At 31.5% G+C, this 72,089-nt stretch overlaps 1 protein-coding gene and 1 non-coding gene across 3 annotated transcripts; one reads left to right on the top strand and one right to left on the bottom strand.

The window, feature by feature from the left end:
* Window positions 1–16,478: 16,478 nt before the first annotated feature.
* Window positions 16,479–16,550, top strand: TRNAE-UUC (transfer RNA glutamic acid (anticodon UUC)). The gene has a single exon. It is a non-coding gene; the product is annotated as a tRNA-Glu (tRNA).
* Window positions 16,551–43,483: 26,933 nt separating this feature from the next.
* LOC105644032 (putative alkaline/neutral invertase D) lies at window positions 43,484–49,159 on the bottom strand. 2 transcript variants are annotated; one of them, XM_012229300.3, is made up of 5 exons: window positions 49,001–49,159; window positions 47,884–48,325; window positions 46,851–47,282; window positions 44,967–45,525; window positions 43,484–44,142 (listed from the first exon to the last, which is right to left on the bottom strand). In XM_012229300.3, exons 2-5 carry the CDS (start codon window positions 48,277–48,279, stop codon window positions 43,847–43,849), a joined length of 1,683 nt encoding a protein of 560 aa, XP_012084690.1. In that variant the 5' UTR covers window positions 48,280–48,325; window positions 49,001–49,159; the 3' UTR covers window positions 43,484–43,846. The 2 variants fall into 2 exon arrangements, with proteins under 2 accessions (XP_012084690.1, XP_020538823.1); XM_020683164.3 differs by lacking the exon at window positions 49,001–49,159 and having other exon boundaries at window positions 47,884–48,360.
* Between the last annotated feature and the right edge of the window lie 22,930 nt (window positions 49,160–72,089).

The raw sequence follows: 72,089 nt of genomic DNA, 5'->3' as shown, positions 1-72,089 counted from the left end.
CGTTACGCAGGTAGTCCAATCCATATTAAAGACTTTTGGACATGAACAGTCGCGTCACGCAGGTAGTAGCTGCGTGACGCAGCTGCTCTGGTCCGCAACTACCATTCAAACTGTTCTTTTTTACGTTTCTTTCTTGTTAACAGAGATTTAATATGATTCAGAAATACTCAAATATGGGCGAAATGTGGTTTAATCAAAACCAAACTAACTAAAATACTAAGAAAATGGGATTTTCACAAATAAATAACTAGTTAAAGAAAAGTGTAAACAAAAGGGTTTAGATGATTACCTAACCCTCAGATTTGAGGATTGCATACGATATGGTCGATCTAAGGATGAAGCTTCACGATTCCAGAAAGATTCAACGTCCAATCTTAACAATAAAAACCTTTCTTTTCTCTTCTTTCTCTCTTACTCTTTTTTATGTCTTTTTTTTTTTTTTTAAGTTTTCAATCTATGTGCCTAATAGCTTGATCTTCCTCAAGGTTACTCACTGGAGTCTTTGAGGAAAACCCTAGCCACAGTCATTTTTTTTTTGTCTCAATCCCTTAGTCTTTTTTGAGAGAAAATAAGAAGAGTTTTCAAAGTCTCTAAAAAGGTCCCGTTTTTGCTGTGTAATGCAGTATTTATATGGTTAGGGCGACAGGACAGTCGCGTCACGCAGGTAGGAGCTGCGTGACGCACCCGTAAGCCTGCGTGACGCGACTTACTTTTCGTACGGTTGCCGCGTATCCATACAAACAGTGCAGGCCATTGCACGGGCGCGCGCCAAGGGTGTCAAACCCGTTAGAGCTGCGTGACGTAGGTAAAAGTGGCATCACGCAGGTGATAGCTGCGTGACGCAGCCCTAACATGGGTCAGGCTCCTTTGGGCGGTTTGGTTCGATTTTTGATTCAGACACCTCTGGTTTATTGTGAAGCCTCCTCCTTTGTCCTCATATCATCATCGGGTCAGGTGGAGGCATAAAATTACGCGTCAACAGGAATATGTCTCACATTTTTAAGTGTTAATGTGCACCTGACACTTGTCTTTATGCAGATATCACCGATTCCCATCACTTGCGAGACACTATTATTTTCCATTTTAATAGTGCCAAAGTCTCCTGCTTTATAAGTGAAAAAGTATTCCCTTTTTGGAACACAGTGATATGAAGCACCGGAGTATACTATCCACTCGGTATCTGCATCTCCAACATGACAACAATCTGCATCATGAGTGACTAAAGTCACCTCACCATCTTCTCCTGAGACTGTAGCAGATGTATTTCTGTCATTCTCTTGTCTTCGGTTTGCATGCTCCTGTTTGAGTAAATGACAATTTCTTTTGAGATGACCCTTCTTACCACAATGGTAACATTTTCTCATCTCTCTGGACTTGGATCTACCACTTGACTTTACATGCCCTCGACCTCTACTCTTGCTCCGGCCCCTATTCTCTGTGACAAGGGCTTGTGAACTGGTACTGGCAACATCTCTTTTTCGTAGTTCTTCATTAAGTAGTCTATTCTTTACCATAGACACCGTTACCACATCATTTGGAGCTGAGTTACTCAATGATACCACAAGAGTATCCCAGCTATCCGGTAAAGATCCCAACAGTAGACACGCTTGCATCTCGTCTTCTATGGACATACCGCTAACTGCTAACTCAGTTACGAGTCCTTCAAAATCGTTCAGGTGTTGTGTAATTGATCGTCCCTCTGACAGCTTCAAGTTCATGACTTTACGCATCATGAAGACTTTTCCTTGAGCATTCGTAGCCTCGTACATATTCTCTAATTTCTTCCAGAGAACTTGGGGATCTTTTTCATTTCTTACATGATTGTACAGGCTAGCATCTATCCATTGGCGTATTGTACCCAATGTCTGCTTTTTTAATTTCTCCCACTGTCTTTGTTTCATTTCTTCTGGCTTTGCACTGTCACCTTCAATTGGATCGTACAGATCTTTGCAATTGAGGTAGTCCTCCATTCTGGATTTCCACATTGAATAATTCGAATCCGTCAATTTGATCATTGTCCCGTCGTTAGGCATGTCGAATTCTGAATCTGACAAAGTTTTACTATTCACGAAATTCACTATTCACGTGAATAGTAACTTTGACAGAATTTACCAACCTGGCTCTGATACCAGTTGTTGGGATTCTAACTTATCCCGAGTGGGGCCCGCGAAAAGAACCGGTGGTAAAAGTAAAATAAAAAGTACTATCACCACATATACCTCCAATAATTACGTATTAGATATTGACGATCGAATCCACCAGAAATAATAACCACAGTAAAAATAATTACCGTAAATGCCAGATGGAAAAATAAGAACACTGAGATTTACGTGGTTCACAACTGTTATGGGCTACGTCCATGGGACAAAAACTCTAAATAATTCTTCTACTAAAAAATAGTAGGTACGAAAGAGATTACAAAAATAGTGGAACTCTAAGTGTTTCCCAAAAAACACCCCAAAAATAATTTCCTCACTATTTTCTCTCTTTCCCAATTTTAGGAATCCTTTCCTAATATTCTATACACTCTATGTATTTCTATGCTTTTGTCTTTGTAGGTTTTCATTGAGGAAACCTTCTCCTATAAATAGGAGAAGGGGATGCGTTTTAATCAACGCATCCACCAACTTTTGTTGAAAAAGGAATGCGTACTCATTTTTAATTTTGCTGCCTCTTTTGAACAACAAAAACCTGCTCCTTTTTTTTCTTTGTTCAAACTTTGTGTGGGTCCCACAGTTGAAGGGATCCACGACACCACTCATTTTCTTTTTTTTTTTTTCAAATGTATGTGGGTCCTACATATTGGAGGGACCCCACAAATTTTAATTTTTATAATTTTAATTGACTCGGTAATTTTTATGGATTAATATTTCGTAATTTATTGCTCTATATATCTCAAAATATAAATCGATTAAGGTTTTTGCATGGAGGTTAAGGAATTAATTAATTCTCCTAAATTATAATAAAACCAAAGTTCTTTTTTAAAAAAAAAAAAAAAAAAAAAGACCAAATGTAATTTGACCAAAAATTCGCTTTATCTCACATTATTATATTGTATCTAATATAATATAAATAAAGATAAAATTGAAAAAACATCATTTGTTAATCCTTAAAATACTCAAACCGGTTTATAGTTTAGGACAAAATAATTACCCTAAAATGATTTATATTTTGAAACAATTATGATCTAAATTTATCAATATTGCTTCTATTTTTTACTCTGAAGAATGTGGTATGAAACATATAAATACAGTAGAGATTGGAAGCTTTGTAATCTTCTTTTACTTGGATTTGTTCTTGGAGTTATGTCAGCAAAAATAGATTAGATATTAGTTCTTTATTATCAGAGTTGTGGCAGTTTGGCAAAATAAATTTTTTTTTATTTTCTTATTCGTGAAAGAGAAAAATCTTCTTTAATTAATTGAGTCAAGTTTATAATATTTTTTTTTGAATTTCTGATTTTTGTAAGAAATTTACATTCGAAATGAAAATATGAAGAAAAGATAAATCTGTTCATGATGTTATTTTGTTGTTTGAGTTGGTGTTGTTTTTGTTTTGTTTAGCTCCAATTTCTTGATTGGTAGAATTAAAAATATAACATAACCACTAATTAACATAAGGAGATAGTTATAAACGATGGTAACATTTAACGCTCAGTTTGGTATCAATGAATTCAAAATATGAAATTTATTTGTACATGAATTCATTTGTAAACATTTTTTCATATTTAGTATGATTAATTTTAAAACATGTAATTTAATTGAATTCCACGTAAGCATGTATGAAATAAATTCATAATTGAAGGTTCATTTGTTTTTATTTTCTAAAAATATCATTGAAATAGTAATTTCACAAAAATAAATAATAAAACTAATTATATGTATGTTATGCTATATAATTTTTTTTATATTTCTATTAAAATAAATATATAAAACAAAAACAATAGTAATAAAATTATTGCATATAATTTAGTGATAAATGTATATTTAACTTGAATCTCTCTCCTTAATAGTAAAAAAATGCTAAAAAATATTAAAATAAAAGATGAAAAATATTAAAATAAAAAACACAATAATAAGAAAATATTTTTCTAAAAAAATAAACTTTTTAAATGATTTTGGTTAAGTTTGATAAAATAAATAAGTTACATAAATAAAAAATTGAAAATTTGACTTTATGGAAGGAGAAGGGTAGTTTTACCATAAAAAATTGGAGCACTTAGTTTTGTAGAATTCATTTAGAAATTTCACCTATTTACGTGGAATTTCGTGTAATTATGTTCAATTCCATAGAATTGAATTTCTAAAATTAAAATCTACATTTTTTTTTATTCCCAGCACAAAAATATGGATTTTTAAATTATTTCACAAAATTTTGTGGAATTCATTTATTCCAAACAAAGGTAAAGGATGAATTATTGGATAATAATACTTGAACAGTTTATATGACTAACACCTGTGGATTTATAGGACTGATGGAATGTCGTCCATAAATTATCGACGGTCAGAACTTTCTATCGCTAAATCATTATCGATAACGAGATTACAGATGAATAATTTCATTCGTTGTTTAACTATAAGAAAAATGACCATCACTGACGAAATTTATTGACAGAAACAAGTTGTTGGTAATTACCACCATTTAGACCAATTAGTGCAAATAATAAATCTGAGTAATAATTTATTATTCGAAAATGTCATCGACGGATAGTCGTGGCTAATCCGTTGGTAATTATTTACCGCCACTACATCCATTGGTAAATTGATGGGACCAGTCATCATTGAAGCACGATAAAATATCGAATGATTGATTGGTTTGTTTCATTGACCAACCCTCGTCCGTCGATAAATTTTGTATAATTAGTTTGCCGACGGTTTATCTACTAACTGGGAGGTCACCAAAAATTACTTGCATGTGTTAAAATTTATAAAGACATTACCGATGAAAGGTTTTATGTATTGACAAAATTGCTGTTGGTGTTTTTGATGGACAAAAGTTAGGAATTTTATTTAAAAAATGCGCCAGTGGTAAATACTTAAATTATGTATTGATTTGACGATGCTAATTTACCGACAATAGGTTTTGGTTGGTAAATATTTACTACCACTGTTTTTCCTACAGATGGTTGGTCATCGATTAAGTTGTTGGTAAATTAATTCACCAACGAATTTATTCATATTTACAGGAGGAAATTTCTATCCGTAATTGCCATTTTTCTTTATAGAATTTTATGCAAAAGTTTTTTTTTTTTTATATCGGGGTGGTGTCCGGCCTTTAGGACTGACTAATGGACAGACGTAAAAGTGACGAAATATGTTATATTAATGATGGAATGCTAGTATTCTCCAAGTTTTTTGTAATGCAAGAATTAATTTTTTATACTTTGCTTGATTTTTTTTTTATTAAAAAACTAAGAGAAAGAAAACAAGAATAACAAAAGGAATTTTTTTTTTCAATTTATCATCTGCAATTAAATGCATTTTTTTATCCTCTTGGCTCAAATGACACTTGTTTTAATAGAATGACTAAATAGTATAATGAATTAATAATATAAGAAAAAAATATTTTTTTAAAATTTAGGGACCAAGTTACTAGTTAAATTAGACCTTAGTGATGAGTTTCATTCCTTACGGAAAAATGTTTGACTATTTAGAGACAATAAAGCATTGGCCAGTCAAGTCCACCATATCTCTAAGTTTTCTTGTTGGGAGTGAAGCATGAACGAGCGCAGAGAAGGTAACGCCAAACACTTCGACCTAAACAAATAAATAAATAAAAGGAGAAAAAAACCAAGACCTACTCATAAGTTCACAAGCTCATTTTATATGGGCAATATAAAACTTACTGTAAAAATAGAGAGTTTGCTGAATAATAGTTTCTTATTGATATTGGAGATGTATATATATACGATTTACAGAAAGTGTATAACTAAGAATATGAATCGTAGAATTGATAGAATTTACAGCTAGCCTATAGATATCTAACAACCAAACAAATAAGGAAAACAATGCAGTTGTACATGAGATAAATATAAAACAAATACAATAGTTGTATGTTAATACTTCCCCTCAAGATGGTGCGTGTAAATCACAAATGCCCAACTTGTTCTTCAAAAACAGAAACTGATTGCTCCAAGGGACTTTGTAAATATATTAGCTATTTAAGATCGAGATGGCCCCTTTGCTGGGGAAAGAAGACCAGCCATCATCTTCTCACGCACAACATGACAATCAAGTTTAATGTGTTTGGTGCGCTCATGGAAGACGAGATTGGCAGCAATCTGAAGTGTTGATTGATTGTCACAAAAAAGCGGAATAGAAAGCTTGATGGCAACACCAAGATCTCGAAACACATAGGAAAGCCAAGTGAGTTCACAGGTAGTATTTGCCATAGAGTGATATTCAGCTTCAGTTGAAGATTGGGAAATAACATGTTGCTCTTTAGTCTTCCATGAAATTGGAGTCAGTCCAATAACTATGCAGTATCCAATAGTTGACCATCGAGTCATAGGACAGTTTGCCTAGTTAAATCGCAGTAGGCAGATAGAGTAAGTGATGAATCAGAGGGAAACAAAATTCCTTGACTATGTGTTGATTTAATATATCTGAGTAAACGATGAGCAGCTGACAAATGTGGTTGCCCAGGACTGTGCATAAATTGAGATAAAATATTGACCGTATGAACAATGTCTGGTCTGGTTACTCTGAGATAAATAAGTCTTCCAATCAAACGATGATACGAAGAAGGATTAGTAAGAATGTCATTAGTAGCGTTTGAAAGCTTAAGGTGTTTTTCTGTAGGAAAATTGGTAGGCTTAGATGTAAAGAACCCACTATCTGATAAAATATCCAATGCATATTTGCATTGATAGAGAGCAATGCTGGAGTGAGACCTTGCGACTTTAATGCCTAGAAAAATTTTAACGGACCCAAGTCCTTCATATGGAATTGACCATGTAGAAAAAGCTTAACCTCATCAATTTTTGCTAGATTTGAACCAGTGAGAATTATTTCATCCACATAACAAGAATGAAAAAGGATTGGTACTCTTGGTCTAAAATGAATAAAGAATGATCAACTTGTGATTGAGAGAAACCATAAGATAAAAGTGCTGCAGAAGATTTTTGAAACCTATTTTGACTTGCTTGCTTCAACCCATATAAAGACTTGTGTAATTTGCAAACTAAATGTTCCCCCTATCATCGAGAACTAGGTGGTTAGTGCATGTAAAGATCTTCATTGAGATTGCCATGGAGAAAGGTGTTATTGACATCAAATTGAGTAAGTGACCAATTTTTTGCAGCACAATTGCAATTAAAACATGTACCGTTACCATTTTAGCAACCAGAAAGTCAATTCCCTCTACCTGTGTATATCCTTTGGCAACCAAGCGAGCTTTGTAACGCTCAATGGTACCATTGAAATGTCTCTTGATTTTGTAGACCCATCTATAATTGATAGGTTTTTTGCCGTACAACAATGGAACAATGTACCATGTACGATTATTCGATAATGCCTCAATTTCTGCCTACATCACAGTACGCCATTCTAGATAATTTTTAGCTTCACTATAAGTTTTGGGTTCAGTAGGGAAGGATAAAGAAGAAAGAAATGTAATACATTTTGGAGAAATGTTTTGTAAGAGACATACTTATGAATAGAATAAAGAGAAGAAGTACCTGAGTCCGTAGGAGACACTAGTGATGGAATAGAGCATGCGTTGAACAAATGAAAGTCTTTACGATGGTAAGGTAGTTTCTCGGTACGAGTAGGTCTACTGCTTATGGTTAGTGGTATGGTTGTCGATGTTAATGCAGGCTCGACAAAGGCTAATGGGTTATCTGGTTGAGGTGTTGATAATAAAGTAGGCTCATCTTATGTATCTGTAGGAATAGGAGGTAATGGAAATACTAGGCCTGAAGTGTCATCATGCAATAATTTGTATGGAAAAATGTGTTCATGAAAAATGACTTCTCTACTGACATAAATATTTTGAGATTTTATATCAAGAATCTTATATCCTTTTTTACTTTGGGGATATCCTAAACAAATACCTGATGATGCTCTTTTGACAAATTTATGTTTGATTGAAAGATTTTTAGCAAAAACAAGACAACCAAAAACACGCAAATGTGAAGAAATAGGTTTATGTTTGAATAGTATTTCATGTGGTGTTTTCTCTTTTAACACTTTAGTTGGCAATCAATTAATTAGGTAAGCAGCAATTAAAACAAAATCTTCCCAAAATTCTAAAGGCAAACTATAGATTGAAAACGTAACGCACGAGCAACATTAAAGAGATGCTAGTGTTTTATGCTCCACAACACCATTTTGTTGTGGAGTGCGAACATAGCTAGATTGATGTAGAACTCCTAAATTTTGTAAGAAAACGGTGGTGGAATTATTGAAAAATTCACGAGCATTATTTGTTCTTATTTTTTTAATATCAGAGTTGAATTGAATTTTAACCATTTAAAAAAAATAGGAATAATAGTATCGACTTCAGATTTTGTTTGCATCAAATAAATCCAAGTACATCGTGAATAATCATCTACCATACTTAGAAAATAAGAAGCATTATAAAATTTAGTTTCCATGTAAGGCCCCTAAATATCAAAATGAACAAGTTCAAAAAATTGCAGTAATAGATATATGACTTAATTGAAAAGGAAGTCTACGTTGTTTGGCGAAAGGACAAACATTATATATACATTTATTGGATGAATGAATGCTAGAATCCAAAGCATGCAATTTTGGAAATAAAAAAAAATGCAGGATGACCAAGGCACCAATGCCAAAGATCAAATTGGACGCCAAAGGTAGATGCAAATACATAAGATGAAGTGGTCGTGTTCATCAAATAGAACCCACCATGTTGTCTGCCTATCACAAAAGTCTTCTTTGTCCTCTGGTCCTAAAAGAAACAATGATTAGAAGAAAAATAATCAATGAATTAGTTTCTTTTATAAGTTTGCTAATAGATATAAAATTGAAAGAGAACGTAGGTACATGTAAAATGCCAGTAATAGTTATGCCGCATGGCAAAATAATTGTTCCAATATGATAAACTGAAGCAAAAATTTTATCAGGTAATTGAACTAGAGATTTGACAGATGTGTAAGAGTGAAAAATAGAAAGATCAGAGACCATATGATCATAAGCACCAGAATCAAGGATCCAAATAGAAATTGAATCTTTAAAGTAAAAAAACATCTATAAGTTGTACATGAAAAATTTGGAATTGGTTTGTTGTTACCAGAGGGTACTAAGGCTAGAAGCAGACGGATTTGATCGTCATTGAGGGTAGGTAATTTCTCTATATTGGTGGAATGTACACCAACAGCAACTGGCATTGTTGAATAGTCACCACTGTTTTGGCAGTACGATTAGAAGATCCTTCCCGACATTGTGTGGATCTTTTGTTGTGTTTCCACCATGGTGGGAAGCCGATTTTGGTGTAACACCTAGAGTTTGAATGACCCTCTTCATTACATATTGTACAAATAATAAGGCTTGGAAGATTTCGATGAACTGTCAAAATTAATATTTGTTTTTTGAGTTGCCACGACTAATTACTCAAGTGCAGGAATTCGAGAATCATTGAGTTATCGTTGTCGTTCCTCTTGTTGCAATAATGAGTAGGCTTTTGTTACTGATGGAAGGAGGTCTATCAAAAGTATTTGACTATGCATGCTAGCATAGGACTCATTTAAGCCCTGTAAAAAGTCCACTAGATGATCAACCTAAAAGAAATCACTAACACATTGCATATCACCATAATGATAAGGAAGAATATTTCTGTAGGAATCAAGTTCATCACGTAAAATTTTAATATTAGAATAATAAGTAGATATAGAATCCAAGCCTTGTAAATTATTGAAGATGGCTCAAAAAATTTCAAAAATACAAGGAGCATTTTTTTTGTGTAAAACGAAGAGCAAGGTCATTCCAGACTTCAAATGCACTCTTAATCCAGAGTACACTATTGGCAATTGAAAGAGTTGTCAAATGTACGAGCCATGATTGAACCATAGAGTTGCATCGAATCCAATTCGATGGATTTGGCAAGTCAGTATCTGGTTTTGAAAGTGAGCCATCAATAAAACCTAATTTGTTTTTTTGCCTCTAGTGCCATAGAGATGACACAACACCATGTAGGATAATTGTCACCGGTAAGTAACTGTGTTACAAGAGCGTGACTAGGTATCGGATGCATAAAGATAAAACGGCGATGAAGTATTCACAACAGGTGTAGAAGTGGCGGGGACAATAGTAGGAGGAGTCTGGCTTATCATGATAAATGAAATAATGAGCATAACAAATAAAAAGAGAAATTACAGAATGTGTTTGGATCAGTTTGGCTCTGATACCATGTAAAAATAGAGAGTTTGTTGAAAAATAGTTTCTTATTGATATTGGAGATGTATATATACACGATTTACAGAAGGTGTATAACTAAGAATAGAAATCCTAGAACTGATAGAATTTATAGCTACTCTATAGATATCTAAAAAGCAAATAGATAAGGAAAACAATACAGTTTTATATAAGATAAATATAAAACAAATACAATAGTTGTACGTTAATACTTACCACATCATATGCAACAAAAATTTGAAACAGAATCTAGTATTGCACAACTTAAAAAAATATATGTTACAAAGGTTTTGAATATCTTCATCAGTAAGCAAACCCATGGCCAAAACAAAAAACCTCATTAAATTGAAATAGAGAGAATAGGAAAGAGACTTACTAGTGAGGAAAAGAGATTTTTTTATGTTTTTTAGAGAGAAATGCTCCAGCTATTGTAAAGTGAAGATACATAAAAATGAAGAAAGTTGAAAGTGTTTTACATAGGGAAGAACAAGTATCTAATGAGTTGTTGAGCATTTGAACCCGACTCCCATAATAAGTACATTACCTACATGTATGAGCCTCAAAATACCCATTTGGCGGCGCACTCTTACTATCAAAATGAGGACAATTAAAAGCTATGATGCATAATAATGTACTTAGAAAATTCAGTCAAGGTTCCAGTGAAACACCCCTTCCCGGTCCACCCGTAAACCCGAATAAACCGAGTCGAGACGTTACAAACTGGTTGACTTTATGTCTTGTCATGCTGATATCATAATGTATATTGAATATAATATCATGCTGATGTTGTATACAAAAAAAATAATGTAATTTATATTTACAAGACATGATACTAATGTCAAAATGAAATGGGCCCAACTGAGTGCCCTGTACATGCCATAAAAAGGGTAGACAAAGATACATATTAAAATGAGTAGCTACCCTGAAGACTGAGTCTTCTACAGATGAACTGCAGCAGTTGTAAGCTGACTCTCTACGGTCCAACCTCAAAACCTACGAGTTAAACAGGTAACTCGCTGAGCAAATAAAACTCAGTGGATATCTCAACAGATAAAGAAACAATTAAACACATACATGTATAGAAAGAACCATGTAAACACATATGGCACATAGAAGCACACACATCATGATACTTTCATGATACCTTGATTATCTTTTGTACTGTTTATAATACTGTATAATTCATGAAATGTTATGTCAAGATATCTGTATGGCTCCATAAGGTTATAGTGAAACCGAAGTGATAAGAAAAACTGTATGAAACTGGATGAATACTGTATGCTTGGCTGCTATGGCCCATATATAATCATATCCACTCAACGGCCTGTAGCCGGAGTATCAAACTGTATAGGGTGCAGATCTGCTATCCTATGTCGCGACATAGCCTTATCTACATGGTTTCTACCTAACCTCAATGGAGCATAATGTTGGTATGTCAATAATATAACACAACATCATATTAATAGTTCATAACTCATAATGTTTATTTGATTTCACATCATTTGTATGCTTGCATGTTGTTTTAATACATGATTTAATGTTGTATTTTGGTATTAAGATGATTGGAGGCATATAAGTGAAGCAAAGGAATACAATTGCATTGAAAAAAAAGTCCAAAAGTGCATGAAAACACAAGTCGCGAGCGCGTAAAGCACCAGATGAGAGACAGTGAGTTATCGGGCACAAGTCGCGAGCGCGTACTTGAAAGTCGCGAGCGCGAGAAGTGCCAAATGAGAGACAGTGAGTTCCCAGGCCAAATTCGCGAGCGCGCGATGAAGGTCGCGAGCGCTTACAGGCCAAGGGCCAAGTACGCGAGCGCGTACTTCAAAGTCGCGAGCGCAAGAAGTGCCAAATGAGAGTCAGAGAGTTTGCAAGCACAAGTCGCGAGCGCGCATTTGAAAATCACGAGCGCGAGAAGGCAACGCGATCTCATCATGCGATTCGCGCGCGCGCTTCGCGTTTTCCAGCCTGCACAGTCTGTACTCTTTTGGTCATATCTCTCAATATACAACTCCGATTTGGATGATTCAAAAACCCATGTAAAGCTAACACATAGAGGAACAAATAACTCTTCTATGACACTTCCTAATTCCATCATTAAATGGGGTCAAAATCAAGATGAAGTTACTGGTAAAATTTCTAGCAAAACCTGTTTCAGCATAAACTCAATATTCACTTCATTTAGTCACTTCATCCCCTGTTCTCCCCTGTTTTCTCACCATTACCAGTCCTCCCACTCAACATGAAGCAATATATTGTCTCACTAGCAACACACCACACAATTCTCATGCAAAGAAAATGGAAAATAACAAGAGATATCAAACCTTTACTCCAAAAGCTTGAGCTCCTCTTTAACTTCTTTTTTCTACACTCTTTGAACTCCCTTCACCTATAAATAAGAATTCTTATAAATTCTAAAAGAATAGCACCAATTGATTCAATTATGAACTTCAAGAAGGTTTACTTACTTGGATAGAAGAAAAATTGAAGTTAAGGCTTAACTACCATTAAAATTGAAAGGAAGGTGGAAGAGGAAAGGAAGAAAATGAAGAAGATGAAGATAAAGATGAAAAATGGGAAAGTGAAATGGGTATGCACGGGTAGGCTCTAAAATATCCATGACTTTGTGTGTAAAAGTTCTAAATGGTACCTCAATTGTAAACAGGCTACAACTTAATACCCAAGCTTGATCTTTTAATGCAAATAAATCCTCACCCATATGCTTTGATCTTTTTCTCTCACTCAAGTAACTCCACTTATAAACCCATTCTACCCCAACCGGGTTTGGTTCAACTCGACCCAACTCGACTCCATGCTAAGACTCGACTCGGTAGGATGTCATATCCAGTATAGCTGGTCATTCCTTAGCAAGAGCCTCTTATAAATATGCTCTATGGATCCCGAATATGTATGGTACAACCCAAGAGGGTGGTGAATTATATTTTCTAAAAAATAAAAATTTAACTTTAAAAACAAACTGAGAATTCTATAGCAGTAGAAAAGTAATGCACTTGTGAAAATAAATTATTGACTAGAACTTCTTCATAATCCCATTATGTAGAGAATAGAAAGACTTTGCAAAGTACAGATATTGATTAGAACTGCTTCACAATTTTTTATGCAATATCAAAACTACTTTATGACGGAAAGCTATTATATTTAGAATTTCCTCATAAAGTTTAGATAAATATAACAGACTATGTGAGAGACAGTTATTGAAATTTGAACTGCTTCACAAAGCTTTAATCAATTTTAGAAAACTGATTAGAAATCCAAATAGTGAAATATACTGAAAATAGAAGAACAGTTTAGAACTTAGTATATTCACTGAGCAGAATTTCAAAGTTCTAATGTTCAGAAAAGATAACTTATTTCAGTTTTAGAACATTAAAACCATTAACAACTTGAGCATTTCTAAGATATAAATAGAAGTGTGAGTAAAATAGTATCAAGCAGAACTTCAGAAAATAAAAGATCAACACAGTGATTTATAGTGGTTCAGCACTAACTCACCTACATCCATTCCCCAAGACTCATCTTGAGATCCTCAACTATGTTATCTCTTTTCAAGGGTAAGAAACAAACTAACAGTACAAGGCAGTAAATCAACTCCTAGATCTACACTTTGTCCCACTAGATTTTTCAAAGGTTCTAGTTAACCTCAACCCTTTCTGTTTTTAGCCGAGTACAGAAACTCAGTTCAAGACATTAGAATCTCTCTCATGGAGAAGGTCGCTTGATAACCTATTTCACAATAGCTTCTCACCTAAGCTATTACACAAAAATTTGTCAAATAAGTCCTGTCTACTAAAGATTACAAAATCTAAATAGACAGACAGAAATGCAAGTATAAGCACAGGAAAAACAGTTTTTTTTAAGATTAGAAAATCGTTTTAGAAATTAGAACTGTTTTTCAAAAGAAGTTGTTATAAAATTTCTTTTCTATTTTAAAGATAAAACGTAAAGTATTAAGATGAAAAGAAATAAGGGGGTAGAGAGTAAGTTTTGAGAAATAAAAGATATGATCAATAGATGAATACTCTTAAAACGAAAACTCTTTTCTCCACGTCTGTTAAAGACGAAAAGCCTTTTTATAGAGAGGGATGAGAATCCCGTATTTAGAAAGTGAAATCCTTTTTTCAAATCAGAATATTGACTTTACATTTTTAAAAGATACGGAAATTTTTGTTACCAAATCTTTTTGAGTCAATATTCTTTCTTTTTAGTAAGTGAATGAAAGAAAATCTAACTTTCCATTAAAAACAAGATTTTCGAAAACAAAAGAAATCTTTTTCGAAATATTTACCAAAAACGATTTGAGATAGAATCTCTTTTGTTTAGGTAAGAATATAAAATTAAGATTTTATATTTTATTCGATTTATTCTATTACCAAAATTGTTTTAGACAAAGTCTCTTTACTTTATGTAATTAAATATTTCAAATTTTAAAGAAATCCCGAAAAACAAAAATAAGCTTTTTCTAAAATTTATTTTTATCAAATACATTTGAGACAAGATCTCCTCCATTTTAGGTAAGATAATCAAGGATCAAAAGAAAAAGTTGTAATTTTAAAAAAATATTTTCGAAAAGAAAACCTTTTGATAAAGTGAGAGAAAATTAATTTTGTGCTTATAATTAAATGTTCTCTCTATCCTACAAAGAATCCTAAAAAATCTAACCACTAGGGTCTTCAAACTTCTTCATAATCTTTGAAATTGTAGGACTTGCCTTGTTCATTATCTTTCCATATATACAATCTGCATAAAATATTATTAGTACAAATAATATAATCTAAATTTATTTATTTTGTTTTAATCATCAAAATCTCGAGATAAATATTTGACCCTTGAGCCAATATACTCATTTTCAAGAGTGGGGAGATGTCCCACTAGAGTTATTTTCCTTTTTTATTCTATTTAATGGAATGATATTTCTCTTAAAAAAATAACAATAAATCTTTAAAAATTATTACAATTAAATTACATTAGACCTCGCCTATTTTTTCATTGGATAAAATCTCTTTATAATAATTTCATTGTTAATCTTGCAATTACATCTCTTTCAACATAAGTCATTAAACATTCAAATAATAACTCATCTCTTATTTTAATACGAAGTCTATTTTTTAATTAATACTTTGTTAAGATGCTAAAATTTAGTTGAATGCAATGTGCAATTACGTTAATACTGCAATCCAAAATTAATTTGTTAAACTCCATAATTATAATGCATTAGAATGAATATTGTAATTATTAGCCTTTAAGGGAAATCTAAAAGTTTGATGTACATAATTAAGTATAAATTTATAATTTTAAATAAAACCAATGAAAAAATTCAAAATTTAAAACTCCTTTTCTCTACATTGATGAAAAATAATAATATTGTATTATTATTATTTACCAAAAAAGTGTTCCAATAATATTAATATTAAAAAATTTAATTCTAAAGGAAGAAATAATAATAATTATAACAACTACCATAGATTAAAAATAATTTTTAACCTAAGTTGGAGTTAAACAATAAATTTATAGGCTAATTATAGATAAAAATTTTAGATAATTGAACGTTTCGTATAAAAACTCATCATTTTCAGAAGCAATTTTCTTCGTTCCACGAACAAAGTGGAAGTAATTAAATACTATGTGTTAATGCAAGCTCAAAATCCCACTAAAAGTGACAAAGTCGCGGAGAGTTTATTCACTATGAAAAATATTAAATCTTTTTTAAATTTTATGGGCCCGTTGCCACTTAGTCTCCATTGTGGGTCCGTCCTGGCTGACGCATAGAGGACACATGTCCTGTGCTTTGAATCTAAACATCTGACCAATATTTTTTTCGAGTCCTAGTAATATCAGAATATATTAAAATATCTTTTAAATATATTAACTTTATTTAATAAGGATAAAATCCTAAAATATCTCTCAACATCTCGTGGCTGAAATTTTGGTTTTAATTAGTTTAAACTAATCTTTCGTTCTTAAAATATTTCAAGCAAACGAAATACAACACACATTATGAAAACTAGTATTACTAATTTACAACTTAATCATGCCCAATTTTAAATATAAATATAATGTTATTGTAACAGCAGCATTAACAATTCCATTGTCGTCCAGCGGTTAGGATATCTGGCTTTCACCCAGGAGACCCGGGTTCGATTCCCGGCAATGGAATTCTATTTTTGTTTCAACAACTTTAGATGAGGCAGGCCATTTTTAGCCAATCATAAAATTCCAGATTTTTTAAAGAACCCATCTCATGAGAAGATCAAGATGCACAATTTAAGAAGTTAGTGGTGGGTATATTTCAACTAAATGAGTTGTTACAAGGCCTTGAATACTGCAAGCGAAAAAGACAACAGCTAATTTCCTGTGGGATTTGACCATGGAAGGTATTGTTTTGAAAATCCAAGTATGCAAGGAAGGAAAGATTTTCGATATTAGGCAATAGTGATCCTACTGAGCCTTGCGAGTTCACGTTCAAGGCCACATATCCCCCTATTAGGATGTCTGAGACTGCGACAAATTCCATGCCAATTGAAGAAATGTTGCGAATTGTTAGCAATAGTGACACTTGGGCTGTCACTCTTTATTTAACTTGTATTTTCAGTATTTCAGTTTCTTATAAAGTTGAACAAAATGATTGTAGGAAGCGAACTTATTGTTTAAGTTTAGCTTAAGTTTCTGGGTTTAGTAGAGAGTTGGTAAACACTATATAGCATTTTTATATAAACAGACCTGCAGAGACAGAGAGAAAAAAAATCAGAAAGGAAGATCCAAGCTATGACAATGAAGAAAAAGAAAAAAATTATTTGTTTTATGCATTATAAATACTTCGCAATGAGAATCAATTTTTATTTTCCTCTTCATCTTTATCTCTTTCTTTGTTATGTATTTAAGATAAACTCTTTTTGTTGTTTCTTCGAAAAATTTTAAAACGAGCTCTTATCCCCATTCCCCAACTTGGCATCGGAGCCTAATGATCTTTGAGGTTCTGCGATTACCTGTTTGTTTTTGAAGATTAAAAACTTTTGTGTTGAAGCTACAAAAATAGATTTGTGAAACTGTTGAAGATGAAAAAGAGAAAAATTTCTGCTAGTCTTATTTCTTTTTCCTTATTATAAACTTCTCAAAGTCTGTTTTCTATTTTCAAGCTCCATGAAACTCTTTGGTTTGTAACAATGATGCAGAATCTTGTTTACAAACCTTAGCAAGTCCAAAAGCTGCACAACTTTGTTTTTAAGGACCCAACCAAGTCCATAGACTACTAATAAGAATTGATGGAAGATTTTCATGTCTACAAACTGAAATTTCTGCAGAAATAAAAACATCTTTGAAGGGACCTTGTTATGTTCATAAAGTGCTGAACTTTTTTTGGACGACCGATATGTCCAAAAACTGCAAAAAACACATCTTTAAAGAGACCTAAGCATATCTTAAAACTGCAGAATTTGTTGAATACTTGAGCAAGTCTAAAGCTGTAGAAAATTTGTGTTGAGGACCATGATAAGTACTAAATCCGCTAAACATTGTTAGACTACGTTGAAAAAATTATTGGGAGTTCTCTTTGTTATGAAAGAGCAAAATAATTTAAAGAACATCTTAAGGGAGAGTTGATATTAAGAAAGAACATTTTTATTAAGTGAAATTAAAGAAGACGAGAAGATTCAGCAAATTAAAAAAAAAAAAAAAAAAAACAGGGCAGCAAAGTAAAAAAATTATGATTCGTTGTATATTGTTGCCAATAATATTTGATTAGCTCTTGAAGATTTCCAGTCCGAGTGTCTAAGGAGTGTTGGCAATAGTGACAGTTAGGCTGTCACTCTTTATCTACTTGTAATTATAGTATTTCATTTTTTGTAAAGTTGAACAAAATGATTGTAGGAAGTTAACTTTTTGATTTAGTTTAGCTTAAGTTCTTGGGTTTAGTAGAGAATTGGTAAATCTATATTGCAATTTTTGTATAAATAGAGCTGCAAAGGCAGATTTGAGACAGAGAGAAAAAAAATATGAAAGGAAGAGAGTTGGATAGCTATGAGAATGAAGAAAAAGAAAAAAAAAATTCTTTATTTTATGCATTGCAAATCCTTTGCAATGAGTAATGATTTTATGTTTTCTTATTCGTGCCGAACAGACAGTTTTAGTAGCTATTAGTTATTTTAGAAGTATTTAACTGTTTTAGTAACTCTGAAACTATTTGAATAGTTTTTTCATAAAATATTAAAAGTTAAACGTTAGAAGATCAATCTCTTGTAAAATGATATCTTAATCTCTAAAAATTCTTTAAACACTATGTTACCATACAGTATAAAAAATAGTATTTAGTGATAAACTTTTTATCTCTAAAACTTTATCAAACACTATAAAACGCTATCTTAATCTATCAAATACTATGTTATCAAACACAATAAAAAACACTATTTTAATCTCTTTAAACTCTTCAAACACTATAAAAAATAGCATTTAGTGTTTTGACCAGTCAAATTGCTACAAGTTACTTAAAAAGTTGTTACCAAAAATAATTTTCATTTATATATATATATATATATATATATATATATATATATATATATATATATATATATATATATATTATGTCGATCTGTCAATAGTGTTAAATCGGATGATTCTGATTCCTCAGAAATTAAAAGGGTAATAAATAGAAACGAATTAATATTACAAGATTTTAGTAAAGCCATTGATGAATGGGAAATACCTAAAATTGATAAAGAACAAATTTATAAAGTTAGTAAATTTCCTTTATGGAATACGGATTATGTTATTAAAACTGAGGAAAGAGATTTCCAACTAAGTAAATCTTTTTGAAAGAATAACTTTACTTTCTTCTAAAACTTTACAACAACATAAACATAAAAAATATAAATAGATTCATATAGGTTTAATACAAGTAGGTATAAAACCTTTAACCAGAGAAGGATTAAACACTAGTATTCTTGCTGTAGTGAGAGATGCTAGATTTTTAAATTTCCAAGACTCCTTATTAGGTTCTGTTGAAACAAGCCTAAGTGAAAGACCGATCTCTTTTGAGGTCTATCCAGATATGACTGTTTCTTTAAATGATCTAAATATTTTAGAAAGTATAGTTTTAGAAATTAAAACTCACAATTATAAAATGAAACAATGCTCAATTCATATAGCTTTAATATATAAAATTCATTATAAAGCAATGAATTCAGCTTTTAGTACCAAATATAAATTGCAACCTAAACTTGGCGAAACAAGATTTCTTCAAACAGATTTAACTAAAACTAACACGGTGATACCTAAAACCATCCAATGGAAGGATATAACTTTACCCGAGGAATGGATTTTGGAAGGGATAGTTCCCCCTCCAGAACAAGAAAAAGTAAAACCAAATGTCAATTTACAAAAAATTAAACAATTTGAAGATGGTAAAGTAACATTAAAATTTAATAGAAGTCAAAGCTCTAGATATACAGGATCTTCATCTTCTGTGGTTACAGATGATGATAAACCAAAATTACCTTCAGTAATTTATGCACAGTATAAAGAACCTGAACCTAAACCCCTTATACAAACATTAGTAAAACCTCGATATTCTACGTCAGATATACCCACTTCTAGTCAATCATTTAAAATGAAAGGAGTTGATTATAGTAATTCAGTTCCACAAGCAGTTTATAACCCTGTTGACAATTACTTAAATCAACAATCCCATTTAGTAAATAATTCACCAGAATCACCAACAGCTTCGGCCATAACTGAAAATGTTAGTGAAATAAATCGCGAATTAAATGTTTTAACTAAAGAAGAAATAAATAAAGATCTTATAAAAGAAATTACTAAAACTAAAAATCTAATGAAGTTTAATAAAATATTCAAAAATCATGTTTTTGAAAATTTAAAGGAAGAATATTTAAACCACCAACTTCAGACCCAAACTAAAATTAAATTTTTAGATTGGTTTTCGTTAATTAAAGATAATAAAAGTCTAAATCCTATCACAATTCGTGATAAAAAACCTGAATGGATAGTAAATGAAAGGACTATTCAGAGTGATTTTCCTCCTAAAACCATTAGTAAATTAAAATATCAAGACAATGAGGTCGTATGTGCACCATATAAAATAGCTAGAGAAAATGATTCTGATAAAAAATTAATTGAACAAAATAATTTTAGTAATGCTAGTTTAATTTGTTTAAATACACAATTAAAAAGGATAGAACATTTACTTCAAGATAAACCACTAATAACTGAACAAGTAAAAGGTAAAGAAATTGTAAAATCTCATATGTTTAAACCATATCAAATTTCTAAATCTAGTCAAAAGGAATTAAATTCTAAATTTCTAGGAACTCTTAAAAATCAACTTAGTCAACTTGAGTTACGTTCAGCATCTACTTCACAAGTAGCTCCTGATACACCTCAAGCTTCTAACAATATCAATCTTATAGAAGTAACTTCCAATTCTGATGTCAGTGAACCTGACTCAGATGATGCTAAACAATTTATAACTAATATAACCCATAGAGAGTTAGTCTCTAAGGCTCCAGATTTAGGAATAATTGATAAACCTCCATATGTATCCCAATTTCATTATAATGCTAACACATTATATGAATGGAATATAGATGGATTATCTGAATATAAAATCTTAAGTATTTTGCAACAAATGACAATGGTTGCAAATGCTTATAAAACTCAGTCACCCATATCTGATAAAGCAGTCGCTGAAATCCTTATTGCAGGATTTACAGGACAATTAAAAGGATGGTGGGATTATCATCTCACTGAAAAACAACAGTTAGATGTTTTAAATTCTGTTCAAGTAAATGATGAGGATGAACCCCTATCTGATGAACATGGTGAGCCAATTCAGGATGCTGTTGCAACCTTAATACTCACTATTTCATTACATTTTATAGGAGATCCATCCCATATAAAAGATAAAAATGTGGAACTCTTAAGTAATTTAAAATGTAAACAATTAAGTGACTTCCAATCTTATAAAACCTCTTTCCTTACTCGATTAATGTTAAGGGAAGATTCAAACCAAGCTTTTTGGAAAGAAAAATTCTTAGCTGGTTTACCTTATTTTTTAGGGGAAAGAGTTAGGAATTATATAAAACAACAACATGGTAATCCAATTCCATATAATAAATTAACTTATGGTCAATTAATTAGTATAATCCAAAAAGAAGGATTGCAAATTTGCCAAGACTTAAAACTTCAAAGAACCTTAAAATATGAATTGAAAAAGACTAAACAAGAATTAGGAAGTTTTTGTAAACAATTTGATTATGGTATAACATCTACACAACAATGCACCATCCGAATTTCAGAGAATAATGAATGACATATTCAATCCTTATTCTCAATTCTGTGTAGTGTATATTGATGATGTTCTAATTTTTAGCCAAACATTAGAAAATCATTTTAAACACTTAAGAACATTTAGTATGGTCATTGAGAAAAATGGGTTAGCCCTTAGTAAAACGAAAATGGACTTATTTAAAACAAAAGTTAGGTTTTTGGGTCATTATATAGAACAGGGTATTATCCAGCCCATAGAAAGAGCTATGGTTTTTGGGTCTAAATTCCCTGACAAATTAACTAATAAAACCCAACTCCAACGTTTTCTTGGATGCTTAAATTATTTAATAGATTTTTACCCAAACCTAAATTGTATGATTAAGCCCTTACATGATAGACTTAAGAAAAATGTTGGCCCATGGACAGCCCAACATACACAGTTAGTAAAAAAGATAAAAGCTTTGGTAAAAGAAATCCCATATCTTTATATCCCTAATCCTACAGCATTTAAAATAGTTGAAACCAATGCTTCAAATGTTGGATACGGTGGTATCTTAAAACAAGTCATTAATGGTAAAGAACGTATAATTCAGTATACATCTGGTCATTGGAACCAAACTCAATTAAATTACTCTACTATTAAAAAGGAGATATTAAGTATAGTAATTTGTATCAATAAATTTCAATCTGATTTATTAAACCAAAAATTTTTACTTAGAATTGATTGTAAATCTGCAAAAGATGTTTTGCAAAAAGATGTTAAAAACCTTGCTTCTAAGCAAATCTTTGCTCGATGGCAAGCGGTTCTTAGTATATTTGAATTTGATATTGAATTTATTAAAGGTAATAATAATAATATTCCAGACTTTCTAACTAGAGAATTCTTACAGAACGATGGGAAAGAAGAAGGATAAGGGGAAGAAACCCTTAAATGAATCTGATTCTCCCACTAAAGCTCTTTCTGAGCACTCCGAAGACCTTAGTAAAACCCTTACCAGTAAACCAGACCCCACTAAAAACCTTCAACAATGGATTGAAGAACTTAGTAAATCTCCAGAAATAGTAAAGGCGCTACAAAGTATAGCATCCTCTTCCACAGAGGATCCAGGTATGAGTTCTCAACCTAAAGCGATCGTATCCGCTCATGATACGGCTACTCCGTCTCAAACGGTAGACGGTAAAGAGTTATCAAACCCGTTAAAGGCTGTGGCTTTGCCAAAAAGCCAATTATCATTTACTTCTAGTATACATAAATGGTTTGTAAAAAATGTATATGATTATGAAATTGAAGTTGAAGATGGATATTCTAATATCAACCCTTGGCAAATAATAAATACTTATTATCCTCAGAATTGGTATTTTGTCCCAACGGACCCATCAAAACCTCAGGAATACTACCATAGTATTTTAATTGATACTGGTTCAGTAAAAATCAAACATACATTTGATACTAAAAATAAAACTATTATTTTATATTCATCTTTTCAAATAAAACGCGTCATCCATCCTAAGGATTGGCCCGTATCTTCTTTGTATACTCCTGTTAGATTTAAAACTCTTTCTAAGTATAATCCTACTTATAATTATTTTGATTATAAAGAAGCATGGGAAAAGGTTTTTGCATACAAAACCCTACTACCAGTCATTCTTGGTTAATTTATTTTGACCAGAACATTCGTACTGATTTAAAGATTCCCAATTGGTTTAAAAACTGGTGGCAATCAAGAGGTATTTCTGATGATATTATCACCCCAGAAATCCTTTCTTTATACCATTATTTTAAAACCAATTATAAACCTACCCCTGAAGAAGCTCATATACCATCTTTAATGTACTATAGTATGACCTTCTTCACACTATGGGTATACCAATGGTTTTTTGACTATCAGTATGTTCCTGGTACTCAAATACCAATGATAGTAAAACGTCACAAGATAAAATGGTGGGGATCATTCAAAAACTCCACTACCCAACTTAAAATCAGTCAATGGATCACTAGTAAAAAGGCCGGCTCAACATCCCTTAAAAATTTGACTTATGCTAAAACACTTGCTTTACCAGAAAACCCTGATTTTGGGATTCAAAAAGCAAAGTGCCAAGCTAGGTTGGCTGCAGCTAAAACACTTGAGGAGTATAAACTGATCTGTGAAGAAATGTTCCAATTACTTTCTACCAGTTCAGATCCACAGGTAAAACCTTCATCCAGTAAAATTCAAGCAGCGTCTTCAAGTCAATCATCGACCAAGACAACTCATAAAGGCAAAGGTAAAATATCATCATCTTCCTCGGATACCTCCAACTCATCCTCTGAAGATAGTGATGAATCCTTATCTGTTGTAAAAATTAAAAGTAAAGCTAAAGAAAAAGAAATAAAAGAAAAAATAAAGAAAAAGATAAAGAAAGCTGACAAGATAAAAAGAAAAGTAAAGAAAGGATTATCATTATCCTCATCTTGTTCAGACTCCATATAAAACAAGGCAGGTGGAACCTTATTTCACCATCCAACAGTAAAGGCCAAACTACTGTTTCTACAGGAAAAGCCAAAGTACTATTTCAACAGTAAAAGTCAAGATTCAGTGGCAGACAACCCACTGTTCATCCACAGTAAAAGGTCAACACTGTTCAAAGATTCGGTGGCAGACCAAATACTATTCATGAATAGTAAAAGTTAAATAGTAAAAGATTCTTTTGTTTTCTATTTAAAGGGAGCCTATCCTTTTGTCAGGGGGCTAACTTAAGTTTAACATTGTAATACTATCAACTCTCCTATTCCTCTCTCCATTCTCAAGTTCTTTTGTAAGCATTCCAAGTTCGAAGTCTGTTTGTAAAACTAAATCCTTGTAAGTATAAATTGTATTTTAATATTTGTATTTAAATAAAATTGTTTGTTTAAATTTATAAACTGCTACTATCTAAAGCCCGTGGTTACGGCACCTTTCTCTTCTCCCTCCACACTCTGACTTAGTTCTGGGGATCCCAGGCTAAGGTTGCAGGAACCCTTAACCTTAATTAAAATCAATTAAAACTGGTTGAGTTAATTGATAAATATTAAATAAATTGTTTATTGTGTTGTCTGTTGCTTATAAGTATGCTCTGTGGATGCAGCCTAGTCTGATCTTCCACATCAGAAATTTGTTTTGCATGTTGATTTATAAAATGAAAATAATAAGTATTGATATATCGGCTGGAAACCCAGAAGTGCGGGCTACTGGTCCAAAGGGCTATTTATTAGTCATCTTCTTGGTATAACAATGCCACGTATCGTACTTTAAAATGCAATACATACATATTATTATAAATGAATTAAATCGGACAGTTGTAATCATTATATATGATTTAGATTTAAATAGATCATTTACTTATTTCATCCCATTCAGTATATTTATTAATTAGTGTTTAGATTCGGGCGATCTTTGGTTATATATATATATATATATATATATATATATATATATATATATATATATATATATATATATATATATATATATATATATATATATATATATATATTTGCTATATATTTAAGATAAACTTTTTGTCGAAAGTTCTAAAACCAGTCTCTTTCTTATTCTCCTTAACAATGGCTAACATCAGGTCCATTGTCGTCCGGCGGTTAGGATGTCTGGTTTTTGTTGGGATTCTAACTGATCCGGAGTGGGGCTCGCGGAAAAATGCCAGTGGTAAAAGTAAAATAAAATTACTGACGATAAAGGTTAATAACGCCGATAAAGATTTAAATTACTATTACCACATTTACCTCCAATACTTACGTATTGGATATTGACGACCGAATCCACCAGAAATAATAATCACGGTAAAATTTAAATAATTACCGTAAATGCCAGATGAAAAATAGGGACACCGAAATTTACGTGGTTCGCCCTTTAACTGTTATGGGCTACGTCCATGGGACAAAACTCTGAATAATTCTTCCACTATTAAATAGTAGGTACAAAAGATATTACAAAAATAGTGGCACTCTAAGTGTTTCCCAAAAACACCAAAAAAATTATAATCCTCACTATTTTTCTCTCTTTCCCAATTTTAGGAATCCTTTCCTAAAATTTTCTCTACACTTAACTGTGTAGACTTCTTCGTTTTGTTTTGTATGATTTGTTAAGCGAAAACCTTCACATATTTATAGGAGAAGTGGATGCATTAATCAATGCGCTCTCACAATTAACGAATCCATCTTCGTTTTGTTGGTGCAGCCTTCTTTGACTTTTAAAACAAAACATGTTTTTTTTTTCCTTTTTTTTTCTTTCTTCAAACTTGTGAGTGTCCCACATGATGGAGGGATCCACAACGATTCTCCCCCTCCCGACTACATAGTGGGACTCTCCATTCCTACCGCTTTGACACACAGTTCGAACTTCTCCTTCGGAACGACCTTTGTCAGTATATCCACAACATTTTTGTCTGTGTGAATCTTTCGTAAATGGAACTGCTTCTCTTCAATGGCAGATCTAAGCTAATGATATCTTACATCAATGTGCTTCATCCGTGCATGATACATAGTATTTTTGCTCAAGTCTAACACACTTTGACTATCACAATAAACTATATATTCTTCCTGCTGCACACCCAATTCTTGAAAGAATCGCTTTAACCAAAGCATTTCCTTTCCTGCTTCCATTGCTGCAACGTACTTTGCTTCAGTCGTTGATAACGATACGCATTTTTGCAATCATGACTGCCATGAAATAGCTCCCCCTGAGAATGTAAATAGCTATCCTGATGTAGATTTTCTTTCATCAAGATCATTGGCCATATCTGCATCTGTGTAACCAATAAGTGTAGCCTTTTCACCTCCAAAAGTTAAACATAACTTTGAAGTTCCTCTCAGGTATCTGAAGATCGACTTCACTGCTTCCCAATGTGTCTTCTAGGGATTTGACAGAAATTGGCTCACAACGCCAACTACATGAGCGATATCTGGTCTCGTACACACCATTGCGTATATCAAACTTCTGACCGCTGAAGAATATGGAACATTTGACATATCTCCTTTTTCTTGATGGGTAGGATTTCTTACTCAACTTGAAGTGAGTGGCAAGCGGAGTGCTAACTGGTTTAGCATTCTTCATATTGAACCTCTCTAGAACTCGTCCAATATATTTTTCCTGCGATAACCATAACCTGCAGGACTTTCTGTCTTGGATAATCTCCATTCCGAGAATTTGCCTTGTCGATCCCAAATCCTTCATGTCAAATGCTTTTGAAAAATCACTTTTTAACCTGCTAATCATGTGTGCATCTGGTCCAATGATTAGCATATCATCAACATATAAGAGAATGATGATAAATTTACCATCAGGGAATTTCTGGACATATACATAAGGATCTGCATCTGTCCTTTTGTATCCTTGATTCACCATAAAAGAATCAAACTTTTTATACCGTTGTCGCAGTGCTTGTTTCAACCCGTACAAGCTCTTCTTAAAGTGACAAACCATGTCCTCTTTTCCCTTGACCTTGAAACCTTCTGGTTGTTCCATATAGATTTCTTCCTCTAGATCCCCATGCAAAAATGCAGTCTTTACATCAAGCTGCTCTAACTTAAGATTCAAACTAGCTACTAGACCTAGCACAACTCGAATAGAACTCATTTTCACAACTGGTGAAAAAATCTCATCAAAGTCAATACTTTTCTTTTGAGTAAAGCCTCTGACGACCAATCGAGCCTTGTATCTCACTAGGTTGCCATCATCTTTCTTCAGTTTGTACACCCATTTGTTCTTGAGTGTTCTCTTCCCTTTTGGATGTTTCACTAGCTCATATGTATCATTCTTTTTCAAAGAATTCATCTCCTCTTGCATGGCCTTTATCCAGCAATCTTCATCTTTGCAAGATTGCACATCTTGGAAGCTCTCTGGCTCCCCCTCATCAGAAATCAAAATGTAATCAGAACTAGGGTACCTTGTAGATGGTTGGCATTCTCTGGTTGACCTTCTTAACTGAGGTTCAACTCCTTCTGGTGGAATGGGGTTCTCTGGCTCTCCCTGCTCAACACCCTCCACATCACTGTTATCATTTACAATCGTCTCTTGATTCCCCATGACTGGCTCTTCTTCTTCTTCCCGTTCTGATTCTGGCATTCCTCCTCTCGTTGCATCATCTGTAGGAATGCTTCCTGGTGTAATATCAACAACACCATCAATTGTGGATTCTTCACAAGTTGTATCTGCCACGATCTCATTCTCATGGAATACTACGTCTTGGCTCCAGGACAACTTTCTTTTTCTTTGGGTCCCACAACCTGTAGCCAAACTCTTTTTCTCCATAACCGGCAAAAGTGTAAGGAACTGACTTGTCATCAAGCTTTGATCTATGCTCCTTTGGCACATACATAAATGCCTTGCAGCCAAATACCCTCAGGTGAGAGTATGAAATATTTCTACCTGTCCAGACCTTCTCCAGGATATCAAAATCCAAAGGTGCTAAAGGTAGTCGGTTGATTAGGTAGACAGCAGTATTGACAACTTCTCCCCAAAATGGCTTAGGTAAGTTGGCCATTTTGAGCATGGATCTGACTCTTTCAATAATGGTGCAATTCATCCGTTCAGCAACACCGTTGTGTTGAGGAGTACCAGGAACTGTCTTTTCATGCCTGATACCATGCTGACTACAATGATCTCTAAACTCCTTAAAGCTGTATTCACCACCATTATCCGTGCACAAACACTTTAATGCCACTCCAGTCTCCCTTTCCAACATTGCATGGAATTGCTGAAAGTGCTTGAATACTTGATCCTTTGTGCGCAACAAATATATCCATGTTTTTCGTGAGAAATCATCAATGAAGGTTAGAAAATATCTACTTCCTCCAAGTGATTCTACCTCCATGGGACCACATACGTCAGAGTGTACCAACTCCAACTTATTGTCTCTTCTTCTAGAGCTTTTCTGAAATGAGACACGATGTTGCTTCCCAAATAAACAATGATCACAAGGGTTTATTTTACCTTTGACTAATGGGATGAGGGACTTCTTAGCCAATATATTTAACCCTTTCTCACTAACGTGCCAGCCGCCTATGCCATAAATTCGGTGAAGCATCATCTGCAACTGTATTCAGTTAATCCGCACATATTGTTGCATGCGTCTTATACAGCGAGCAACATAATTTTCCTCTCGCCTCCACCAAAGACCCTTTGGTGAGTTTCCAGTTACCATCACCTGTATGATGGTGATAGCCTTCCTTGTTCAGTACACTGACAGACAACATGTTCAACCGAAGATTGGGAATAAGTCTCATATTTTTAAGTATTAATGTGCACCCAACACTTGTCTTTATGCAGACATCACCAATTCCCAACATTTGTGAGACACTACTATTTTCCATTCTAATAGTGCCAAAATCTCCTGCTTTATAAGTGGAAAAGTATTCCCTTTTTGGAACACAGTGGTATGAAGTACCAGAGTCTACTATCCACTCGGTATCTGCATCTCCAACATGACAGCAATCTGCATCATGAGTGACTAAAGTCACCTCACCATCTTCTACTGAGACTGTAGTAGATGTATTTCTGTCATTCTCCTGTATTCAGTTTGCATTATCCTGTTTGAGTAAACGACAATTTCTTTTGAGATAACCCTCCTTACCGCATTGGTAACGCTTTCTCATCTCTCTGGACTTGGATCTACCACCTGACCTTTTATGCCTTGGATCTCTACTATTGCTCTGGCCCTATTCTATATGGCAAGGGCTTGTGAACTGGTACTGGCAACATCTCTTCTTCGTAGTTCTTCATTGAGTATTGTATTCTTTACCATAGACATTGTTACCACACCATTTGGAGCTGAGTTACTCAATGATACCACAAGAGTATCCCAACTATCCGGTAGAGATCCCAACAGTAGGCATACTTGCATCTCGTCATTTAAGAACATACCACTAACTGCTAACTCAGTTACGAGTCCTTCAAAATCGTTCAGGTGTTGTATAACTGATCGCCCCTCTGACAACTTTAAGTTCATGACTTTACGAATCATGAACACTTTACCTTGAGCATTTGTAGCCTCGTACATATTCTCTAATTTCTTTCAGAGAACTTGGAGATCTTTTTCATTTCTCACGTGGTTGTACATGCTAGCATCTATCCATTGGCGTATTGTACCCAATGTCGGCATTTTTAATTTGTCCCACTGCCTTTCTTTCATTTCTTCTGGCTTTGCACTGTAACCTTCAATTGGATCGTATAGATCTTTGCAATTGAGATAGTCCTCCATTATGGATTTCCACATTGAATAATTTGAATCCGTCAATTTGATCATTATCCCGTCGTTAGACATGTCGAATTCTAAATCTGACAAAATTTTTACTATTCACTATTCACGTAAATAGTAACTTTATAGAAAACTGACAGAAATTACCAACTAGGCTCCGATACCAGTTGTTGGGATTCTAACTGATCCCGAGTGGGCTCGCGGAAAAATACCCGTGGTAGAAATAAAATAAAATTACCAACGATAAAGGTTAATAGCGCCGATAAAGATTTAAATTACTATTACCACATTTACCTCCAATAATTACGTATTGGATATTGACGACCGAATCCACCAGAAATAATAATCATTATAAAAATTAAATAATTACCGTAAATGTCAGATAAAAATAGGGACACCGAGATTTACGTGGTTCACCCTTTAACTGTTATGGGCTACGTCCACGGGACAAAACTCCGAATAATTCTTCCAATATTAAATAGTAGTTACAAAAGAGATTAAAAAATAGTGGCACTCTAAGTATTTTCCAAAAACTCCAAAAAAATTATAATGCTCACTATTTTTCTCTCTTTCCCAATTTTAGGAACCATTTCCTAAAATTTTCTCTACACTTAACTGTGCAGACTTCTTCATTTTATTTTGTATGATTTGTTGAGGGAAAACCTTCACCTATTTATAGGAGAAGTAGATGCGTTAATCAACGCGCTCTCACAATTAACGCATCCATTTTCATTTTATTGGTGCAGCCTTCTTTGACTTTTAAAACAAAATGTGTTTTTTTCCCCTTTTTTTTTTTCTTTCTTCAAACTTGTGTGTGTCCCACATATCGGAGGGACCCACAACAGTTTTCACCCTGGAGACTCGGGTCCGATTCTGGCAATGGAATAACTTTTTTTAGTTTCAACAAGTTAGGAGGAGGCAGGCCATTTGTAGCCAATCCTAAAGATTCAAGATTTTAAAGAACCCAAGAAGATCAAGATACACAATTTAAGAAGTTAGCGGTGGATATATTTCTACTAAATGAGTTGTTACAAGGCCTTAAATATTGCAAGCGGAAAAACAGTTAATCTCTTGTGGGATTTGGTCATGGAAGGTATTGTTTTGAAAATCAAATTAAGTACACGAGCTAGTAATGAAATACGCAAACTCTGCCCATATAATAAAGAAGCAATCATATGGTATGATAATTGTCTGATCGAGTACTCTAATACTAGCTAACTTTTTGGGACAAATGGATAACTAGAACAAGTTGTATCTATTGAACGTACAAAATGTTAGTGATCCGACATCGTTTAATGGAAAAAACTGAAGGATTTGTTAGATAAATTAACTGAAAATGCTTCTATTAGTCCAAGAATGTTTGCTGCAGGAGATATGGAGATTGAAGGATCAAAGAAAATTTATGGGTTGGCTCAATGCGCTAGAGATCTTTCTATTGGTGATTTTAAGAAGTTCATAGATAGTGCTATAAGTGAACTTCCAAGTTGTTGTGATGGAAACAAGGAGGTAGGTTTGTTGGTGGAAGTGGCACTGTTAGTTATTAAATTTAACCACTTGTTAGTGCTTAAAATTTTTATCATTTAATTTATTCTTTTGGGATCCATCGATCCCTTTAAACATATAAGTTGTCTTATTTTGAAGATAGTACCGGGTATATATATATATATATATAGTCAATATCAAAATTATTTCGTTTATTTAATAAAATATGTTCGAGTTGAAGCTCTATGTATGAAGCACTTAAAATTTATTAGGAAATATTTATTCCTTTATGAGTTTAGCCAACGTGAATTTGGATTAATCAGATCAGTGGGCTTTGGATACCCGATTGTGTCAAAAAAAAAATCTTTGCTTTGCAAAAATTAATGGTTTCAGTGCTCATTGTGCCTTTTTTATTTTTATTTTTTCTATTTTCCAATAAGCTTGAATTGAAAGATTTGAACTCGTTATTTTTACAATTTTGGAAACAACTTTAGTCTCACTGAGCCAAAATTCATTAATCATTGGACGTTGTTAACGTTTATACATGTTAATTAGTTCTAATTTCTAGGATGTTAATCCTATTCTAATTTTTATTTTTCTTCGTTCTATTTTCAGGCTTCTTTAGAGGTAATTTCTAGGAGTTATTCCATTAGTTCTAACTGTTTTGGTTGGTAAGTCCACAAATCAATCAATATCAATAAATATCTATCTATTTATATAAATATATAAAAACTAAGTCATAAAAACTTATGTGGCACAATTCTAGAGTATAAAATGCTTACGTGGAAAATATTAATCTATTGGATTGAAAATAATTTTTCTATTTTTAAAATTATTTTTAATATAATTAATAGAGAATTAATTAATATTATTAATAATACTTTTAATTTTTAAATAATTAATTAAACTAATAATTCCATTAATATTTTAAAAACCTCACTTTTTTTCTAAAATAAATAACAATATCATTAATCTTTATTCTATCTATTTTTCCCCATATTGTTACTGAATTTGTATACACAATCGATTTCAATATAAATGAAATCTTAAAGAAAATTAATCATACTTTCAACAAAAAGAAATGAGTTTTTTTGTAAACAATATAAGACTATTTTTATGGCATTTTATTGATGTGGGCTTGATCAATGTGGTGATAGTGATGGATCACTTTCCAATTATCAACTAAGATATGATTTTGTGATTTGTAATAAATTATTATCATAACTATTAGAGCATCTAATCCATATAAAAGCATTTTATTTATTGTTACTATAATTAAGTGTTAAGTTTTGTTCAGCACGATGTCACCTAAATTATAAAATTCTTTTTTCATAGTTCTTTTTTTAATGAAATTAAAATTAAAATTCATTTTTTAATGTCATTATCTGTGAAATAGAAAAATATTTAATGACAAAATTGATGTATATGTTTTCTTTTGTGAAGGAAGATGATAATATTTGTCAACCTCTTCTAAATCATGGCAAACTTCAATGAATTTTTTTTTTTTTTAAGTTTTTAATGTTTATTGGATTTATGCCCAAATTCTAGATTATCTATTCAAAATGAATTCAATAATCGATATTTAAAAAGATTATTTTAAATCTATTACAATATTTATAAAAATTAGAAATTTTAAGCTTAATTATAAACTTGATTTATGTACGCATGTGTCAATATATTGATCCTTTTGCAAGAATTTGGGAAAAAAAATTATTTTTTATTTTATTTTATTTGTATATTAGTAAGTATAATATATTGGATATTTGGATTCTTGAAAATAATTATTTATTATAATAAAATAATATTTTTCTTTTTCTTTTTAAACACTATATAACATTTGCACACGAAGCGCGAGAAGACAAATATATACATAAAGCACATAAATTTTTCCCGTGTTGCCATGTAAGATTCCAAATTAATGACATACGTAATGCTTTAATTATTTATCTTTATATTTATTTAAAAATAAATTAATTTATGATTGTTATAGATTGAATTAAACCATCTTAAATGTAATTAATTAATATAACGTTAGAGAATTAATAGCATATTATCTAACAATTTAAATAACTTTTAATGATATAAATAAATTGTATAATTTATGAATTTTAATGATATGGATAGTTATTATTTTTTATTAAAAAATTAAAAAAATATTTATTTATTAAATTAAATTATGTTAAATATAATTGATTAATTATAGTGTTAGAGAATTAATAAAATGATAAGTTGATGATTTATACAACTTTTTATTATTATTTAAAATAAATTATTTCTTCATGGATTTTAATAAAATAGCAAGTTAGTTATTTTTTACATTAAATTTTAAAATAAATCAAATTAATGGATTTTATCACCTTTCTTCTTTGTTTATTTATCTCTATAAATTTCAACATTTTTAATCAATACCCCTAAATAGGGCTGTGCAAAACCGGTTCCAATACAGCTCTTCAGAAGAATTAGAACCGAACCAAAAATTTGGTTCTTTTATTTTTAGAAACCAGAACCAAAGGACTAAAGAACTAGAATCGAATCGAACCAAATTTTCGATGCGATTTTTAGTACGATTCTTCGGTTTTCAGTTTTAGTTCTTTGGTTCTGGTTCCGGTTCCAATTCTTCCATTGATAATTATTACATTTTTAAAACACATTACAAGGTTCCTTTATATAAAAATATTCTAATATCAAAATAAAATTACAATATATGCTAATTAAAAAAAAAAAGATAATATCGTACTAGGATATACATTAAAAAATAATAATCAATAATGAAGTTTTGTTTTTATTCATTGTAAAAAGAAGTTCCCGTCATCTTTCAATTAGTTCTGAGCAATCTCCAAAATAATAACATGCATATTAAAAATATCAACAAATCACAATTAACAATTGAATAATGAAAAAGAATTTAAGTTCCATGAAATCTCCAAAGTGATAGTACCTTCGTTGTCACATGATAAATATGTTAGTAAATTAAGACTTTTGAAAGATAAAAATAATCTAAAAAATACTTTTTTAAAATTATAGATATAGTAAAATACTATATAAATATTTATGAATTATCATATTGTTAAAATATTATATACAATAAGAGATGACGGGTATCATTAGATATTAATTTTTTATGCGGGATAAATACTTTTAATTTATAGCCCATTTATATTATTAATTAAAGAGTATTAACTAATAAAGATTTTATTTTCAATTAATAAAATTTAATGTCTTTTATAAATAACATGCAATATTGAAACATTAAAAAAATATATGGACAAATCGGTTTTTTGGTTCGGTTCGGTTTCGATGCAGTTCTAATACAGTTCTTTATAAGAATCGGAACCAAAATCAAATTAATAAATTACATTCAATTCGGTACGGTTCGGCTCCTACTATCTCGATTCTTTTCGATTCCAGTTTAATTCAATACGATTCCTTAGTTTGGTTCGGATCCCCCAGAAATCATGCGCAACTCTAGCTGTAAATACATGTCTATCTACTCATTTTTTACTTTAAGAATCAAAAATCAAGGCTGTATTTCTTTTTTACTATTGATATATCTTTATAATATTTTTTAATAACATAACAAAAGAAATTTCATTCAAGAATCTATAAATTATATATATATATATATATATAGAGAGAGAGAGAGAGAGAGAGAGAGAGAGAGAGAGAGAGAGAGAGAGAGAGAGAGAGAGAAGAGAGAGAGAGAGAGCAACTTTTCCCTAGAAAGTACGGAGTAGATTGCTAAAATTTTGGTAGTGGCATGTAGGATTAGAAAAATTAACTTATGCCGCATAAGTTTTCAAAATGCTTTAAAAATTTGTAATCATGGTTTATTAATTATTTTATTTAAATTTTCTATTGAATAAAATTAATTTGTGAACCCATGCAAAAATATAAATGTCAAGACATAATAATCAATAATATAGTAAAATAATAATCATTTGACTAAATAAATGATTAAATAAATAATTAGCACAATAAGAATTTTCTTCACTAAATGAAATAGCCATTTCAAAGTCATAAGTTTTTATTTGACTATATAAATAAATAAAATTAAATAGAATATTGTATTTTGTAACGTTATTATCATATATTTTTTTAAATAATGAAATCAAATATATAAACATTAAAAAATATTTTAATAAAAGTAAGACATAAAAATTTAAATTTTAATATTAAACAACCAATATTTATTAAATTATTTGTGCATAGCACAATCATGTAGGTAGTATTATATTTTAATATATGCATAAGAACTTGCACATGATACCAATTTTTTAATAATAATAATAATAATAATCAAATTAGTCTATATTCTAATAAAAGTAGTCCAAATCCAATTATTTTAATAAACAAAAAAAACATTCCATGAAGCAAGGGTATTCGGAATTTTTTGTCCATTCAAAAATTATAATAAATAAAAGGAAAATCCTATAAACTTAATTTATTTTTATTATTTATATTAACTTAAAATAAATTATGGAAGTCCATTAATTTTGAGCTTATCCTCATCATAATAAATTAGAAGGTTGTTGTGACATCACATTTTGTTTTACAAATATGCTGTATTTGTGGTAAAAAAATAAAAACATGTCTAGTGTTATTTAGTAGGGTAGTAATGGGGTTTGGCTATAAATAAGGCATCCCTCAAATGCAAAATTACAGCGAAGATTGAGAAGTGAAAAGGCAGAGCTTATGAAAAATAGTGAATGTAAGGCATGCATAAGCTCAGTTGACAGTATTAGAGGTGCTTATGTATAACCTTAATGCTGTCAATTGAGCATATGTTTGCTTTTACTGTTCAAAATACATGAAGAACTACTGTGGAAAATTGGATTATATTATGCTCACAATATGTGAGATTCAATATTTGTTATTCCTTTGTTCCACTGTAAGTGTTATTTTATTTTATTTTTTTTATTTTATTTGTCATATAATCATCTTAAAATGATATTTAAAATCGAACAAACAAAATACAAGATGATGTATTTCAATTCTATATAATATTTTCACAAAATAAAATTGAAAATCATACACTTTATATTGGTTACATGTAAATTTTTGGAATAACTGCTATTTTGGTGCTTGAACGGAAAAATTAACGATTTAGTAAATTAAATCTTAATTTTTTAAAAATTGAGTGAAATTTAAATATATGGATAGTCGAAGATCTCTACAGAACGATATGAACCCACTTATAAATTTAGCCAAAAATCTACCCATGCCTCTTTCTCTATGCCCACTTACCCAAACAGTGCATCGAATGATTGGACTCTCGAGCATAATCTCTAACAGAAGATATCCTCTTCACAGAGATATCTCAAAAATGAAAAACCCATCGCTCAATTGTTTTAGATTTGAAGAATCTACTTCGGTAAAATATAACGGGTAGTCGTCCCTCTCTTTTTTGTTCTTTTATATTTTATTTTCTAAACCGCCGTCAACCATCTTCTTTGGTCAGTGGTGGTTTTTTTTTGTCCCTTTCTATCTTTTATCTTTATTTTATTTAGTTTTTTTTTCTAATAATCTCCAAACCTATAATCGTTTGGAATAAAACTTGAATTTAGTCTCTCAGATATGTAATAATTGATAGATCTTGAGTGTTTTGGTACCCTCTTAGTAGGTTATTAATTTCTCTCTTTTTATGGGCTTGTTCCTTGTTATTGAGAAGTTTTATATGAATCTTTTATTTCTCTGACATTTTGAAGTGCAAAATGAATTGTTGATTGTTTGTGGTTAGAGATTTAAGATCTTAAAGTTTGGATAAATTTTTTTACCAATAGAGCCTGGTAATGCGGTATGTTCTTCCATTAAAATTTGGTGTGTATATATATATACTAAACTTTAATGGATGATCATGTTGCATTTCAAGCATATATATATATATATATATATATATATATATATATATATATATATATATATAAATAGAGAGAGAGAGAGAGAGAGAGAGAGAGAGAGAGAGAGAGAGAGAGAGAGAGAGAGAGAGAGAGAGAGAGAGAGAGAGAGAGAGAGAGAGAGAGAGAGAGAGAGAGAGAGAGAGAGAGAGAGAGAGAGAGAGAGAGAGAGCATCTTTTCTCTGGAAAGTGCCAAATGAAATTGTTAAAATTTGGTAGTGTCATGTAGGATTAAAAAAGTTAAGTTATGCCATGTAAGATTTCAAAATGTTTTAAAATTTGTAATCATGGTATACTAATTATTTTGTTTAAATTTTCTATTGAATGAAATTAATTTGTGAACAAATGCAAAAATATAAATATCAAGACATAATAATCAATAATATAATCTTTTCAAAAAAATGAATAATATAGTAAAAAATAAAGATCATTTGACTAAATAAATGATTAAATAAATAATTAGCACAATAAAAATTGCTCTACTAAATGAAATAGCCATTTTAAAATTATAAATTTTTATTTGGCTATATAAATAAATAAAATTAAATAGAATATTGTATTTTATAACATTATTATCATTTTTTTCAAAAATGAAATCAATTATATAAACATTAACAAAATTTTTAATAAAAGTGAGACATAAAAATTTAAATTTGAATATTAAAAAACTAATATTTATTAATATTTATTAGAACACATAATGGCAGTTTAATGTTTTATTATCGGTAAATCATTTATGAGTTTACAATTAATTTAAATGGACAGTATTGTACTCTCCACATGTGCCTATTAACCACATCGTGATGATAAATGCTTAAATAAAAAACAAAAAGAAATACGGAGGAGACATGAGATAATTTTCTGCGGGTTAATCTACAAAAATATCTCAGACTTTGGGCATTGTTGCACAGTTTTGATATTTAGATATATTTTTAATCCACGTACAAAATTCACTTAAGATTTATTATATAATAATATAAAAGTGGGACCCATCAAACCAACCTGAGTTGAGTTAACTCAAAGTCCTAACTGCACCGTTTTGAATTAAGAATGAATTCTTAGTTTCTATTTCTCAACCATGTAAATGACCAAAAAGAAGCATGATAGCAATTCAAAAGTTAAGTTTATATTCATCACATACCTCTTCCCTGTTATATACACATGCCCCAAAACTTTGCAAGCTAAAACAAAGAACAGACAAGGAATTCGAAAATCAATTTTGTCTCATATTCTCAGTTCCAAAAAAATTAATACAAAACTAAACAAATTAAATATCTTTCCATCCCTAAATTAAAACAACATAAAACAATCACAATTCTTTTTTCATTAAAAAAGAAAAAAAGAATATTACTTGCCCGTTCACGATCATCAGGTTTCTTGAGCCACCTCAATCTCTGAGTCAATAACTCGGAGAAGCAACCCGTTCGAACAAGGCTCCTTAGCGTCAACAGCCATAGAATAGTATTGTAGAAGAAAAATAGATTTTTTTTATGAAAACACGTGATTTAATGTAGAAAAGAAGGAAGAAATTTAATTTCCATGGCTTACCTGAGCGAATCCCTTAGCGGGTGGAGCCAAATTGCTTACCGATTTGGAATGAATCACGTAGAATGCCGAAGAAAAGGTGAACGATGGAAGAAATTCAGATTCACTCCTTATTCAAAATAGTGTGTTTAGAAGCTTGGGTTAGATTAACTAAACTGGTTCGGTGGATTCCACTTTTATATTATTGTATTATAAACTCTCAATGAATATTGTACGTGGGATGACAATATATCAAAGTTTCAAAGTTGGGGCACCGGATAAACAAATGTCATTTTAGAGTGATCCCATAACAACACTCTAAGTGAGTATTTTTGTTGGTTAATCCATTTTCAACACAGAAAATTAACTGCTCTTTGATCATTTGCAAAAATTTTGAATGAGATATATATTTGTGGACGGAGGGAGTTTGATAGCCACAACTTCAAAGGTATGCTCACATCAGTGCTCGAACTCCAATATAATTGCTTCCTCAAAAAATATAAATTGTTTAAGGCTTTCACGTTAATTAATAAAATAATTAATTCTTCTACATTACTCCCTCCATTCTTTTTATATAGAAACAACTAATTTTTCAACAAGATTAAGAAAGTAATTTAACCAACTTTTTTTGCTCTTTTTTTCCTAACTTACCCTTAATATCTCATCTATTCCTCCTTTAATATCAATGTATACCTTAAATTATGTTTTAATCTTCAACGATGCTTCAAATGCTTTGTTGGAATGAAGAGAATAAAAATGATTGCTAAAAATAAAGTTTATGCTCGAGAAAAATTCGTTTTTTAGTCTTTTATTTAGGAAAGTTATGTGGAAATTTTTAATTTGTGCTCATTTAACCTTCCAAATGTTTTTGGTTATTGAAACGTACTTTAAATATCGAGCAATTTCTCAAAGATTCGAGCGAAGTCTGCAAGAATTCCTTTCATTGTAGTCAATCTAAAAATTTTGTGGACATTTTCTATTCAAACTCCATTTTAATCAACAATCAAATCACCTAATATGAGCATTTTTTTTTTTCAAAGAAAATTAATGTAAAAATCAATTCTCCAAAATTTCTTCACATTAATTGTTCATCTATACCTTTGTAAATCCCCACACTAAAAGCTTCATAAAGGACTAAAACCAATTATCTATACATTTGTCTGCTACTATCTTGAGAATCCCCACACTAAAAGCTTCATAGAGGACTAAAAAGAAGGATAAAATAGACTTTTCATATTGGTATAGTTTCTAAAGTTACCAAATTAGACAAAATTTCCTATATAAAAAGAATACCCAAAATATAATTTTTCCTTTATAAAAAGAACAGAGGGAGTATAATAAAAAATTTATTAATCTTTAATCTATACTATATATAAATGTGAGAATTGAGGGGAATAATGGAATTTTCAATAGTGTCCTTGATGAAATTTAAGATATCCTAAAATAACCTTATCCATAGCCAATTAGAAAATTATATTTTATTAGTTAATTGGATATATTTATAAAAATTATTTTTTAAGTCCATCATATGTTATCTGATTGTCTTGTCACTTATGTGAGGAGTGAGAGGTTTCGAGTTCAAATGCTTTCGACTGCAAGTATTTTTACCAATTTGACGAGTGGATGATTATTCCTTATTGTGTAGCCCACAGTACTATTTTGGCCTATCAAACCTCCTAATGAATAAAAAATTTTTAATAAAATATATATAAATAATTAAGCATTTTAAAATTTATTTTTACTAAATTTATTTTTTAATAAATATATATGATAATGAGATATTTGAAAATTGATTTATATTTTATTTATTAAATATTTAATTATTTTAGGATATAGATAAAAAAAGAAAGAAAATATATTCTTTTTATTAATATTCCTTTTTTCGTTTGTATGATTTGATCGGATAGATTTTTTAAAAAAATAAATTTTCAAATAGAATATATAATATTTTATTTAAGAGAAATAAAAAAATAAGAAAAAGTATATTATTTTTATTAATATTTTTTATGTTTGTAAGATTTGATTAAATATATTTTTTATAAAGTAAATTTTGAAATAAAATTTACATAATTAAACCTGAGATGGTAAACAGTTGAAAATTTTAATTTAAAAAAATATATAATATTTTATTGATATATTTATATATCTACAAATATTGAAATGTTTTTTTATTAGGTGAGTTTTAAAAGAGTTTTATTCTTAATAATAATTTTTTACTTTCTTTTTCGCTACTGAATAAGTTGTAACTACTATTATTTTAATTTAGTAAAAAATTTATATCTCCCTTGTAATAAATAGATGACCTATAGATGATTAAACACTTTTAATTTTCTTGTTATTTTTTCTCTTCTATCCTAAATCTGTTTGACTTGAAAAAATAATATTTAGAAAACTGGAAAAAAACTATAACTATATATTTATGTTCGGGTTACTTTTTGGGGTTTCAAGAATTTGTGTGTATGTGCATATACTACTTTCTCTTATACACTGGATAAGTAATACTACAACTATAGCCAAAGTGATTTCTATTATCAATTCATATCATCTTCTCATGTCTTTTCTTTTACCTAACAGTACAAAATAAGTTTTTTTTTTTCATTATGGTTCTATATAGATATTGATTTAGGGTTGAGGGTGCGGGTTGAAGATTGCATGATGGCTTGATTTAGGGATCAAAAGATTAGGTCTAAAGATTGTGTTGAACTTTTGTCTTAGACCACTTTATTATAGAAAAATAAAATTAAGTACATAGGAAGTAACATTGCAAGTAGTTTGTACGATAAAGTGCAATATAAATTAACCACTTATATTTATTTTAATCTAAACAAAACTTATGCTTTAATATTATATAAATAAAAAATGAGTATATAACGAACATAGTCAATGTGCAACACACGTCATACAAAGGACTAGTACATATAAAAGTACGAATGAGGAAGAATATCGGGCTCCTAAAACGCCTCTACTAAGTTTGTGGATTGAAAAAAAATATCATTGAGAACTTTAATTTTATTGGTTGAAAAATAAATGTAATTTAATTTTGATTGGTTATGTTAATTTTCTATTTGAATTTTGATTGGTTATAATAATTTTCTATTTGAATTTAAATTATATTAGAAAGTTTAATTTAATTTTAAATAGGAATTAGTTTTAATTTTTTTTATAGAAAAATTGTTATTTTCTTATTTATTAAAATATTGAATCGTTCTTTGGATTATTAGGGAAGACACATAAAGAAAGGTTGGATCTTTTTTTTTGACAATTGATAAAAAAAACTAGATTGTTGTAGGGCTAAGCATATTTGGATTAAAATTAATTGAAAAGGATGAATTCAGCGGATTTGATTGTTACTTAAAAATTTTAAATATTTGATTTAATATAATAAATGGGATGTTTACTATAAATCAGTATATATTTTTATTTATGGAACGTTTATCTATGTAGTATAATATTATTGATTAATATTACTTATGTAGTAAAATTCTAATATAATTAGGAGTTTAATCATATTCTAATTATGATATCAATTTATTATTTATATTATATTAATATTACATTGAGTTCTTATTAATTTGAAATTATTGAGTTTGCAATTATTTTTGCGGTGAGTAAAATCTCATCATATGTTTTAACTCACCCTATATATAAATTAATAGACTTAAATACTTTCTTACATAATAAATATACTATCTTGAATTTCTCCGACTTTGAAGTTGTGTGTTGGTTGTGATGCCTAAAAACACCCAATGTAAAAAGCCTAAACAGCTTTTTTATTTCGCTGTTCACACATTATTATTATCCAAGTCCCTAACTATGGATACAGATGTTGACAATATTCAATAGGCTTATGAAGCTAAATTCATTGTATAATTAAAAGTTATATTTTAATGCATTTATTTTATATATTAGAGTATATGTTTATTCATGATATACGTACTCAAGATTTAACTATGATAATAAAAGAAAAATTTATAATCCATTTAATTAATAAAAGCAACACACCTTCATAATTTTGAAACATATTATTTATATTAAACTCTTAAATAAATAAATAAATAAATCATGATCATCCGAAAAAACTTGAAGGAGAGAAAAATTACTTTTTAAAATAGTAAATGCAATGAATAAGTACATCGAGTATCATCGAGCATAAATGTTAATTTTATAGATTTGGCTATGGAAAAGGTTTTTCAGTGTAATTTTGGTTATTGAAGAAAGGAAAGAAAAGAGAGAGAGATGAGGATAAACTGATTTCTTAGAAAAGAAAATATGTCTTTTCATACTGACTTAACGGTAAAAGCCTGAAACTTGAGGGACTATTATTAAATTAATTCTTGAAAATAAAAAGACGAAATAGTAAATTAGGTCAAGCCTTTATTTTCCCTTACTCTAAATTATTACTTGGAGCAATTGTTTCTTATCAATCAAAAACTAAAAGGCGGATAACAGTGTCAGTGCCTTCAATGATAATTGCACAAACTTCTTAATGGTTGCCTCATAATGCAGGCGCCCAGGTTTGAAAATCCTATTAATAATTGAAATATTTTCAATCTAAATTCTAAACCCGTGCCGGTTTATATGTGTGTGTGTATATATAATTAAAAAAATAATAAAAAGAAAAGAAAAAAATGCTGCCCTCATGTGGCATAAATATGTATGATGCACAAATCAATTAGAGGATTTGCAATGTATGAATTCAAATGTCTATATTATGTAACTTTTTCAGTCCCTACAGTGGAAAGTCCTAGGAAATTATCACAATTTTGTTGCATCTCTGCTGTCAAATGCTAATATGAACTGATGTCATTTTGAAAATGCCATCTGAAAATTTTCTTTTTTAATACAAACAGCCAAATGTATCTCTTATTAGAAAAGCAAGAAAGTTGTCTTACCAGAAACTATTGTACACGAAATCGAACTTTCAATCAGACCTACAAGGACAAACGGCAAAGAATGGCATTTTTAATGAAAACTCAAGATTTCTCACCTTTTGTTGTTATCTTTCTCTACTCTTTTCTTCTACTTCTCTTGCTTGACTCTTTATCAGCAAGTCCAAGAAGATGATCTCCTGATCACTGGCTTCATTTGCTTGTCCTCTTCGAGTGAAATCATTCCCAAATGTGAAGGATCCTCCAGCATCATTTTCGCCACCAAGTACCCAGCAATTGACCATGTCTGATATTTTCTTGCTTGTTTACCAATAAATCTACCAAGTTTCCCATCATAATACTCAGGCCAGCTGTCTTTCAGCAGACGGCTCTCTGCAAGATCAATTGCTCGTCTTGCAATTTGTGGTCGTCCAGTTTTAATGCATGCGGCAGTTAGCAGCCATAAAAGCACTGCATTCACATAATATAGGAAAAAATTTGTATTCCCAGAAAAAAAAAAAAAAAAGGAGTTTATTAACTTGTTATTATCATCTAAAATCTTTACTCACTGCATACAAGAATAACTCCCAATTCAAAAAGAAAAGGAAAAAACCAATTAAAGACAGTTAAATCTATAAGGTTATTCTTGGTGAGCCATAGTGAAATTAAATATAATGCAATAAAACTTATCTTGTAACCATTACACTAGAAATATATCTAATTACATTACATTATATTCTATTACGACTCATCAAACATAGCCTAAAGTTTTTCACGCAAGAACAATTTAGCCAACAAAAATAGAAGCCATAAGTGTTTAAGTCATCAGGCTCAACATACAAGATTGACCAATGCCATTTTTGGTACATGTCATCAATGTTATTCAGTTATTTTTGCTCATGATTCAGTCTTATAAGAGTGAACCTCTCATCGGCTATCAGGAACAGGTTTCACATTAATAGCTCTGAATTGTAAAATTGATTTATTTACTAAATTTTTTAGTCCAAAAAATCCAAAGTATAAATAAGGTTGAATAAATGCAAATGAATACTGAGACAAAATGTAGAACCAGTCAACTTGTCCATGCTCTGTAGCAGGTAAATTTGCATTCCCTAGCTTCACAATTTTATAAATGATTCACCAATAGTTCCAATTCACCTTTTAATACCAAACAATATTATATTAGCCTAATAGAGGACCAACGAGACTATCTTTGCAGCAAGAATATTGTATTAAACTATGTCAATCACAGAATTAAAAAATATTCAATTAAATATAGAGAAAATTATCTAAACCTGGCCAAGATCCTCCATTATGGTAACTCCATCTGGTATTCTTGGGATCGCAACCAGTTACAATTCGCCATTCATGACTTTCTATTGCAGGATAAGCTATTTTCAAAGGCATTTCTCCAACCAGCTCCTCCCAGCGAGCTTCAATAAGATCCATGATAGCCATTGATTGCTCAGGAGTTGCAAGAGATGAGAGAATGGCAACACAATTTCCTAAAGCAAACCATCGAAAATCCATCCTTGCAGGACTAACATTGCCAATAAAATAACCACCACGGGTTGGCATAAAGTCAAATACCCAATCCGGAATTGAATCAGGAATGACATTAAACTTATTTACTGCAGTGTGTGAGTACTCCTCAGTTTTATATCTGTATATGTCATTTAGTTGTTGAAAATCTAACCAAAAGTAACTTCGCATGTGATAGCTCAAGGCATGTAAACGTTTAACAATTCTCTCAATGCATTCTTTTCCTTCGGCATCATGTTTCAACATAGACAACGCACATCTCAATGCCATAAAAAAAAGTGCTTGAATTTCAATAGGATAACCGTAAATGCCCTGCAACATAAATCTAAACCTTCAGAACATGTGTAAGGCTAAAACTCAAAATCTAAATAGAGATGAGATGTCTCATCAATCATCCCTTAACTTCTAAATGTTTAAGAAAGTAAAGTGCTGAGTGCAAACAATACAAATCAATAGCATATAAATTACTCTTTCAATTATAAACAGAGTGTCCTGTGATTGAAATAATATTGTAAAGAATTAGTCTCTAATTTCTGTGCATGCAAGCACATATTCCATATGATTAGAAGACCAGAATTATGGTGGTTTGGCCTCTATATAAATTGCTATAAGGAACACCTAAATTGCAGGAATCAAATGATTCATACAGAGTGTTAATCAATCTAACTAAACAGAAAAAAGCCCATACTTGATGTGCAAAATTAAACTTCAAATTTCCTGAATATATATTTGTTCAATCTGTGTAATACAAAATTCTGAATAACTATAGTTCAAAAGTCTATTTCATTAATTTGACTGGATTTATTATTTAAAGAAAAGGAAATGAGATGAGATTAGTTATGCAATTAAGGAGGAAGCCAAAAGTTACTAGCTTCTGCAGTGATTCTTCAGTTCAAAGTCATCTCATTTTTAAATATTTGAAAATCGTAATATCATGCACATATTCTGTGATGTGATACAAAATGGCACGAAACATAAACAAATTTCCATAGAAAAAACAAAGGCAAATCATTTTTCATACAATGTTCTTTTACAGTATAGAATTAAGAGTTTTCAGGAACCTAAGAATTTTGTCACCTACATACTAAACAACAGAACCTACTACAGTTATCTTCAAGGCTTTAACAAGCTTAAGTCTCAATGTTCCTTAGAAAACCAACAAGGCTTTAACAAGCTTATAATACCAAATATTATGTAACTTTACTCAACTGCAAGGCACATCTTCTTGATTTTGTCTCACATAGGAGTTAAATTTGGCAAACCAAACCAAGTGTATAGAAGAAAGATTATATTAAATTCAGATAATATTACTAATGCATATAAATGAAAGCACCTCATCTTATCTGCTATCTAGAATCAGTTAATTTCTCCACTAGAATTCCCCTGCTCTATACAAATAAGAGGAAACCAACATATTAACAATGTAATTTCTTAATTCCAAAACAATTATACAGTCCATATGAAAAAAATCTGATCTAGAGATAACCATCTCTAATGACTCTACCCATCAGAATATTATTATTCAAAAGAGCAGGTATTTCATGAAGCAACATAACCAAGGCATGGTTTCTTAGTTTAATGGAGCTAGTCCACTTCATAAACAAGCCAATCCAAATGACATGACAAGAACAGCTTACCATTCTGCGATCAATCATAGAGCAACCATCAGCACAAAGAAGAGTCGGGAATGTATCAAATCCCTCCGACAAGCACAAAGTCAATATAAGCCTCATTCCCTTTTGACACTCTGGAGTCTCCGCTAGAGATAAATCCCCTGTAGATTTGGTGTAAGCACGAAGCAGAATGATCCACCAGAAACCAGAGTCAACAGGAGCCACTCTTCCAATGGCACTCTCACCAAAGTCTGCAATAAGAGTATCTGTTTTTCTAATAGGATCATGAAGAACTTTAAAGCTAGCTGGCATCGCCCCTTCCCCAAGCTTGAATCGATCTATTCTCTTTTCCCACCCTTGGAGATGCAGTGTCTTCAACAGGAAGTTCTTAACTATTTCAGGCTCTCCATTCATCAAAAAAGCCAGGGCACTGGGTACGAAATCTCTTACAAAGACCTAAACAGAAGGGGAAGAAGAACAAGAACAAGAGAATAAAAAAAAAGATTCAAATACACTGGCAGTTGCATTTTAAACTTCTCTTAGTTAACCCAATCAAAATTAAGAATTTTAAACCTTTGCAATGAATAATCTCTTGAAATTAGATGAGTCTCTACGATCAGGTTTAGCTTTTTCAATTACCATGATCAAATTCCCAATAGACTTGACTTTATGGTTCAAATCCATATAATCTTCAACATCATTAACCACCAAGTTTAACATGTTTCTCATGTCTTGGGGTTATATTTTTAGAAAATAAAAACAAATACAATCTCATTAACTTCTCAATCTCACTGAATCATGAGTCATGACCTCTACACCAAACATTTGGCTCAAAGATATTATATAGTCAGGCCAGTTGCATATGTAAAACAGAGTTTCTCTGAACTCTTTTTTCTGGATGAATACAATAAATTCATCTCAATAAAGAGACTGTATACAAATTAACAATATACTTCCATAGAATACAAACTAAATTAACAAGCCCATGTTCACGGCCACATCATATACAAGCTGAAACAAGAACATAATAAGTAATGTAATTTGGTTAAAGAATTACCTGATCATAGTTCAAAACCTCCTCTGAGGCATGATCAATTGCAGCAATAGTACCAACTGGTTGGCCTCTGAAGTACACTAACGACCGCCGAAGTGCCTCCCAAGCATCAGCCACCATAGGATGGGGCTCAAATGAGTTGCGAGCGGATGAGGCTGGTGTGTCAAATCCAGACCTTGACCTTCCTCCAGGTGAAAATGTGATCTCAAAGTTATCAAAGCCTCCTCCTCTTGCAAGCCCAATGGAGAGCTCACTTAGTGACCTCTCATCAAATGATCTCTGTCTTTCAATGTTCAGCCTTGGCTTGTCAAGGATGCGAGAGAGATCAAAATCATCCATTTCATTGATTGAGCAAGTTGAACCCACATTTCTAAGCCCCATATCTTTAGTTCCATCCATTTGCTTTCTGTTACTATCCTTCAATAGTGCAGTGACTACTTTGGTCCTATCACCAATAAGAAGATCCCAGCTTTTAGGATACTAATATTCAAAAGAAAATCAGAAATAGAAAATGAAAAATTCAAAAGAAGTATGGAACTATAAATCAACAAAAAAAAAAAAAAAAAAAACCCATTTATAAGCAAAGCTTAGCAATTATTATCCATTCAACTAGGTCTCTAAATTGGAAAAATGAAAAATGAAATAAGTAAAGAAACCCTTCTCATTGCCTAATAAGATGAACTACATTATAAAGTTTGATGGAGAGAGGGAGAAAGAGTGACTGAAAATTTGATAGACAAACATTTTTTAATCGCATCTAAAAATTAAAATTAATTTTTTTTTTAAAACAAAAAGAAAAATTTCCAGCTGCATTACACTTAAATTCCAATTACATTAAGCACTAAATTCTTTAAAAAAAAAAGCTGGAAATCAAGAGCAATAGATCAAGATCCACCAAAAAGGAATGTGAACTCATCATCAATTCGTTACCTAATAAAACAAAAACCACCCCGAAGATAAAATGGAACAATTAAAATAAAATTGCCCGTCCAGCAAAAGAAAATGGATCCAATTGAGCTCCAAAAACGTTGAAAGGCCAGATCTAAAGCCTATGTAAGAAATGTTTTCTTTAACATGTGCATAGAGACGGAAATAGAAAAGAGAGAGAAAGTGAGCAAACCTTCACGGGGCATAAAATGGCGAGAAGAGAAACTCGCCGGCGGGAAACAACAGCGATTTCGCCTGTGAACGGTCGGCGAAGAGACAAAACTGAGAAGAAAAAAAATGAGAGAGAGGAGAAAAAAAGAGCATGTCTGCAAGTGTTGATATTTATAGACCGAGAGAGAGAGGGGGAAAGGACAGTCTTTGTCTAATGTTTTGTGTAAGAGGAGGAGAGCGAGGTGACCGGAATAGCCGGTGAAAGGCACGAGTTGAAAATAGTCTGATTTTATGGTCCTACGTGGCAGAAAACGACGAGCAGTTTGATCGACTTTGATGACTGGTTGGATTTTCTTTTTTTTTGACAACTTGTTTTATCGGTTTTTGATGGGGTTTCTCTTTTGCTACAAGGATCGTCAAATATACTTGTTTTTTATAAATTAAATACAGTTGGAGTTTGGTGGAATGGAGGTGGGGTTGGGTTAATTAAGTAATTAAGAAAATATTAATTTCTGTTCATGCCAGCTTAATATTCTCTTGTTGGCTTGGGGTTGGGTGGGGCATGGTGGGGTATATTGAAAATTCTGTTCTAAAAATCGGTGAATTGTGATTAATATTTAAAATAATTAAACCAATGAGAATTTAAAATCATCCGAATAATGACGATTAAATGTTTCGAATTATAATATTAAAAGAAAAAATAGTGTTGATCCAATCATGTGTTAGTAGTATTTTTTTTTTTTTTCAGTTATTGAGTTAAGCGACTCAATTAAGGTTTAATTTATTTCTAAAAAATAATTTAATAAGTAACTTATTTTATTGCAGCATTGAAAATTAATTTAAAAAGATGAAATTTTTAATTTATAATATTATAAATAATATTTTGAATTATAAAAATTTTAAATTTTAGAAATTTATTAATTAATATGAGAAAAATATATAAAAATAATAAATTATAATAATTGCTCGTAACAAGTATTTATTAGTGATAATTGAAAAAGGTAAGTATTTATAATATAGATGAGTTAATATATATATATATTTTTTTTTTTGTTATTTAAGTTTCATAATATTTAGGAAACGTTTTTGTTTTTTTTTTTCAAAAAAAAAAAAAAAAGGATATCTAACTCATATCCAATATGATTCTTTTATTATTGGAAAGTTATATTTGAATATTACATTGTAAAAATGGAAAAAATTTCACATAACATGAGAAATCTAGTAATAATAAAATATTCAAAATATATGATTTTTTATGTGAATAATTAATAAAAAATTCTAGGTATTAGTTAATATTATTCTTTTCTATTAAATTCTTTTTTACCCATTTACCTTAAAATTATTTATTTGTTCTCTAACCTAATTTTAGGTTTGAGGCTACCTCTACGCTTTCTTTTGCTTCTGCTTAATATCCACTTTTAATAAACTTAGATTTATTTACCCTATAACATATCTGTTTTTCTTTATTTCTTTTTATTATTGTTTTTTCTTCATATTTTGAATTTTTGTTCCTTCTTTTGAGAAATTTATTACTGAATAAAGATATGATATTCGATTTTATTTAGTTTGAGAATTTAGATATTAATTTATATACGTGAATTTTTTATTAATGAATTCTGATAGTACAATATATTTCTCCATTAATACTATTAACACATAGTAATGAAAAAAATGAAATATGATAGTATAACATATTTCTCAATTAATATTATTAATACTTAGTAATGAAAATTGATCTATAAACATCATATGCTATTGAAAAAACAATTCAAAAATAAAATATTCAGATAAATTACTTTATTATTCATTTCAATTAAAGGACTAATTTTCTGCTATAGAGATTTATATATTTTGTCAATATTATCTTTAAATGGAAAAGATGTAATAAGATTAATGAAATCTATTTGCTTTGACAGTAAAATTTTATATTCGATCTATACAAGTATTTATAATATTTGGTACTATTATTAATAAATTATATTTTTCAAAATAAAAATATTTATTATTTATTTCATTAACCCAAAATTGTATGCAAGGGATACACCCATAGTTAAAAAGCCTCTTGCGTTGACTAGGTTAGTCCAAAACTTTAGGAAGAATCAAGAGAAAGAGATTCTATCTAAATGACCAAAGTGCCCTCACGCAGAGAATCTTTGCATATTCAACAAACGATCCCTCAAGCACATACATCACGAACTAATTAAAACAAAACTCAAGGGGTTAGTTGTCCAATACCACTGTGCTAAAGACCTAAAGCCAACTAGATTTACCTTGTACCTATTGGTTAGGTAAGTTTCACCTTCCAAATTGGGACCATCCAACTACCCTTATTGTAAACGTGCTTACATTACCTGAACAAGGAAGGCAAGCCAAAAAATCTTAAATTAGGTATTTTCTCCCTTGCAAGAAAAGATTTTTAGACCCCATTTTGTCCGAAAGATTAAAAAGAAAAAAAAAACAAAGTCAAGAATTGATTTGCCAGGCAAATTCCATCTCATCTTGTCATTAAATTTATGAATAGTTAAGCTATCCGAATTTAAGATATAGTAAATTATGAATTAACCCCTCAATGGGGTAATTTTTAAGTATATACACTGGATTTAAGACAATTGTACGATAAGAATTACGAATACTTTATTATCTATTAATTTAAATTTATTTAAGAGTTTAATATTATTATTTTAATATTATTTATTCTTGTGTGTTAACATGAATATTATAAATATTATTTTTGAATAAATCAAATTCATATCTGAGAGTATATTCTTAAAATCATTGGGATGAGATTATTTTGAGATTAATATTATAAAAAAAATTTTAGTAAATGTAAGTCATTTTAGAGTAGTATTTTTATCTATGAACATAAGTCATTTTGAAAATATTAAGAAGTAATTAATGAATTTTTTCAGTTTTATTTTTATATATATTAAGCACATTAATGAACAGTGATGTTAGATAAAATAATAATTTAATCAAATTAATCAATTTGTTATTATAATTTATACGAATTAATTATTTTTAAATCATTGTGTAAAAATTTTAAACCACTTATGTTATACTTCTTAAAATTATACTAAAACTAGTCATGTACCTACACGATGCGCGGATTGTATAATTTTTTTTCATTTTTTAATTAAATTGAATGTAATTTTTGATAAAACTATTTTAATTTATACTTATGTTGTTTTAATTTAAATAATTTTCTTTTGTATTTTTTATTAAAGGTAAAATTATACTCTCTTTTTTAAATTCTCAAATATTAGACTAAAATCTTAATTAGCACAATTCATTATTATAAGCAAATTATTGTTATTCAATTGGTATATTTAGTTAATTATTTATTTTTTTCTCTTTGAAATTCTCATATATTCAAATTAAATGAAATATAAAAATATTTAATCTTAATGAAATAATTTTAGTGAATTGAAATTAATATTTTAATTTTATTTATTAATTTAATTATATTATTTAATTAATTTTTATTAACTATGACACTGATATAACTCCATTAGTTTTTTTATAGAATAAAAACTATTTAATAAAGAACTTTATATTTATTATATATTAATTATAATGAAATCTTTCATAAAATTTATTAGTTTGTAATTCCATTATTTAATAAAGAAAATTTAATTTTTATTAAATATAAAAACATTAATTATAATAAACGTAATAAAATGTCGTATTATTACTTTCATATTTTAATATATTGCTACATAAATATTTAAGGCTTAAAAATTATGTATTTAGATCGATAGATAAAATGGAGAAATGGCTGCAGGATATATATTTAATAATTTAATTAATATATTATACTTCTCAAAATTATCACTAAAATTATTATTTATTAATTATGCACGTGGTATTGTAGCTTTTGGCCACGCTACTCCAGGTGCTAGCTTTCCGAAAAACTTTTCAAACAAGAAGAAACGTGTTGCTCATCACGAGAGCCTTTTGTTGCTGGAGAATGAGACTAGTTAACGTGGATAATATAAAAATTTATTAAAATCTTACATTCTAAGTTGAAATTATTGTCTTACTCATAAATTACTGGAAAAGATTTATCAACTAACCGTGATATGGTTGGTTTTCTCATATTTCATGTAGCAGAATATATAGAAAGTGAGAAAATTTAAATTCGAATTTTTTTTCACCATAAAGGCTTTATTTAGCAAAACTAACTGATTTGGTAAGTCTTAGCTATTTTAATAGCATTTAGCTGTTAGCTGTTTAAGTAGTTTTTTATAAAAATTTAAAGCTGAATACATGGATTAACTCTTCACAAAAGGCTACCTTAAACTCTAAAACTAGTTTAAACGCTATGTTTTCAAACACTATAACAAATAACATTTAGTATTTTGACTATTCAAAACTCTAAAAGCTACTTAAAAAGTTATTACTGAGCACAAACAAAATCTATGAAAAGATTTTATATAAATATTCTATCCAAAAATATATAAATATTTTCGAGATCTGTGAAATTACATCATTGCGGAAAAGTGTATAAAATAACAAAAAAAATGGAGAATCTCCTCTAACTTTAAGATATAGAAATCAAATCAGTACAAACCTAAATGATTCGTTATAATACACAATAGTAAAATATATAAAATAATATATAAACATGTACAGATAATAGGAGATTCATAAATAAACTCTTATTATCATATAACATATGATTTTCAATATCCTTATCCTAATATAATTATTCTCTTCCTCATATATATATATATATATATATATAGATATCCCCAATTAACTCTAAAAGGAGGCTAATCCTCAATTCCAGACAATTAACAATTGATGCGGTGAGCGTGAAATACATTTTTGATCACCATGGCTAATGAGTTCATCGAAAGTCCTAACGCTAAGGGTCAAGATAACAACCATGGCGAGGCGGTTGAATACACCATTATACCTCCTCCACAAACAACCGACCCTTAAGTGGCGACGGCTCTAGCCCAAGCATATGCACAGTTCGCTACTATACTGACATGCTTCCTCGGGGCTCCCCGTCTGGGCGGTGAATCAACCCCCTGTCAGACCCACAGAGCAACGTCGTAAGGAACATAGTGCGCCTTTGCCATCACTTGGAAGACATAGACACCCAGCATCTGAACAGTTTCATGAGGCAGAGCCAGAGGTGAAACTCTGTGTGGTCACTCCCTATAGTCAAGGACCAAGCTACACACAGCTAGTTATAGACAATTTCAATCTCAGGGAGTGCAGGAAAATAGGAGACGTAGGAGATTATGATCTCAGGAAAGACTCTCCCTTATCGGCCAATATCTTGGGGGCGGCATTCCCACAGTAAATTCAAAATTTCAAAACTTTCCAATCTTATGACGGATCTATCGCTTTCCGAAGTCATTTAGCGACCTTTCGAATCATGATTCTGAAGATCTTATATGCAAAGTCTTTCTAATCACACTCAAGAGGCTAGCCCAAGAATGGTATCAGACTCTCAAAACAGGATCTATCCAGTCATTCTCCCAACTAGCTACAATATTCTAAGCTCGGTTCATAACAATTGTGTCGTCTAGAAAAAATCTCATCTGACTTGGTAGACCTGAAGAGGGAAGATGGTGAGACGTTGAGGCAGTATGTATATAAATTTTAGAGAATGGCAATGTGGGTTAAGAACCTAAATGATGAAGTGGCAATTAGTGTCATGGCGAAGAACTGCAAATATAACAAGCTATTTGAGAGTTTGAATATAAACCCTCTTGTAACTTTTGTAGAACTCATGGCTCGAGCTCACAAATACACAAAACTGGATGAAGCCTACGAAGCTCAACACCGAAGATCGCCCAAGGAGGAAAAGCCCAAGCATGGAAGACACCCTTCCCCAATCAAGAGGTGTTCGCCCAGGAGGAGATCGCCTCTCCAGCATCCATGAGCTAGCTACGCTGTTAGAGCACCTTACTTAAGAGAAGATAGATCTCAATAGGACTGAGAGTTCACCCTCTTGGACAAACCACGCTCAGAAATATTATCTTGGATAAGGGATCACAGAAACAAGGTTCAACTCAAGGATTACATGGTACCATTGGTTCAAATAAACCCTTATAGAATAAAAATTCATCCAATTGTGAACCATGAAGGAAGATACTGCGGGCTATCAAGATAAGGGCAGATACTGTGAATTTTATAGGACATTGGCTATGATACCGAAGCCTATTGGCAATTGAAAAAAGAGATTGAATGCCTCATACAGAGAGGCGAACTAAAAGAGCTCATTGTGTAGGCTCGAAAAGAAACTGAAAGGAGAGAAAAACAGGTAATATAGTGCAATACTTTAGGCACAATTCACATAATATTTGGAGGCTCCTCAAGCGGAGATAGGAACTCAGCAAGAGAAAGGAGGGCTAGAGAAATTTATTCTATCTTACCCCAACCAAAAGTATTCATGAGACCATCAACCTCATTTTCTAAAGCAAATGGCGAGCATGTGCATACCCCATACGATGATGGTTTGGTAATGGAAGGGATCTTAGAAAATTTTTTAGTAAAAGGATCTTAGAAATTTTTTAGTAAAAAGGATCTTAGTAGACGAGGGTAGTTCGGTTGACCTGTTGACTATGGAAGTTTTTAGAGCCTTAAAGTTAGACTAGGAAAAGCTGAAACCTGTTCGAACCCCCCTGGTTGAACTTGCGAGGAAGCTAGTCCCTATGGCTAGATCCATAGATGTGACTCTAGAGCTCGGAGCATGTGTCTCAAGAAGGTTCAAATCGGAGTTCATGGTGGCATACCTCCACTATCCATATAATGTCATACTAGGTAGACCTGTCTTATATGAACTTGAGGTAGTTTCGTGCATCAGGCATCTAACTCTAAAATTTTACTATGATAATAATAAGGTTGTTGCTGTGACGGAAAACCAGAAAATGGCTCAGAAAGCATATATGGTTGTGCTTAAGGGGATACCCCTCGCCTTACCTATGATGTGGATGCCAGATGAGAAAAAAAAAACACAATACAAGATGAACATCAACCTTTTGACATACCTAGAGAAAGTTCGGAGTTAACCCCAACACTCGTGGGTGAACTCACCAAATGGGAAGTGGAGCCAAGGACACATCTAACTTTGGGTTCCGAACGCTCCATAGAGGTATAAAATAACATAAAAGAGGTTTTGAAGACAATTCAAGCAGCTTCGCCTGGACTGCTAGAGACATAGTTGGGATTGATCTAGACACCATATCCCATGAACTCATCATTGATCCTAATTACAATCCCGTCAAGCAAAAGAAATGAAGTCATGGACCTGAGAGATAAGAAGCAATAATAACTGGAGTGGACAAGTTGTTATAGGCATGGTTTAAAAGGGAAGTTCATTACCCAGAATGGTTGGTGAACGTGGTTCTAGTATCAAATCCAACGGAAAATTGAGATTGTGTGTGGACTTTACCGATCTAAATAATGCGTGCCCCAAGGACCCCTACCTATTGCCTAACATTGATCAACTGGTAGATTCAACGGCAGGTTATGAAGTATATAGCTTCATAAACATGACTGTTGGATACCATCAAATAAGGAGGAACGAACTAGACAAAGAAAAGACGAGCTTCATTATAGATTGAGGAATTTACTATTACTAGATAATATCCTTTGGTTTAAAAAATTGCAGGAGTTACATACCAGAGATTAATCAATAGCATGTTCCAGCACCAGATAGGGAGGACGGTGGAAGTCTATGTGGATCATATGATTTTCAAGAGTACTCAGGCCTCGAATCATCCCAACGATTTAAAGGAGGCATTTGAAATCCTAAACAAATTTAACATAAAGCTGAACCCGAATAAGTGCACATTTGGGATAAAAGCAGGAAAGTTTTTAGGGTTCATGATATCACAGCGGGGAATCGAGGTGAACCTTGAGAAAATTTAACATCGAGGGATGTATTAATGGGACAATAAGTGTCAGCTTGCCTATGACAAGATAAAGGAGTTCCTCTTTTTAGCTCCTCTCTTTAGCAGACCCAAGAAGGACGAACCTTTATATTTATACCTAGCTACTACTGAAAGTACAATAGCATCTGTCCTAGTCAGAGAAGAAGATCGAAAGTAGTATCTTATCTACTACACTAGCATCCTCTGAGGTGTCGAGCTAAGATATCCTTGTATTGAGAAACTGGCATTTGCTATCTTCACATCTACAAATAGTATTAGGTTAGGAGATTTGACATCAGGTACACACCTCATTATTTCCAGTATCACACTATATTTGTCAGAACTAACCATCCTTTAAATCAGGTAGAAACCTTTGGGAGGTTAGTAGAATGGTTAATCAGGTTAGGAGAATTTGACATCAGGTACATACCTCGTACCGCCATGAAAGTGCAAGTGCTAGCTAATTTTGTAGCTGAATTCTCCAAGGAACATGAAGAGGGCGAATCGAAAATCAAAGTAGCAAATCTGAGCAACAATACTTACTAATAGGGCCCTAGAAAGTTTGTGAACCACCGCAGGCATCATATTCCAAGGACCCGAGAAGCTGAGGATATAGTATGTTGTCCCCCAAGACTTTGCCACAACCAATAACGGTGTTGAATATGAGGTTTTAATCACAAGGTTGAACTAGCTCTTGAGGTACGGACTTTTACACTAATCTTCCTAGATTCATAGCTAGTGGTAAACTAGATAATAGGTGCATTCACCACCAAAGAGGCGAACTTAACCAGATACCACTCTCTAGCTTTGTCACTTTAATGCAAGCTAAAAGAAAGGAGCACTTGACAAATCACCCGGATTGATCGGATGGGGAATAAAGAAGCAGATGTCATTGCCAAGATCGCAGCAAGAAAAGAAGAATTACCCAAAGAAGTAATGTTAGAACAATAGAGCATACCGAGCTATGAACAGAGCAAAATCCTCATGTCCTAACATAGCAATAATTGTACGAGTCCGATTATTGATTTCATACAAAATGATGCCCGACCTGACAATAGACAAGAAGCGAACAAACTTTGCAGGAAAGCTACTAATTATGCACTCAAAAATGTAGAACTGTATAGGAGGTCAAAAACACACCGTTGGGCGAAATGACTAACTGAAGAAGAAGGTAACTATATCATAAGGGAGAAGAATGAAGGGGATTTTGGAGCCTATGAAGGCTCGGACACAATGATAAGGAAGATATTAATTTTAGGGTATTATTAGCCGACAATAAAAAAGGATGTCCTCCAATATGTTCGCCACTGTCTTACTTACCAAAAATATGAACGTGTACCCAAAAAAACCCTCCTTTGAATAACAACTATTAGGTTCGGCTTGACCTTTTGGATGATGGGGGCTAGGCATCTTATGACCTTTTCTTGCAACAACTTGGCAAAGAAAATTTGTAGTGGTAGCCATTGGTCACTTCTCTAAGAGGGTATAACCCAAAATCCTCAGAACCATAACACCAGTTTGGATCATCAGCTTTTTTAGAAACGACGTGATATTTAGGTACGACATACCCCATAAGATTATTACTGATAATAGCAAACAATTTGATTCAGGAGTCTTCAGATCTTTTTGCAAAGACTGGCACATTGGACTTCACTTCACCTTAATAGCCCATCCCTAAACTAATGGCCTCACTGAAGTTATAAATAGGACTATATTGTAGGGGTTAGAAAAGAGATTAGACGGAGAGAAAGCTAACTAGGCAAAAGGGCTAAAGAGTGTATTGTAGGCATACACACCCAGACAAGCAACAAGTCAAACCCCTTTCTCCCTTGTATATGGAATCGAAGTGATAGTTACTATAGAAATAGGCATCCCAAAAAAAAGAATGAATGAACATGAAGAGCTCAGCAGTAATGAAAGCTTAAAAATCAAGCTAGACTTAGTAGAAGAACTTAAAGAAGAGGCAGCAGTTCGAACTGAGGCATACATAAAGGATGTGAAGATACTTCAACCGACGAGTCCAAAATAGGAAGGAGACAAGGTATAGCGAAAAGCTGAGATAACCAAGGGTTCGGCAGGTGTAAGCAAGCTCGGACAGAACTGGGAATGTCCATATGAGATTACAAAGCAGTTAGGGCCTAGTACGTATAAACTCAAAAAGATTCATAGAACCGAGCTACCTCGAACATGGAATGCAGAAAATTTGAAGAAAGCATATTGTATATCCATAAAATAAAATGTAAAATGTTTTTAGGATGAAGTAATAAAAAGAGATCTCAAGTTTTTCACTTAATATATCATGCCTCAAAGAGATTAAGAAGACATGGAATATTAATTTTTCTTGAAGAATCTTACTTAGAAAATTTTTTAACAGTCTTTCACTTATTCTCTTGTCATACGCTTAAGTTCGGACTTAAGCAGTCTATGCGTGCAGACTTAAGCAGTCCATGAGTACTGTAAATCTAAACAGTACTTCTAATCTTTTTACAAAAAACATCTCTTTAGCTCGGGTTAAGGCATTTTATCAAGTTTAGCACAAGCATTTGAAGTAAAATTATGCAATCACTTAAAATCATGAAAAATGGAAGAATATTGTAAAGAAATAAATATGAACTTTCTATTAAATAAACCAAAAAGAGTATCACAAAAACAGCCCTAGACTATTACAAAAAATCACTTAAAGAACTACCTAGTCTACTCCCCTAAAGGAGACTCGATATGTAAGTCCTGACCCATAGGAGGATCCAAGCCTAAGCCCAAAGAGCTTCGAGGGACCGTTTGTTGATCCATCTCAAAAGGGACTAAGGAGTCATGAGTAGGGGTTCTTGGTGCACTTGCAAAGATGAAGGAGGAGCAAAGATGAAGGAGGATCCCTTAGCACAAAATCATCACCAGCTGGCTCATGTTTCTCCTCTTCACCATCAGGGTACACCTGATTGACCCAATTCCAATCTCCTTTCGGGTTTCGAGCTTTTAGCTCGGTCAAAATATTAGCCTTAAGGTTAAGGCAGGTTTTGGCTAAATCCTCCTCCATTGAGCCCTTTTGGTCTCGAAGCCCCTTCAACTTATCTTCCAACTCTTGATTTCTAGCCTCTAAAACTTTGATCTTTTCAGCTTGGACTTTGTTCTCCTCCTAGAGCTTCACATGCTCAACATTTAAAGCATAGATCACCGCCTTGTGCTGAGTCTCTTACTTTTTCATGGTTAAATCCAAACCTTTCAAAGCTTCCCCTAGCTCTTCGCCCTTTAATTTCTCTGTACGAGCATAATTGATATTGTTAGCATTTATGGCCTGAAAAGAGAAGCTATAATATGTTAATTCGCGAAGGAAACAGAAGTAAAAAGCCCAAGCGATAAGAACACTTGGAAGAGGCACTGATTGGCAAGATCCCTCATTCCCAAGTCATCCAAACACTTGTATTGATTTTGATCCCTAGGGAAGATGCAGTACCTAGACATTTCACGATTAGGAAGATCGCTTTGAAGACTGCAGCTCGATCCATATTTCCTCAGAAAATAGGCTCGGATGTCCGGAATCTCGCCAACACTAGGAGGAAGAGGAGGTACAACTAGAATCGCACCTCTCGAGGTCTCTTTCTACTAAGCCTAGTAACCGAGCTTAAGGGAGTAGTTTGGGCGTGCTCAGCTGGGGCGGAATCTGAGTTAGCGCCTGTAGTAGATGTTGAAGGATCCAGAATTACCAAGGGTGTCCTTTTTGTCAGGCCCTCCCTTTTAGCTTGTTTTTTTATAGCCTCGGCTATCTTTGACATCTTAGAAGACCTCACTTTTTTTAAGAGCCATCTCTACAAAAAAAAATAAAGAAAAAGAGAAAATTAAAAGGTGTTAGTACAAGGGAACAACACTTATGCAATAGGAACAAAGCCTAACCAGATGGAGAGGGGTTCAATCTCATGGGACTGCTTAGAGAGTAAACTGGATAACCCTTGACAATTTCTTGCTTAAGGTTCACTGATCTCAATCCCCTAGCTTTAATCAGCTCCACACACCGTTAATCTTCAAGGGTAGGCACAACAGGGAGATGATGTGTAGGGTCATTGGACCACTAGTTTCATATCCCAAACCTACCAAGATGCTGAATGATAAAGTACTTCTGTTTTTAGTTCTTCAGAGAGGATATCTTTGACTGTTTGAAGAAAACATTGCAGTTATTCTTTGCTTAGAGGAAACAAAGGTCTTCATTCACTCAGTCATATAAATGATAAAGTTCTCATACCCCCGAGTCGTAAGAGTTGTCCTATCGCGGCGAGCTAGCTTCACTATACCACATAAGAGCCTCATGTCGTTGGGATAAAGCTGACTGATAGTGATATCATAGTTGTTGAAAAAAGACTTCAAAAGCTCAGATAAGGGTAGTCGAACTCTGGATTGGAATTCCTCTTCTTATAACATAATAGACTTGTTATCTAGAGGTTCATTTACCCTCATATACTCGGAGGGGCGATACCATACATAGAGCATATATCAAGAAGCGCGTCCTTTGTCAATTTTGGTAGGAACATCGACAATCCTAATATTTTCTTTTCTACCTCTCAGTTTGCTTGCCTCGGACTCAACAACCTCGGCGTTCTCATCCTCAGATTGATCTACCAGAACTCGGACGTCGCTTACATGATCTAAATTTACTTACATATCACGCGTGTTTCGTCATACACTTCTTAGTTCTATTTCACTAGCTTATTTATACCCTACCACTAGAATATTAAGAGATTAATTTTTTATTTATGAAAAATTACAACTTTCTTCCATGTTTTGTAACTAAAATTTGTATTTTTAAAAAGTAATACATGCCTTATATATAAACAAAACAAATAGAAAATTAAAATTATATTTATGTTTGTGTTAATATATCAATAACAATTTGACTTATTTAATATAATTTTAAAATTAATTGCCTCATTTTTATATAAAAACATGTTTATAATAAATAAATTCAATTGTATTTCTAAAAAAATAAATAAATTCAATTAATTTAAAAAATAAGTAAAATTGGAATATTAGGGTTATAGGAGAAAGAGAGAGTAGGTAGAAAGGTCAACTATGTCGACTGCAATCCAACTCAGATCCAAACAAGCAAATCCTACCCTTGACCGATGACCCAAAAATGAGTAAACTTTGTCTTTAGAAGGAAAGTTGTCTTAGAAGAAAAGCAATTTCCATCATGGGGCTTTTAATTTCTAAATATGTGGACTCTTAAATGTATATTTATAGGCTATAGTTTGTTTCATTAATACTTCTTCAGGTAATTTTTGCCGGTAATTGTGGATTCAATAATTATAGAAAATTCAATTTTTCTTCAATTTATCAACATTTAAAAATAAAAAAAATTAGAATTTTGAGTTGTTGTTTTTATAAAATTGATTATAAATGGATTTTAAGTATAGTTAAAGTCATTGATTTTAATTAAACTAGTAAACTTCTATATATAAAATAATTTTATAATTGAAGTAAATATAAAATTTTATTTACATATAAACTTTATTTGTAAATGTATTTTGTCATTTTTCTAATATAAATGTTTTGTTTTGCTGCTGACCATGATTCGCCATAACATTATTGTATACAATTAAATAAACCAGTTTTCTTGAACGTAAGTTACATGTTATTTGTAGTCGTTTAATTTTACTCATAGCAAATAAATGTAATTTAAGTTTTATATATAATTTTTTTAGCTTTTTATGTTTTTAGAAATTATAATATTATGAACAATCACAACATAAAAATAAGAAAATATTATGAAATAATAAAATAACAAATTACAAATTTGATCGACTTGATTTGGCTTATTACGTTTTCAATTTATATGAAAAATAAATTTAGTTCAATTTAGGTCTGACACAATTCTCATCATAGCGAGATAAAAATGTCTAAAATATCATCGCCATATATCATAAGAAAAATCTTCCATATTAAATTTGCTAAGGGCATTATAATAATTTATCCCGTCAGAGTGAAAATTGTGTCCGGCCCAAATTGGATCATTTAGCACTACTCAAATTTATATTATAGGTGTATTATAGATAAATAGTTATTATAATAATTAATATATTAAACATTGTTTTAGAATATTGTTTATAACTTTTTTTTTTTTTTGCTAAAGTTTATGAGCATATAATTAATTTTACAGTTGCTTTTTTTAAGGAAAAAAATTTTCTTTCAATACATTATATGGTTTCCTAATATATTATGTTATATCATAATTTTATATCTTATATATTCTAAATTTTTATTTTTTTATTTTATATCAAACAATAAACCTTATAATATATTTAATAATAATAAAGTATATTTATTTTTTGTAGAATAAGTTATTTGTAGGAAGTTATAATAAAAGTAATGATTAAACAATATTGTTATTATTATTATTATTCACTCTTAAAAAAGAAAACAAACTAGTTTAGGGTTTCTCTCTTTCTCTTTTTTCTTTGGTTTATCTAACCTTAGTTTTTGTTTAGGACTATCGTTGTAATTAGTGGTAGCCCCCTACTTTTCTTTTTTCTTCCCGTTTTTAATCTTTTATTCATTTTTAATAAATTCAGATCTTTTTTTTAATAGATATATTTTTTCTCTGTTTTTTGTTATGGTTGCTTTGTCTACATATTTGGAGTTTTTTTGTCCCTTCTTTCGTGAGAGTTTAGTTCCTTCTTTGTGAAGATTTATTCTTAAAATGTATGATATTTGATTTTATTTGGTTGGAAAATTTTAGATATTGTTTTATTGATGTGTATTTTCGATCAATGGAGTCTGGTAGTACGACCTGTTCTTCCATTGATGCTATTAACGCTTAGTGGCTTAAACTCATCTGTGTACGTCATATGCAACAAGCTTTTAGAAAAACAATCCAAATATAGAAGATCCAAAGAAGTTATTTTGTCATCCAAATCAATTAAATGACCAGTTGTTACTATAAAGATTTATATTGGTCAATGTTATCTTCAAAGGGAAAAATTCAATATTGTTTATTTTAGTTTTAGTTTTATTATTTAAAAGAATATAGATAATTTTTTTGTTGAAGGATCAACAAACTTTCTATTAATTATAATAGTAAATTCTATGTCTGATCTAATTGAGTATTTGTAATACTTGATTTTATTATTAATGAATTATATTTCTCAAAAAAAAAAAAATTTCTTACCATATTTAATATGGTAAGAACATAGTATAGTCATTAAGAAATTGAGTTCAAAAAACTAAAAATTAAATTATTTTTATTTTTTAACTAATAAAATTAAAATCATTAAAGATGCTATATTCTTACCATATTTAATATATACCTTATTTAGTACTATAATCTAATTTTTTATTTTAACCAATAAAGTATAGATTTAAATAGAAAATTAATAAAATCAATAAAAATAATATTTTTTCAACCAATAAACTATAAATTCTTAAAAAATATTTTTATTCTTACCATATTCAATAAATACCTTATCTAGTATATAATACAATCATATTTAGAAAGGAAATTGATATAACCGATCAAAATTAAATTACCTTTATTTTCTCATTCAATAAAATTCAAATCCTTAAAGATACTATACTCTTACTATATTTAATATTTATCTTATATAGTATATGATATAATTTATTATTTTATCCAATAGAATTGAGATTTAAATAGGAAATTAATGAGACCAATCAAAATTAAATTACCCTTATTTTCAACCAACAAAATTAAAATCCTTAACGATATTTTTGTCCATCCATAAACTTAATAGGGATAATTTTGGCAACCCCAAAATTCTCCATGCCCACTTTTAGACTCTATTTTATAAAATGGCAATACCAATGTTATCCATTAGTTGGGAGATTTGCAAATTGATATCTATTTTATAAAATATTCCCATTTGATAAAAAGAATATCTCTTTTTGGCAATCCATAAGTAGATTAGCAAATTGATATTCCTTTTACAACAACTAATTGGGAATTAATGGTTGACAATTGACAATTGACAATTGAACAAATTAGCAAATTAATATTCTTTTTATTAATCTAAACAAAAAAATCACAATTGACCCATTCAAATCCACAAACTATAATATAAGATTGCTTTTCCTTAAAACATGGAAAGTATCTAATTAGGCTCAACAAATCCATTATCTAATTTCTTTAATACCAATATTCGCATATCCATTATCTAAATTCCATGCTTACTTTCAATTGTTGTCATAAATAGATATTAAAAGGAAAAAAATGCTATTTTTTGTTGTTGAATACCCTATAATATTGTGGAAATTTAATACAAAATTACTACTATTTATTCCTAATATTTATTATGATTTTGTCTCTCACTTGATAATACGAATGACATTTTTTAGATGAAATGATTAAATGGTTTAATCGAGCTAAACTTTAGAGATGAATTAGTAAGTTTACCAAACAGTAAATATGAAGAGAAAAACTCATGATCTCACTTATGGATCAAACTATTGAAATTAATAATTTTTATTGAAACAATAATATTTTTGATCATACACTTGGAAAAAAAATTATAAAGTCGGAACCCTTTTTAGAAAATCTTTTATTTGATTTATTTGGTCCATAAGTGAGGTCATAAACCTGGTTTATGCAAGTTTTTTTTTCAAAAAATGTAGTAATAATTTCGACTAAAATTTAGGTATTAAATAGCCAAATATTTTTTTTTTTTAAAAAAGAACCAAATCGATTTTTTTTTTTCAATTCGACATTTTCTGATTTTCTCTAAATTTTTCAAAGTTTTACGAATCAATCTAACCCAAAATTTTAAAAATATTTTTTCCGTAGAATTTGAAATCGAATCAATAGTTATTTTGGATTTGATCAATTCCACCGAGCATAGCCTGCCCTATTTTGAGGCATGCTTTTCAGCGTCATGAATTAATAATTAAATCCAAAATAAAATATCAAAGAATTAATAAAATATACAAGGAAGCGTGCAATGTTATGATGCACGCTACCACATTTTGTGTGGCCAACGCCCAAACGTGCAAGAATAAAAGCCAAATATTTTAGAAAATTCAAAACTTTCGTTTTAAAATTGTTTCCGTTTTGTCTCAACCAAAAATTTAAATATTATTTCCGACATTTTCTTGCTTCATTTGTAATTCAACATGTGCAACATCATCCTATTATAATTTGTAATTCTTTTATTCCAACATACTAATTTCTTATATTTCAATCTTTATCTTTTTCATAAATTAGTATTTCACATGTCAATATTAATTTCTTAATTTAATTGTTATAATAACTGCTTACGTCACATTCTCTGATTTCAACATTGAGCTTAATCAATGGATTCAAATCTCTCTCTATGTCATTCAGTATTTGTTTCTCACTCTTATTACCTTTTTTTCCTTTTTTTTGGGAAAGTAGCAAGAACGTGGAAGGATCTCTCTTGGTCGTCAAGAGGTGAAAGTTTTTGTCTTTATAAATTGAAAAGATTGAATTTGTCTTTTTCTTTAATCTTTTTACAACTTGAAATTGTTGATTGATTCATTTTCATAGTCACTTTATGAATAAGTAGTCTCTTTTCTAGTTTATTGTGTGATGAATAAGTGAAAAACAAGTTTGTGCATTAAGTGTTTGCTTCATTTCTCTAATTTCGTCTTTTGTTTTATTGGAGTTTAAATTTTTATTAGTAAATGAAATAACTTCATGGCTTGGGTGGTCAATTTAGCTAATGTAATTATTAGAAATGCCACTCAGATGAAATTTAAATTGTTTTCTACCTTTTTTTTTTTTTTTCACTTCACTTCTTTTTGCTTTTAATCTTTTATTCGCTCTAATAAACTCAAATATGTCTTTCCTACAAAATATCTATCTTTTTTTGGTTTTGTTATTGTTATTTTGTCCCCCATATTTGGATTTTTTTTTTGTCCATTCTTTGTGAGGGTTTATTACTAATTAAAATAATATGATATTTGACTTAATTTGGTTGAAAACTTTAGATTTTGATTTGCAAGTGTGTATCTTCAACCAATAGAGTCTGGTAGTGTAACATGTTCCTCAATTGATGCTATTGACGCATAGTGGTAAAAACTCATCTGTGTTTATCATATTTTACAAATTCTTAAAAAATAATTCAGGTATAGAAGATCTAGAATAATTATTATTTTGTAATCTAAATCAATTAACGGAGTAATTGCTGCTACAAAGATTTATATCTTTTGTCAATATCAACTCCAAGGGGAAAGATATAATATTATATTTTTTAATTTTAGTTTCATTGTTCAAAAGAATATGAATTCTTTTGGTTTGTTAAAAGATCAGTGAACTTTGTCAGAGTTATATGTTTAGTCTATATGAGTATTTGTAATTCTTAATATTGTTATTTATGAATTATATTTCAAAAAAAAAAAAAGTTTATTTCTTAAAAATTTAAAATGACATAACTGCTCGTTGGGGTAGTTAGTATTCTCTATAGCAGTTAGAGATTTCTAGTTACTTATGCATTATTATTGCATTTTTCTTAATTATTCCCTCGATTATTTTTTTTTTTTGTTATTTCTTTCATGGATCAATCTGTGGCCTCATTTTCAATTTTTGAAGTTGAAGAAGAAGCATTTTCAATACCAACTTCATCTATGATTAATAGTCTTACTTATGAGCATTGCTTTGTGGGACGCTTTCTCACTAATAGAAAGATAAATTTTCAATCCATGAAGGTTGTTTTTGCATATATATGGCATCCTTTAGGAGGAGTCACCGTTACTGAATTGGAGGGTAAGAGGTTTCTTTTTTGGTTGTATAATGAGGTTGATCTTGACAAAATCCTTAAAGGCTCTCCATGGACTTTAACCGTCATTTACGTTTTGTGGCACCGATTGGAAATCAATGATGATCCCCTTACTGTTTCTTTAGATAGTGTTGATTTCTGGCTTCAAATACATGATCTCCCAAAGGGGTATTGGTCTAAATCAATTGCTATCTTGTTACGAGCTTTTGTTGGTAAGTTCCTTCATTATCATACAAAGGGTATTACTACAGGTTTCTTATCCTTCATGCTGGTTCGTGTGCGTTTGGATGTTGCTTTGCCATTGAAAAGACATAAAAAACTTATAACACCAACAGGAGATGTTTTTTTTTATTATAAAATTTCTCTATGAAAGGTTGTCAACTTTTTATTTTCTATGTGGAAAACCTAGATATACAAATTCCTTTTGTGAAGTTCATTTGATGAAGCGGAAAGAGGAAATCGTTTTGGAATGGGACGATAGAATTCGGGCTATACCTCATCAATATCAAACTCTTTCAAGTGAATGGTTACCTGAGGAAGTGTGTGGTGTCCATAATACTCAGGTATCATCTCCTACAATTGCTAGTTCAGGAGTTTCCCTTCAGCATGTCACTAACAAATCTGATTGCAATATTTTTTTCCAATTCTATTGATTTTGTGGCTCCCTAGACTCATACTAATATGGAGTTGGATGTGATTACGACAATTCCAGCTTCTTAATCTATGGGACAATGGAGTATATGATTTTGCAATTAAAAAAGCAAAAAAGAGGCCCTGCAAGTTGAAGTCTATATCATCTGTGGTTTTAGTATTAGAAGATTCAACAGTAGTTGTTCCCAATAATTCTATATCAGCTCGTCTTGTTCAGCAGGATAGCCGAGCATTACGAAAAATACTAAGTTGGAATTGTCGAGGACTTGGCAATCCCCGTATAGTTCGTGCTCTCAAGGCTTTGTCTTTAAGTTATAAGCCACAAGTTATCTTTCTTATGGAAACTTTGTGTTCGAGTAATAAGATTGAAGAGGTTCACCGACATTGGCGTTTTGATAATGGGTTCTATGTTGATAAAATAGGGCAAAGTGGAGGTCTATCTTTATTTTGGAATAATTCTTTTCCATTAATGGTGATGCGTTATTCTCAAAATTATATTGATTCTCAGTCCACTGTGAAGATCAGATGGTTTGTTTAACTGGGTTCTACGGTGTGTGGTACGAACTGCTTTTTACCCCTTGAACCTATGCTGGGTTTAATAAAAAAAGAAAATAATAAGAAGAAGGTTTTATGGAGGAAACCAAGGCCTCTACGTTAGAAAACGTATTTTGATGATTTTTAACTTATCCTTGGATATGTTATTCATTAAGCTTAAAGAGCCAAAACAAGCTAACAACTCAACTAATTACAAGGAAACAAACTCTGCTATTTTACAGCAACTAAAATCAAGCTGCTATTTTACAGCAACTAAAATCAAAGCAGAGATCTTTAACAGACTTATTCAAATTCACCAAAAAGAAATAATTAAAGGTCACGTGACATTCCCCTCCCCTTAAACAATCCGCTTGTCCTCAAGTGGGATATCTGGAAATCTGATTTTAATTTTAGCCAACTCTTCCCAAGTGGCTTCAGTAGGGGACAAACCACGCCAATGAACCAGCACCTCCTGCTTCTTTCGACTAACTCTGCTATCCAGAATTGCTTCAGGTTGAGGAACCAGCTCTCCTATCTCATCCAAGAGAGGTAAAAGCGGTTGCACTGTGCACTTGGTTCCAATCTGCTTTTTAAGAAGAGATACATGAAATACAGGATGAATTTTAACATCCTTTGGCAAATCCAACTTATAAGCAACCTTCCCTATTTTCTGCAACACCCTAAAAGGCCCATAAAATCTTGCTGCCAATTTAAAACTTTTCCGTAATGCAAGAGACTTCTGCTTGTAAGGATGCAACTTAAGGAAAACCATGTCACCAACTTCAAATTCTCTTTCCTGGTGCTTTGAATCATAAACACTCTTCATGCGATTATGGGCAAGCTGAATTTTTTCCTTAAGCTCCCTAATCATAGTGTCACGATCAACCAGCTCCTGCTCAACTGCTGCAACTTTAGCTGTACCCAGAATATAAGAAAGAAGGGCAGGCGGAGGTCTCCCATAAACTATCTCAAAGGGGGCCTTCCTTGTAACAGAGTGAATACCCGTATTGTAGCAGTATTCTGCCCATGACAGCCACTTAGTCCACAGCTTGGGTTTGAAACTTGTAAAACACTTGAGATACATCTCCAAAGTTCGGTTCACCACCTCTGTCTGGCCATCTGTTTGGGGGTGATATGCTGAACTAAAATTGAACCGGGTGCCATTCAGAGCAAACAATTCCCTCCAAAATAAGCTAGTGAAGGCAGGGTCTCGATCGCAAACAATGGTTAACGGCATACCATGTAACTTAAAAATATTATCAAAGAATATTTGAGCAATGGTCACAGCAGTATAAGGATGAGAAATAGGAACGAAATGAGCATACTTTGAAAGTCTGTCCACCACCACAAATATTGCGGACTTGCCTTTTGAGTTTGGAAGGCCATCAATGAAGTCCATGGAAATGTCTTCCCAAATTCTGTTGGGAATCGGAAGAGGTTGAAGAAGACCGGCTGGAGAAGTGTGCTTAACTTTATGTCTCTGGCAAACATCACATTCCTTTATAAAGTCTCTCACCTTCTTCTTGAGATTTGGGCAATAAAAAGTGGATCGTATCCTTTGAAGAGTTTTGAAAAACCCCTTATAAGTGCTGTTGTGAAATTGCTCAATTATGTCTTTCACCAGAGTTGAATCCTTTGATAAAAAAATTCTCCCCTTGAAAAACAAAATTCCATCTCTGTATTCCCAAGGACCAAGTGCTTCCCCGTCGCATACCCGCCGCACCCTTTCCCTTAAATCTGGGTTAGAAATAATCTCTTCTTTGATAAGGTCAATCCAATTTGGAATTGGACAGGAAATTGCCAAAATTTGACCCCCCACACGTTCCTGCTCTTTTCTCCTAGATAGGGCATCGGCCACGATGTTTTCTTTGCCGCCTTTATACTCAATGGTGAAGCTGAATCCCATTAATTTGAACAACCACTTCTGTTGGGCTGCTGTAGTGATTTTTTGATTCCAAAGATGCTTTAAACTTTGGTGATCAGTCCTTACAAGGAAAGTCTGACCAAGAAGATAGGATCTCCATTTCTGGACAGCAAGAACAAGTGCCATCATTTCTTTCTCATAAGTGGATAAGAGAAGATGTTTACCATGAAGTTTATGGCTAAAGAAAGCAATCGGCCGCTCCTGCATTAATACAGCTCCTACACTCGATCCGGAAGCGTCACATTCAACAATGAATTGTTTGGAGAAATTGGGCAAAGCCAAGACGGGGGCACTAGTCATCACCGCCTTCAACTTAATAAATGCATCTTCTGCCATTGGAGACCATTTGAATCCATCTTTCTTCAGCATACTGGTCAAGGGACTTGCTATTTTCCCGAAGTGCTGTATAAATTTCCTATAATAGCCACAAAGACCCAAAAATCCCCGTAAAGCTTTTGGAGAAGTGGGTTTCGGCCAACTCTGAATGGATTTAATCTTCTCTGGATCTACAGAAACTCCACCCTTAGTAATCACATGACCAAGGTACTTAACTTCCCTTTGGCCAAATTGACATTTATCAATTCTTACAAATAATTGATGGGTTTGTAAGATTGAAAATACAGCCTCCAAATGTGTAATATGATCATCCCAAGTTTTGCTGTAAATGAGGATATCATCGAAAAATACAAGAACAAATTTTCTTAAATGATTTTTGAATACCTCATTCATCAAAGACTGAAATGTTGATGGAGTGTTAGTAAGGCCGAACGGCATAACCAGAAACTCGTAATGGCCATGATGGGTCCGAAAGGCTGTCTTCTCAATGTCTGGTGAATGTACTCGAACTTGATAATAACCAGATCGAAGATCCAGCTTAGTGAAATACTAGGCACAATCAAGCTCGTCAAGCAATTCTTCAATAACAGGCATGGGGAATTTATCCTTCACTGTATTTTTGTTTAATTCCCTGTAATCAATACACATCCGCCATGATCCATCGGACTTCTTCACTAATAAAACTGGGGCAGAATATGGACCCTGACTTGGCCGAATTATTCCTGCAGTAAGCATTTCTGACACAATTCTTTCAATTTCAGACTTCTGATAGTGAGGATAGCGATAAGGTCGGACTGAAATGGGTTCCGGTTGTTTTAGTGGTATCTTATGGTCATGAAGCCGTTGAGGAGGCAGTCCCACTGGTTCAGCTAAAAGAACACTAAATTCCTCTAATAGACGCTGAATTTGGGGTTGCAATTTGGGAACCTTTGGTGGATTGGATCGATTGCCAATAATCTGTAGCAGGAATCCTCTTTTTCTAAGCTTGACCATGTGCTCCATCTGATATGCTGAGACAAGTTGATTGTCTGGAACTGGTGA

The sequence above is a fragment of the Jatropha curcas genome, chromosome 9, assembly GCF_041381405.1.
Source record: "Jatropha curcas cultivar XTBG-Jc1 chromosome 9, XTBG_Jcur_1.0, whole genome shotgun sequence".
Classification (NCBI taxonomy): domain Eukaryota; kingdom Viridiplantae; phylum Streptophyta; class Magnoliopsida; order Malpighiales; family Euphorbiaceae; genus Jatropha; species Jatropha curcas.
This window is presented reverse-complemented; position numbering and strand designations above follow the sequence as displayed.

What these genes read in the sequence shown, in the direction of transcription:
- LOC105644032 (XM_012229300.3), bottom strand. Translation starts at nt 48,279, where the DNA reads ATGGATGGAACTAAAGATATGGGGCTTAGAAATGTGGGTTCAACTTGC. An exon ending in AGGTTTTGAACTATGATCAG is followed by an intron (nt 47,283 to 47,883) that starts GTAATTCTTTAA and finishes CCTTCTGTTTAG; the next exon opens with GTCTTTGTAAGAGATTTCGT. An exon ending in TAATGGAGGATCTTGGCCAG is followed by an intron (nt 44,143 to 44,966) that starts GTTTAGATAATT and finishes ATGTGAATGCAG; the next exon opens with TGCTTTTATGGCTGCTAACT.